This window comes from Megascapheus bottae, chromosome 10 (assembly GCF_031878675.1).
Source record: "Megascapheus bottae isolate mThoBot1 chromosome 10, mThoBot2.hap1, whole genome shotgun sequence".
Lineage (NCBI taxonomy): Eukaryota > Metazoa > Chordata > Mammalia > Rodentia > Geomyidae > Megascapheus > Megascapheus bottae.
In genome coordinates, this window is record NC_143518.1 from 55037464 (window position 1) to 55108679 (window position 71216).

Here is a 71216-nt window from a genome sequence, read left to right on the forward strand (position 1 = left end):
GTCAGGTGTCTTTCTCCCACCATAACCGTCAGACAACCTTGCGGCTTTACCAAATGCTGCCTGGCAATAAGGCAATGTCTGCCATTTCTCCTCTTCCATCCAGCTTCTCATATTTCTTTTTCATTTTCTTTTTAGAGTTCTCATTGAAAAGATGATGAACAATTCCAGAGAAGATACTATGTCTTTGTCCACCCAAGGGAGCTACATCAATCTAAAAACCAAATCCTCCTCCAATTGGACCTGCTGCTAGTAGAGTTTGACTCATTTCCCATCCCAAGTGTAGGAGGGTCTTTTCATCATTCCTGTTGGTCGCCTACCCAGCATAATTGTGTGTGTGTGAGTGTATGTGTGTATGTGCGCTTGTGCACTGTTCATGGGGTGTGAAGCGGCCTGGATGCTGTCTCTGACCTTCTTTGTGCTCAAGACTAGTGCTCCAACACTTGAGCCACAGCACCACTTATTGCTTTTTCTGACTGTTTTACTGAGATTAGAGTCTCATGGACTTTTCTACCCGGGATGACTTTGAGCCTCAATGCTCACATCGTAGCTTCCTTGGTAGCTAGGATTACAGGCAGGAGCCATTAGCACCCAGCTGCATAAAATTTTTATTGAGAACGTTTAAACTGTCTCTTGCCAAATGGCCAAAAAGGACGTTTGTTGTGACTTTGGAAAAGACCTCTGGTTTTCTGCCTCTGCTGGATGTTGGCTTTGAGTTGCATTTGGCCTGTGTAGCCTACTTAGCCCCTTCTAATTAAGATCAATCATCTCATCCCTCAATCTGTGATCTGAAATTTTGTGAAAGGAAAAATCTGTATTTTACCATTCTAAATATCAAAGCCATGTGTGGTGGCATGCACCTTTAATCCCAGCACTCAGGAAGCTGAAGAAGAAGCATTGAGAGCTAGACTGGCTTGGAATTGCAATCTTTAGATCTTATCCTCCTGGGTAGCTACGATTACAGGCCTGGATTGTTTTTGTTGTTGTTGTTGCTGTTGTTTTGCCAGTCCTGGGGCTTGAACTCAAGGCCTGGACACTGTCCCCAAGCTTCTTTGTGCTCAAGGGTAGCACTTGTCCACTTGAGCTACAGCACCACTTTGGCCTTTTCTGTGTATGTGGTACCAAGGAATTGAATCCATGCTAAGCAAGCACTCTAAGACTAAGCTACATTCCCAGCTCAAAGCTTGCCTTTGTCTTAAAGCCAAGATAAAAGAAAATTAATTATGACTACAAATTTCAAAAACACCAACAATGACTTCTAGTTTACCATTAAAAGCCCAACTCTATAAACCTTAAATCTTCTCTATCTGTATTCCATAATAAAATATTTACATTCCAAATCTAAGCTGTTGCCAGGGCTTGTATTTGTCCTAGCTGAGATCTGAGGATCACAGTTCCAAGCCAGCCCAGGCAAGAAAAATCTGTGGAATTATTATATCCAAAAAGCCAGAAATAGAGCCGTGTCTCAAAGTGGTAGAGCACTTGCTTGAGTAAGAAAGATTAGGGGCCAGGAGTTTGGCCTAGTGGTAGAATGCTTGCCTAGCATGCATGAAGACCCGGGTTCGATTCCTTGGTACCACATACGTAGAAAAAAAGCCAGAAGTGGTGCTTAGGCTCAAGTGGTAGAGTTCTGGTCTTGAGAAAAATCCAAGAACAGTGCTCAGGCCCTGAACTCAAGCCCAGGACTGGCCAAAAAAAAAAAAAAAGAAAGATTAGGGACAGCATTCAGTCCCTGAGTTCAAGCCCCAGGACCAACACAAAAAATAAGCAAAAAATAAATATCAAGTCCAACCACAAAGAATCTGAAAACAATGTTCTATGAGGAATTTGAGGAAATACATCTGATTTCATATACCTCTCACTCTGAAATTGCGATGTTATATATCAAATGGAAAAGTACACTGAAAGAACAAGAGAATTATTATTTTTTTTCACATAGGTCTCACCAACATAGCTCAGACTGGCATGTACCTCATGATTTTCTTGATTTGGCCATCTGGGTACTAAGATGACAGGCATGAATATTCAAAGAGTTAAACCTTTCATTCTATGTAAGTCTAGAGGTTTTTGTATATTCTAACATTTATAAATTTTGTAGACTAGAGTTATGATGCTTAGTATTATAAAAGTAAAAAAGTGATTGTGTTGTAGTACTGTAAAATATGTACTGTAACCCTTAATTGTAACAATAAAAATTGTTAAAAAAAAAAAGAAGAAAATATTATAGACGTGTATCACCAGACCCAGTTTGGATTGATGTCTTGATGCATATGGCTGCAAATAATAGCAATTGGCTTGGTGCCCTGAAATAAGTCTTTGGAAAGAAGAGAAGAAAGAAGTTAATAGAGCTTAATGCAGCTAAGCAATTATGAACACTATGGGTGGCTAACACTTAACAGCTACAGGAGCAGAGATATGTGAGCCTTGGCCTGGGGATGGAGAATGGATAGACAGAAAATCATTAGCCAATTTAAGTGCTAACTTGGGAAGGGATCTAAATATGACATCATTTCTAGACAGTTCAATTTGTTAAATTTTCTCTCTCATGGTAATTTACAACCTACCTAAAGTTATCAGCACTAATACTAAACCCAGAGGCCTGAAGTTCTTGGATAGACCTTACATAAGTATCTTAAATAAGTGGTTCCCAAACTGGCTTGTCAGAACCACTCAGTTTGTTAACATTTTTCTCATCTTTTTTTTTTCCTTGTCAGTTGTGGGGTTTAAACTGGATAAACTGGGCCTGGCATTGTCCCTGAGCTCTTTTGTTCAAGGCTAGTACTCTCACTTTGAGCCCTAGCTCAATTTCTGGTTTGCTGATGGTTAATTGGAGATAAGTCTCATGGCCTGAGCATTGCCCCTGTGCTTCTTTTTGCTCAAGGTTAGTGCTCTGCCTCTTGAGCCATAGCACCACTTCCAGCTTTTCCTGTGTATGTGGTACCAAGGAATTAAACCCAGGGTTTGGTGCATCCTAGGAAAGCACTCTACCACTAGGCCACATTCCCAGCCCATAATGAACTTTGAAAACCACTCTCCAAAGTAAATGTCCAGAAACTGATAGGATATACACACCTGTAATCCTAATACTTGGGAGGCTGAAGTAGGATTGTGAGTTTAAGGGCTTAAGTTGAATAGCAAGACAAGGGGGGGAGGGAGAGGGAGGGAGGGAGGGGGAGGGGGAGAGAGAGAGAGATAGAGAGAGAGAGAGAGAGAGAGAGAGAGAGAGAGAGAGAGAGAGAGCGAGAGAGCCAAACAAAAAGAGAAGTCAAAATCTTGACTATCAGAAGGAGAACACTATTTTTTTGTTGGTTGGTTGTTTGGCTGTTTGGCTGGATGTTGGTCAGTGTCTCATGGTGTAACTATGTAGACCAGGCTGGCCTGGAACTTGAAATCCTCTTGCCTTGGTTTCTACTATGCTATGATTACAGGTATGTACTACCATGGCCACTTGTTGTTGTTGTTTTTTTTAAATGCCAGTTGTTATAACTAGCTCAGTCTTTTGTGACTTTGAAAATCTCCTGTTACTATTTTCAGGAAGGGCTCTGATTTCAGAGATTCTGAAAGTAGTGGGGTAACAATTTCCATTTCTGTGAAAAAAAAATTTGCTTTTTATTCATTAGTTTGACCTTCTGCAAAATCATCAGTGAATGAGAGCTGGGTCTTACATTCATGGTACTTGTGAGGGCCTTTAATGTGAGCATCTCTACTGATTGTTTCGAGTATTATGGAAATAGACTTTGTTTTCAAAAATACTTAATTTTTTTTACAGGAAGGCAAATATTCTGTTTGTTAATTTACTAGTACCAACTTCTAAGGACCAGTTTCAGCATAGTACCTGATGTAACACCCCAAAACTAGAGATATAACTGTCTTTGAGCAATGCAAAAGGCTGGCCAGCCAACACTGCTGGATTTTGTCTACCGACTGGTGATTATAGGCCTGAGTCACATTGAAGAAGGAACTGAAACAGAACTAATTCTTCTTCAAGCTCCTGTCCATAAAGAATAAGAATATAATTGAGAAAAAAAAAAAAAAAGAAAAAAACACGGGTTGGGAGTTTGGCCTAGTGGTAAGAGTACTTGCCTAGCATGCATGAAGACCCGGGTTCGATTCCTTGGTACCACATACTTAGACAAAGCCAGAAGTGGTGCTGAGGCTCAAATGGTAGAGCTCTAGCCTTGAGAAAGTCCAAGGACTGTGCTCAGGCCCTGAGCTCAAGCCCAGGACTGGCAAAAAACAAAAAACAAAAAACAAACAGGTGCTGAGAATTGTGAGCAGACAGGTCCGAGACTCCTCTCACCAATTAACTAGGAAAAAGCTGAAAATGGGGGTGTTTTTCAAGTGGTAGAGAATCAGCTCTGGGAAAATGGGAGGAGCCAAGCCAGACGATAAGGCCAATAGTACCAGCGTGCGCATGCACACACACACACACACACACACACACACACACACACACACACACACACGATGAAGATTATATGAAAGAAAATGTGATCATACTAGAAACAGCCAAGCGCTGGTGGCTCACACCTGTAATCCTAGCTACTCAGGAGCCTGAGATCTGAAGATCGAGGTATGAAGCCATTCTGAGCAGAAAAGTCTGTGAGACTCATCTCCAATTAACCAGCAAAAAAACCAGAAGTAGAGTGATGGCTGGTAGAACACCAGCCTTGAGTGAAAAAGCTAAGTTATAGTGCCCAGGCTGAGTTCAAGCCCCAGTACCAGCATACAAAAAAAAAAAAAAATCACTAGGTGCCATCATTTAGATAATAATTCTTTGGTTTAGAACACACACACACACACACACACACACACACACACACACACACACACACACACACACAGAGCTAGTCTTGGGGATTTAACTCAGGGCCTGGGCACTGTTCCTGAGCTTCTTTTGCTCGAGGGTAACACTCTGCCACTTCAGCCACTACTTCCAGCTTTTTCTGTTCTGTGGTACTGAGGAATCAACCCCAGGGCTTCATGTATGCTAGACAAGCATTCCACCACTAAGCCTCATTTCCAGCCCCAGAATGTGTTTCTGTTTCTCCTCCCCACCCTCTCTCTCTCCCTTTTCTTTTCTTCTCTTTTTTTCATAGGTCATGAGGCTTGAACTGGGCATGGGCACTGTCCCTGAGCTCTTCAGAGATCTTCAGCTCAAGGCTACTGCCCTACCCTTGAGCCAAGCCCCACTTCCCATTTTCTAGAGGTTAATTAGCGATAAGAGTCACAGGTCCTTTTGTGCCAGGATGGCTTTGAACCTTGATCCTCAGATTTCAGCCTCCTAAGTAGCTAGGATTATAGGCATGAGCCACTGGTGCCTGGCTTGCTTGCTTGCTTGCTTCCTTCCTTCCTTCCTTCCTTCCTTCCTTCCTTCCTTCTTTCCTTCCTTCCTTCCTTCCTTCCTTCTTTTCTTCCTTCCTTTTTGGTTGGCTGTGAGGCTTGAACTCATGGCCTAAGTACTGTCCATGAGCCTCTTTATGCTCAAGGCTAGCACTCTACTACTTGGGCTACAGCACCACTTCTGATTTTTGAATGGTTAATTGGAGATAAAGAGTTTCATGGAGGGCTGGGAGTTTGGCTTGGTAGAGTGCTTACCTGGCATGCACAAAGACCTGGGTTCCATTCCTCGGTACCACATACATAGAAAAAGCTGGAAATGGTGCTGTGGCTCAAGTGGTAGAGCTCTAGCCTTGAGAAAGCTCGTGGACAGTGCTCAGGCCTGAGTTCAAGCCCCAGGACTGGAAAAAAAAAAAAAAGTTTCATGGAGACTTTTATCCACATGCTGGCTTGGAATTGCAATCCTCCTGAGCAGCTAGGATTACAGGCTTGAGCCGCGGATGCGAGTGTCCTTCCTTATAGAAGTCTCTGTGTTTGAGACGAGATACCCCTCCAAGCCACTTATCTGGTTTTTGGCTAAAAAGAAAATAATCCCTTACAGAAGGCCAGGTATCAGTGTTTCATACCTGTAATCATTGCTACTCAGAAAACTGAGCTCTGAGGCTTGTGTTTCAAAGCCATCCTGATCAGGAAAGTGTATCAGACTCTTCTCTCCAATTAACTGCCAAAAATGGAGCTGTGGCTCAAGTGGTATAGCACTAGCCTTGAGCACAAAAGGTCAGGGAGAGTGCCCAAGCCCCAGACTCAGACACATACATTCTTTATAAATTATTCTGAGAAACCCAATGAAGGACTGGAGACAGAACTTGCCTAGACATTGTCCTTTAAACTGAATAGGAAGTGACCAACCAAATATAGGGATCACAGGACAGGAAAAGTCTGCAGTGATGATTAGCTCTTTATTATAACCAATTAGCTAAAATTACTCTAAGATGATTTCCCCATTGCACTCTGCCTAGCTACTGCTAAGGTATAATTGGTTTTCCTCTCTTTTTTTTCTGTTGTCTTCAAATTAATTTTATTCTTTAGGTGGTCTGTTGTATGTCTTCAAGACATTGCCCAGACTCCCATAAGACTTTTCTCTTACTGGGTATTATCCTTTGGTATTTAGTGGCCTGCTTTTGACATGATCTAACCATATGGAAAGAGGATGTAAAAAAAAGTATTGATGCTGGTTGCTGGTGGCTCACCCCTGTAATCCTAGCTGCCCAGGAGGCTGAGATCTGAGGATTGAGGTTCAAAGCCAGCCTGGGCACTAAAGTCCGTGAGACTCTTATCTCCAATTAACCACCAGAAAACTGGAAGTGGCACTGTGGCTCAAGGGGTAGGGTGGTAGCCTTACGCTGAAGAATTCATGGAACAGTGCCCAGGCCCAGAGTTCAAGCCCCACTAAGGACCAAAAAAAAAAGTATGGAATTCTGTAAAACCCAATGACTAAATTATCTAGGACACAAATCTCAGTGCCCTTTTCCCCTTCGCCCATCTTGGATTACTATGTGTGGGAAGATATTTCCTGTGTGTTAAGTAATTCTACTAATAATAATCATCACGTAATCCCCAAAACTGAAGATTGGGATGGGTCACAAGTCACAGAAAATGTCTTATGTTGGAAAAAATTCTGCATGGAATATGTGTGTGTGGTATGTGTATGGTGTGTGTGTGTGTGTGTGTGTGTGTGTGTGTGTGTGTGCACATATGTGCACAGATATTGAATTTAGCCTTATGCTCACTCTTAGCTTTTTCTACTCCAGGCTGGTAGTCTAACACTTGAACTATCTCTCTGCTTCTAGTGCACATGTGCTTGTGCCTGTGTGTATGTGTGTATACATATGCTTGTGCTCTGTGTGTGTGTGTACATATGCTGTGCTCTACTAAGGTCTGAATTTAGAGTCTGAGAGCTATCCCTTAGCTTTGTCAATCAAGGCTGATGTTCTTTTTTTTTTTTTTTTTTTTGCCAGTCCTGGCTTGAGCTCAGGGCCTGAGCACTGTCCTTGGACTTCGTCAAGGCTAGAGCTCTACCACTTGAGCCTCAGCACCACTTCCGGCTTTTTTCTATGTATGTGGTACCGAGGAATTGAACCTGTGTCTTCATGCACGCTACCACTAGGCCAAACTCCCGGCCCAAGGCTGATGTTCTTATCACTTGATACTTATCACCAGTTGTGGAGTTTTGGAGTTAATTGGAGCTAAGAGTCTCAGGACTTTCTTCCCTAGCCTGGCCTTTAAACTGTGATCTTTGGATCTCAGCTTCCAGCGCAGGTAGGATTACTACAGGCATGAACCATCAGCACCAAGCTCACTTCTAGTTTTTTGTTGATTAACTGGAGATTAATGTCTCTTAGATTTGTCTGCCCAGGCTGGCTTAAACTGTGATCCTTAGATCTCAGGCTCCTGATTAGCTAGGATTATAGATAATCCACTAACATCCAACTTCTTTTGTCAGTTGTGGGGCTTGAACTCAGGCCTGGGCACTGGCCTTGAGCCTCTTTGTGCTCAAGGCTAATGCTCTACACTTGAGCCACAGTACCACTTCTGGTTTTTGAGTAGTTAATTGGAACTAAGAATCTCATGAAGACTTTTCTGTCTGGGCTGGCTTTGAACTGCCATCCTCAGATCACAGCCCCCTGAGTAGCTAAGCTAGGATTACAGGTGTGAGCCTATAATTACCAGAGACTGAAGAAGTTATCTACGACTTTGTTAGAAAACCCTACTTTCTTTCAGTTTTCAAGTATAATGTGAACTTTTTCAAGTTTTCCCTGGAGAATTTCAGTGTACTATAATGGTATGCTATGTTAAGGTCCTTCAGGGAATGCAAGCCAATAAAAGGAAGGAACATATAGAGAGCCATAAATATACAGATATATAAATGTATATATATATATGATATTGTAAGGAATTGTCTCATATGAATACACACACCAGCAAATCCAATTTCTGCAGAGCTAATGTCCCAGTTTGAGCCTGAAGTCCAAGAGAATGGAAGCGCCAATATTCTAGCTTGAAGCCTATTAGGCAGGATTAATTCTCCCTTACTGAAGAGAAAGAAGTCTTTTGTTCTTTCTACTTAGGGGAGACAAAACTGACTGGATAAGGCCCAAATACCTTATGGAGGGCAGTCTGCTTTATGCAGCCCACCAAGTCAAATGTTAATCACATCCGGAAACACCCTTACAGAAACAGGCAGAAAATATTTGGGTACTTTGTAACCTGGTCAAGTTGACATAAAGTAACCATTGCATCTTCTTAGCAGTAGTAAGGAGTATTGATTTAACACTTTTTTTTCCCTCTGGGCCTGGGTGCTGTCCCTGATCTCCTTAGCTCAAGGCTATAGCTCTAACCCTAGAACCACAGCATCACTTCCAGTTTCTGGTGGTTAATTGGAGATAAGAGTCTCACAGACTTTAGTGCTGGGGCTGGCTTTAAACCTCGATCCTCAGACCTCAGCCTCCTGAGTAGCTAGGATTACAGGTGTAAGTCACTGCACCCAGTTACTTTTTTTTTGGGGGGGGTGCCAGTGGTGGGTTTGAATTCAGGGTCTGGATGTTGTCCCTTGAGATTTTTTCCACTTTAGTTGTGCCACTTGAGCCACAGCTCTACTTTCAGCTTTTTTTGTGTGTGTGTGTGTGGCTAATGTGAGATAAGAGTTTCCTGTATACAGGTTGGCTTTGAACCTTTATCCTCAGATCTTAGTCTCCTGAGTAGCTAGGATTATAGGCTTAAACCTCTAACACCTGATCTGATACCTTTCCTTAACAATCTAATTTGGCTCACACTCAAGTTAAAATTCATTTCATTAAGAATTATTATGTGTAAATGGGGATGAAGTAGATAAGAAGGTGGAGATGATAAGATTTAACATGATAGGAGTCCAAAGCATTGGTACTAGTATGTAAATTTTTTTTTTTTTTGCCAGTCCTGGGGCTTGAACTCAGGGCCTGAGCACTGTCCTTAGGCTTTCTCAAGACTAGCGCTCTACAAGGTAAGCCCCAGCAACACTTCCGGCTTTTCTGTGTATGTAGTACTGAGGAATGGAACCCAGGTCTTCGTGGCATGCTAGGCAAGCACTCTACCACTAGACCAAACTTCCAGCCCCCTAGTATATAATTTTGTTTAGAGCTCTTCCCTCAGGTTTACAAGTTGTATATGCTTCTTATGTGGTATCTGAAATAAGAAAGCAAACAGTTCTTTTTTATGTTGAGGGGAACAAATGTCTCAAAATTTGACTGATTGAAAGGAAGCCATTCGCATTTGTAATAAAGCCAAGACATAACCACATGTCTTTTCATTCCCCGACTCCATTCTGTCAGGTTTCTGGGAAACATTTGGCCTTGAGAACCCATTTTTAGAAAATAAGCCCAGACATTTAGCAAAATAGAGCCGAGCACTTTGGGGTTTGAAACTCTTGATTTGTGTTAGATAGCATGTAGAGTAGAAACATGTAAATATGGATCCAAACTGGGTTGCCTAAGCAGTATGCAGTGCAGCCTTCTTTAGAAGATGTTTAGATGACAAATTGTATTTACCAAGGTAAGTCACCAAGTGCAGTGAAGATCACTGAATTTTAAATATCAGTTCTTTTGTTTGCAAATTTAGGGATTGCAGCAGGTAGTCTATTTTCAACTGTTGCTGACAATAGCTAATGTTAATCAGAGTGCTTGCAATATACTACTACTATAAACTACTAACATCCTCTCTTGATTATTTATATTTGTGGAGGGATGTACTGAGGCATGAACTCAGGGCCTAAGCATTGTCTCTTAGCTTTTTCAAGGCTGACTAGCCCTCCTACTTGAGCCACGGTTCCACTTTTGGCTTTTTGGTGGTTAACTCCAGAAAAGGGTCCTACTGACTTTCTTGCCTATGCTGGCTTTGAACTGCAATCGTCAGAGCTCAGCCTCCTGAGTAGATAGGATTACAGGCATGAGGCACTGGTGCCTAGACTAAGAGGAGGAGGAGGAGGAGAAGGAGGAGGAGGAGGAGAATGATTTGCTAGTCCTGGGGCTTGAACTCAGGACCTGGGCACTGTTCTTGAGTGCTCAAGGCTATCACTCTACCACTTAAGCCACAATACTACTTCTGGCTTTATGTGGTATTGTGGAATTGAACCTGGGGCTTCATGAGTGCTAGGCAAACACTCTACCACTAAGTCACATTCCCAGCCCTAAGATTATTTTTATTTTCACAATAACCCTATGACATAAATAGATGATAAAACTAAAATGAGGCTTTTCTGAAGGTTAGACAATTGCAAGTACTCAATCAAGGACAGTTTTCCTAACTCTGTTGATTAACAGTGGATTTTAAAACATAACAGACTTTTGTTGTTGTTATCCTGGGACTAGGGCTTGAGCTCAGGGATTCCATATTTGCTTGGCTTTTTTGCTCACAGCTGGTGCACTGCCACTTGAGCCACAACTCCATTCTGGCTTTTTTTTTCTGCCTGAGCACTGTCCTTGGGCATTGTTAAGGCTAGAGCTCTACCACTTGAGCCACAGCACCACTTTCGGCTTTTTCTATGTATGTGGTTCCGAGGAATCAAACCTGGGTCTTCGTGTGTGTTAGGTAGGCATTCTATCACTAGGCCAAACTTCCGACCAAGCTTTTTTACTGTTTAATTGGAGATGGAATCTCTCAGACTTTGTCTGGGCTAGCTTCCTCAGATCTTAGCCTCCTGAGTAGCTATAACCTGGCTAAATGTATGAGTCGTTTTTAGTCTTCTGTGAACTATCTCTAAACCTCTGTTTGCTTTCTTAATTTTTCCTAATTATATTTCCCTTGTTTTCATGAGTATGCATGTGCATGTGAAAACACACATGTTGAGGATTAAAGCTAGGGCCTTGTACATGCCAAGCATGCTCTCTACTACTGACCAGCATTCCCAGCCCTTTCTTGGTGTTTAAAAAGCTCTCAGTAGGGCCGGGAGTTTGGCCTAGTGGTTAAAGTGCTTGCCTAGCATGCACGAAGACCTGGGCTCGATTCCTTGGTACCACATATGCAGAAAAAAGCTGAAAGTGGTGCTGAGGCTCAAGTGGCAGAGCCCTAGCCTTGAGAAAGTCCAAGGACAGTGCTCAGGCCCTAGCTCAAACCCAGGACTGGCAAAAAAAAAAAAAAAAAAAGCTCTTAGTATATTAAGGACATTCATCTTTTGTTAGTGGTATCATACTTTCTCCAGTTCATGGAAGAATTTTAAGCAGAGCAATACTTGATTTGTGCATGAAGAGTCTTCTTACGGCAGCTTAGGTGCCAATTTCAGGAGTTCCAATTCTATTATGGACTTACTGAAAAACTGAGTATGGAAGACATGAAGACTGTGCTTTAGGAAATTAGTATTGTCTGAAGTACCTACTACAGAATACAGAGGGGAAAAAAAAGGGGGGCAAAAGTCTGTTACATGGGCTTAAACATGAGTGGTGGTGCTAGGTACCAGTGGCTCACACCTGTAATTCTAACTACTCAGGAGGCTGAAATTTCAGGATCTCAAGGATCAAGATTCAGTGTCAGCCCAAAGACAAATCAGAAAGACTTTTTTTTTTTTGGCCAGTCCTGGGCCTGAGCACTGTTCTTGGGGCTCGAGCTCTACCACTTGAGCCACAGCACCACTTCCAGCTTTTTCTATGTATGTGGTACTGAGGAATCAAACCCAGATCTTTGTGCATGCTAGGCAAGCATGACACCATGGTCCGGACCCCAAATCAGAAAGACTCATCTCCAATTAGACAACAAAGGAAATGGAATTCATATCTCAAAGAGATACCAGCATCCCCATGTTCCTGCAGTGTTATTCATAAAAGCTGAGAAATACAGCTGGCCACTGGTGGCTCATGCCTGTAATTCTAGCTACTCACCTGGGCAGGAAGTCTATGACACACTTATCTCCAATTAAATACCAAAAGAGCTGGAAATAGAGATGCAGCTCAATTGGTACATTGCTAGCCTTGAGCAAAGGAGTTTAGGAATAGCACCCAGGTCCTGAGTTCAAGCCCCAGGATGGGCACCAAAAAAGAAAGAAAGAAAGAAAGAAAGAAAGAAAGAAAGAAAGAAAGAAAGAAAGAAAGATAAAGGGAGGGCTGGGAGTTTGGCCTAGTGGTTAAAGTGCTTGCCTAGCATGCATGAAGACCCGGGTTCGATTCCTTGGTACCACATACATAGAAAATAAGCCGGAAGTGGTGCTGAGGCTCAAGTGGTAGAGCTCTAGCCTTGAGAAAGTCCAAGGACAGTGCTCAGGCCCTGAGCTCAAGCCCAGGACTGGCAAAAAAAAAAAAAAAGATAAAGGGAAAAGTGAGCAATTGAATGAACCTAGATGTCCATCAACAGATGAATGGGCAAAGAAAATATATCTATAATAAAAATATTATTTGATTTTCTTTTTGCCAGTTCTGGGGCTTGAACTCAGGGCCTGGGCACTGTTCCTGAGCTTCTTTTTTTTTTTTTTTTTTTTGTTAGTCCTGGGCTTGAGCTCAGGGCCTGAGCACTGTCCTTGGATTTTGTCAAGGTTAGAGCTCTACCACTTGAGCCTCAGCACCACTTCCGGCTTTTTTCTATGTATGTGGTACCAAGGAATTGAACCCGGGTCTTCGTGCATGCTAGACAAGCACTTTAACCACTAGGCCAAACTCCCAGCCCCTCCTGAGCTTCTTTTGCTCAAGGATAGGGCTCTACCACTTGAGCCACACCACTATTCTGGCTCTTTCTGTTTATGTGGTATTTGAGGACTTGAACCCAGGGCTTCATGCATGTTAGGCAAGCACTCTACCACTAGGCCACATTCCCAGACCTCATCTTTCTTTTTTTTTAATTATTGGGATAATATAAAGAGGGGTTATAGTTATATTTGTCAGGTAGTAGTAGTACATTACTTCTCACACATTAATACCCACCCCCTTTTTCTTTTTAAAAGAAATCCTGAGGGCTGGGAATTTGGCCTAGTGATAGAGTGCTTGCCTAGCATGGACCAAGACCAGGGTTCGATTCCTTGGTATGACATACATAGAAAAAGCCGGAAGTGGTGCTGAGGCTCATGTGGTAGAGCTCTAGCCTTGAGAAAGACCAAGGACAGTGCTCAGGCCCTGAGTTCAAGCCCCAGGACTGGCAAAAAAAATCCCTCTAATTGCAATGGTCTAACAGAAATTAGAATCATTATATTAAGTGAAATAAGCTAGACATAGAGAAACAAATACTAAACTGGTCAGCCATGTATATAAACCTAGTTACTCAGGATGCTGAGATCTGTGGATCACCGTTTGAAACTAGCTCTGGGAAAGAAAGTCTATGAGGTGTTTATCTCCAATTAGCCACTCAAAATGTGAGAGTGGCAATGTGTGGCTCAAGCACAGAGAAGGTCAGGTACAGGGCCCAGGCCCTGAGTCAAGCCCCAGGACTGGAAAAAAAAAATATTATATGATGTAGAATCTTGTAAAAGCTAAATTCATAGAAAAAAAGGCATAGGAAGAGATAAGGAAATGAGTTTAAAAAAGAACAAATTATCAGTTTTAAGTATGTATTGGAGAGTTAATGTACAGAATGGTGACTACAGTTATTAATCATGTTTTATCTACTTCAAATTTGCTAAAAGAGTAGGTCTTAAGCATTCTCTGCACACCAAAGGAAAAGATAACCTTACAAGGCCATTATATTAATTACACACTAATATTAATACATATTAATTAGATTGTGGTAATAATTTCATATTACAAATTTCATACGAATTATCATGTATAACTTACATATGCACAATTCTTTTTTTTTTGGTGGGTCATGGGGCTAGAACTAGGTCTGGGCGCTGTCCCTAAGCTCTTCAGATTAATGCTACTGCCCTACCCTTGAGCCAAGCCTCACTTCCCATTTTCTAGAGGTTAATTGGAGATAAGAGTCTCAGGTCTATGGGGTCGGGAGTTTGGCCTAGTGTTAGAGTGCTTGCACTCTAGCATGCATGAAGACCCAGGTTTGATTCCTTGGTACCACATACATAGAAAAAAGCCAGAAGTGGTGCTGTGACTCAAGTGGTAGAGCTCTAGTCTTGAGAAAACCCAAGGACAGTGCTCATGCCCTGAGCCCAAGCCCAGGACTAGCAAAAAAAAAAAAAGGCTCAAGTCCTTTTTTTTGAACCTTGATCCTTAGATCTCAGCCTCCTGAATAGCTAGGATTATATAGGTGTGAGCCACTGCTCATATGTGCACAGTTCTTGTTGATTATACTTCATTAAATCTGAGGAGAGGAAAGTTGGCAGAATTGGGGGAGTCAGGAAAAAAATGTGGAAAGGAAGATAATTGGTTCAGCACAGATAAATTGAGCTGTGGGCATTCAAGTGGAAATGTGTGCCAGGCAGTTACGGAGTGCTGAGCTGGAACCTATGGACAGGCAGAAGCTGGCACATGGGGCTGGGATGGAATTATGTCTGGGTGGGGATAAATTCTCCTAAGGACAGTTAGGAGGTCAGGAGGAAAGGCAATAATCTGGCCATTCTAGTGCTGTATATTTTGATTGTCCTTACTTCCCTCCCCTCATCTGTAAGTTGTGGCAGGTTTTACTAACTTGGGTTTGGGGTCAAAAGATGGTTGTGTACTGCTGGAGGAATAAATCTGCTGTTGGACCATGGGGGTTTCATACATGAAAATAATGAGATCCCCTTCAGTTACCCACAGTGCTTCCCAGCCTACCTTCACAAATGATCCCAATTTCTTTTTTCCTTTTTCTGTACCAGACCTGGGATTTGAACTTAGGGCCTGGGCATTGTCCCTGGGCTTTCTGGCTAGTACTCTACTCCTTGGGCCACTTTTCCACTTCTGACTTCTGGTTTTGTTTTTTTTTTCCCCTCTAGTCCTGGGCTTGAACTCAGGGCCTGGGTACCATCCCAGAACCTCTTTGTGCTCAAAACTAGTACTCTACCACTCGAGCCACATAGATAAGAGTGTCATGGACTTTTCTGCCCTTGCTGGCTTCTAACTATGACCCTTAGATCTTAGCCTTCTGAGTAGCTAGGATTGTAGATGTGAGCCACTGACACCTGGCCTACTTCTGATTTTTTTGTGGTTAAGTAAAAATAAATCTCATGGGCTTCCCTGCCCCTGCTAGCTTAGAACTGTGATTCTCAAAGCTCAGCCTCCTGAGTAGCTAGGGCTACAGGTGTGAGTCACCAGCATCTGGCTCCACTTCTTTTCTTGTTATTATTTGAGTTGTTCTTATCATTATTATTTGCCAGTCCTGGAGATTGAGCTCAGGGCCTGAGCACTGTCCTTGGGCTTTCTCAAGGCTAGAGCTCTACCACTTCTGGCTTTTTCATGTACGTGGTACCAAGGAATCAAACCTGGGTCTTCGTGCATGCTAGGCAAGCACTCTACTACAAGGCCAAACTCCTGGCCCCTAAATTATTTTTTAAATAAAGCTCCCAGCTACTATATCTATCTCATCTTTGAAGAAAATGGGTTTTCACTGAGAGTATGGCAGAATCATCAATCTTGTCATCCCATCAATGTCAGCTTTCCAGATCTTTTCTTTCTGTGTATTTGTGTGGTTCTTGAACTAGAGTGCATGCTAAGCATACACTGGACCACTGAGCTACATCCCTACCTCTTACTGTCCTCAACATATGTGCAAGGAAATGGCAGCTTCAGATAACTAAAATCATATGGGAACATAAGCAACTTGGTTTAAACGGCAATTAAAGATATATATTTACTATTTTGAGATAGGAGGGGGCTCACTCTGTTGCTTAGGCTGTCCTTGAAATAACCAAGTGGAAATGAGCAAGGCAGTTCGGGAGTACTAAGCCTGAACCCACAGACAAGCAGAGGCAGAAACTTATTGGTAGAATCATACTCATGCTAGCCTTGGACTCAAATGATCTTTCGACATCAGTTTCCTAGTAGCTGGGATTACAGCCATGTGTTACTGCACCAGATTCCAGATATTACTCTGCAAGAAAAGGAATAACTGCCTTTTCTGTCACCTGAGACTTTATTGTCCCTTCAGGGTTGACAGATGGTGGTTCTAAAGTCTAGTCTATCACAAGTATGGCAAGTATTTTCAGTTGTCAACAAACAAGTTGTGGCTGAGACAGGCACATAATGTTGGATGGGAATTCAATCATGAGAAACTACATTTTGAGAGGTTGAATTGGGAGTCTTTATTGTAGAGGTAGAAACTGCAAGTAGACTCCTGTCTCAAAGACCTGCAGCTCCTCAAATACACTTAACACTGTTAGAAAACTGAGCCATGGGAGTAAGAGAGGAAAGAAAGAGCAGAAAAACAATCCCAACAAATCATATCAACTCCAATGGAGAGCTGAAGTGGGATGCCATGATGACCAGAGGAGAGATAGGAGACAAGAGGCATGCCGTAACAGTGCTTGAGCTGGTCAGTCCAGGCCTAAATAGGATCCTGCTCAGGGGGTAGGGTCATAGGGAGATTGAGAGTTCATGACCCATGACTGGCAAGTCCAGTAACCTATTTGTCCAAGACCCTGCCTCTGCCCTTAGGAATTCAAGCATGCACACCACCTTGGGGGGGGGGGAGGAAGTTTTCCTTCCCCCACCATGAAGACAAGATGGTGCCATTTAAACCCAATTCTCTATCATCCGCCATGTGACCAAGACAGTAGCAGTTAGACCTAGTATTCTTATTTTAATAGGAAAGATTGTTTGGAAATGAACTAGTTGGAGTTGTCCCTGAAGATGGCATTCTAGATTCTCTTAGTTCTAATAAGTGAGGTTCTAAATTTGTCCACTAAAAAGTAAACAAAAAGTTCAAGTCTTAAGTTATTTCCTTAGGAGGCAGTGTTGGTTGGAATAGAGTGGTTAAGTGACTATCGGGGGGGACATTAGCTGAACCTTTAGGGAAGGGAGCAGAATATGACCCTCACCTTCACTGGCCACCTATGAACATTGGTCTTAGACTATACTAGCAGACCAAGCCATGGAAACTCTGTTCTGAACTTTCCACCTTCCTGGTCATCACACTGACCATAGCTACTTCCATTCATTACTTCATTAATGAGTAACAAGAACTCTGCTCATCTGCTAAAATAATAGGAACTTGTCCTAATTAATGTGTTTCCAACAAAGCTACTCTCTGATGACTACACCACCCCAGTCTTAGCATTAGCATTGACAGTAATATGAATAATACTTGGTATAAACATTTTTGGATATCCATCAGGATGGATATTATTTAAAAAAGAAAAATGATCAGGCTGACGTGGTGACTTATGCCTGAAATCCTGGCTACTTGGGAGGCTGAGATCTGAGGATGTCAGTTCAAAGCCAGCTGGGCAGGAAAGTCCAAGAGACTCTTATCTCCAGTTAACCACCAGATATCCAAAGTGGAGTTGTGGCTCAAGGGTTAGCCATGAGCTAAAAATTTCAGGCTCTAGGATTGGAAAAGCAACAAACGAAATATGGAACTGGGTCTAAGGAACAGCATCTTGTCCTCACAGCCATCCAGGCATCTGAACAGATGATGGAGACTTTTCGCCCAGCTCTGACAACTCTAGAGGTGAAATAGGTCATTCTTTGAATTGCAGATGTTTCATATGGTTTAGCTCGTAGAAAATTTTGCTCCAGAGAATATTTTCTCTTTGCTCTTGATTGTCCCTGATGGTTCCCCTGGATAGTTTGCTTTGCTTATATAACATTTTTATTAGGTTTAGTTCCCCATGCCAATCAGTTGGGTTTTGCCATCATAAGCTTTGTGCTAGCTGCTTTTTTGTTTGTTTATTTGGTTGGGGTTTTTTTGTTTGTTTTTTTTTTTGGTGGATCATGGGGCTTGAACTCTGGACCTGGGCTCTTCAGCTCAAGGCTACTACCCTACCCCAGAGCCACAGTCCCACTTCGCATTTTCTAGTGATTAATTGGAGATAAGAGTCTCAGGTTCTTTAGTGCCTGGGCTGGCTTTGAACCTGGAGAGCCTCAGATCTGAGCCTCTTGAGTAGTTAGGATCACAGGCATGAGCCATTGCACCTGGCTGTGCTAGCTGCTTTTAGTGATGCAAGCTTCTAGGGGGACAAGTCCACTTCGAGTGGCCGGCTTTCTAATAAAGACTCCAGATTTGACCTCTCAAATTGTGGCTTCTCTGTATCTTGCTGATTGAATTCCCATGTAACACAGCAACAACAAAGCACCTGAAGCCTGGTGTCAGTGACTCATGACTCTAGTCCTAGCTATTCAGGAAATTCAAAGCCACCCTGGGTAGGTAAGTCAGCAGAACTCATCTCCAATTTACCAACAAAAAGCTGGAAGTGGGGTTGGGGATTTAGTTCAGTGGAAGAGGCCTTGCCTGGCAAGTGCAAGGCCCTGAGTTCGGTCCTCAGCTCTGGGAAAATAAGAAGCTATAAAAAGCTGGAAGTGAGGCTGTAGCTCAAGTGTTAGAGAGCCAGCCTTGAACAAAAATGCTTAGGTAACAGCACTCAGGCCCTGAGATCAAGCCCCATGATTAAAGAAAGAAAAAATAATAAAAGGAGGAAGAAAAAATAATAAAAGGAAAAAGAAAAAAAAATGGAGAAAAATAAATAAACAAGCCACTTCTAATTTTTATACCAAAAGCAGGAATGTATCTAAGTTCTTTAGGCCTTTAGCAGATATTTAAAACCTAACCATAACATGGAATTAGCTATTTTTATAGGTACCCTGAGTTCTGTCTCTTAGTTTTTAGCACCCAACAAATGACCTATGTTGCCTTCAGTAATGATAAAGTCAGCCACACCCACCTATAACCAAGAATAAGTGTCCTCTTAAAATTCAATTTAATACACTTCAAGAACACATGCTGCGTGCCAGAGGTTGCTCTCCAAGGCTTTTCATAAAGCAAAGTTTATTAGGGTTATTCCTAATAACCCTAGGATGTAGGCAGTGTTGTTCCCACTTCGCAGCTGATAAAACTGAGGCCGCAATTTTCCCATATTATATAATTATTAAGTCATGGAATTAGAACTCCAATTAGAACTCCTTCGTGGCCCCAGAGCTCATGCCCCTGATCACTACGAATCTTTTCCCCCTATGAAATAGTGATGTCAGAGACTAGGACTTTAATGACCCTAAAGTGGCTCTCTCAAGGACCAAAATGGTTAATGGAATTGGGGAGGTGGTGGTGTTGAACCTACTTCTTGATCCTGTCTCCCTCCTCAGGACCCTTGAGACACAACGCTAAAGCACAGACAAGGGGCTTGCAGATCTAAGGTCACATTTTTTGAACCTAAGGAATTTCCCTCCAAATCTGAAGCAGCCCCTGAGTGGCGAATCTGCTACCTACCCCACGGGTTCTGAAGTTCATAGATTTTTTTCTCGGTGAACAAGGCAGACGCACTGGGACACCGTCGTGCAAACGCCCAAGGACGCCAGGCCCTCCATCGATCTCGTCGTTGGAATGCCCAGCCCGTGGCGAATCTGCATCCCCGGCCGCGAAGCCGGGGGGCGGGCGGAACGGCGACCATTTTTGTTTTGCGGCCGTGCGCTCTCAGACCATCTTGACTAACAGGACCCCACGGAGGAGGCGGAGCCTATCAGAGAGCGGGGCGGGGCCACAGAGACGTGATGATTCAAATGGACGAATGAGCGCGGCGCAGCTGGCAGAAGCAGCCAATGAGCGCGCGTGTTGGGGCGGAGCGCACAAGCCCTAGTGGGCTCGGTTGTACCGCAGCTTTGGCGCATTTTCGGCTGGTTTGATTCATCCATTTTGAAGAGACGGGGGAACGGGGGGCTCGTCTGATCCAGAGACCCCGAACCAAGGAGCAGCGGAGTTTGAGGCAACAGCAGCTCGGGACTCGGCGGCCGCGGCCTCCTCGGCCGAAGTTCGGGGGGGGTGGGGCGCCGAGTGCGCGGGGTGGGGGGGGTCGTGGTCCTTGGCTTCTCGACTCGGTCCTGTGTGGACAGCGAACATGTCTCGGCCTGTCAGGTCAGTGCGGAGCCCGAGGCCTGGAGCGGGCGGTGGGGGTGGAGGGTGAGGGGCGACGAGTGGGGGCGCACACCCCGAGCCGACCCTCCCGGGCGCCCCCTCGGCCTCCTCCCTCGCGGGGCCCGCGCGCGCCCTTGGACGTAGGGGGGCCTCCCCCCCCCACGGCGCGCGGGGCCGGCGGCAGCGCGCCCGTGCGCGCGCCCTCCCCACCCCGCCGCCCTGCAGCGGGCGGGGTGTTCCCGAGCCGCCTAGGCCTAGGCCGGGGCCGGAGGGGGAGGGGTGCGGAGCCGTCGCCGCCGACGCGAGGGCGGGAGACGCCGCCGAGCGATCCCGGCCCCTGGCAACGAGCGTGGGGACACCCGGGCCCTCCGGCCAGCGCCGACTGGGGGGGCGGGGAGGGGGGGTGGGTTCCAGGAAAAGGGGGAGGGGCCGCAGCGGCGCCCGGCCCCGCCTCCCAGGCCGGGCGTGGGCGGGACCGCCTCCACCCCCCCTTCCTGGCAAAAGTGAGTCGGAGACTGAACCCTGAGAAAGGGTGGGATTCTGAGGCCTCGCCCCCTCCCCCCGATTCGCTTTTGCCTCGGAGTGGAGATGTCCTTCCCCGGGGACACGTCCCTTCCCAGGAGGTGCGGGTTCACAGCGCGACCCAAATCCCGCGCGGTTCTCGTTCCACCCTCGCCCGGCCCACACGTCTCGAGTGTCCTCTGTAAGCCCCCCTTCCTCGGGTGTCCCGAATCCCACGTGAAAGCCGCGGGCGTCGTTTCAGCCCGTGGGCCGCCCGTCTCCCTCCTCCGCGGCGCTCCGGCGGCGCGAGGGCGGGAAGGCGCCGTTGGTGAAGGGGTGTGGCCCGGGCGCGCTGCTGGAGCCCTTTTAAAGGGATGCGCTGTCGAAAATAAATGCGACTCTTCCTCGCGGAGGAGTGGCTACCTCGTGCAGTGTTTTCCGAACGGATCGAGGTTTAGACGTGCGCTGTCTTGGCGGTGGTCGCTTCCCCTTCCAGGTGGGGGTACCTGGAGTTCTCCAAAGAGCGGTTTGGGAGCTGAGAAGGGTCTGTCTGCGTGCGACTCGGGCCGGGGGTGGCGTGGAAATGACTTGCTGCAGCTCCCGGCCTGGGAACGCGGAGGGTGAAGCTTGTTTTTCCACCGTGCCCATCTCCTCCACCGTGGGCAAGGAGTCGGGACGGCGGCTCTCTGAGATGATAGGATAGGATGGATACTGCTAGTCAGTCTACCCGTGAATTCAGAACATTTTCTTTAGGATTAAAGACTGAAGGCAATATTGCAGTAAAGATTCTTTTTGGGTGGAGTTGGGGCGTGCTTGTCCTGGGGATTGAACTCGGGGCTTAAGTGCACTTACCTTTCAGCTCAAGGTTGGCACTCTGCCATCTGAGCCACACACCACATTTGCAGGAGTGTTTTTGTTTTTTGGTTTTTTTTTTTTGTGATTAGTTGGAGACAGGTTGCTTGGACTTTTATGCCCAGTTTGATTTTTTTCGAAGCACCCATCCTCATCCTCAGATCTCCACCTCCGGAGTAGCTAGAATTGCACACATGAGCCAGCTGGCCCAGCTACTAAAAATTTCTTCTATTCGGAGCTTTTGTCTTCTGGAAACAGTTACTGTGTAATAAAATTAAATCACTATTTTCTTAGCCTTAAATTTCAGATCACTTTTTCTCATTTTAGTTTTGGTGGTACTGGGGTTTGAACCTCAAGCTTCCTTAACTAACCTTAAGCTTCCTTAACTAAAAAGGCTTTTTTTTTTTCTTTTTTTAGGGGGGGGTGGTCTTGGGGCTTGAATTTTGTCATGAGTGCTGTCCCTGAGCTTTTCTGTTCAAGGTTACCACCCTACCCTTGAGCCAAGCCCCACTTCCCATTTTCTAGAGGTTAATTGGAGATGAGTCTCAGGTCCTTTTGTCCCTACGATAGATTTGGACCTCGATTCTCAACTCTCAGCCTCCAGAGTAGTTAGGATTTATAGGCGTGAGCCTCCGGGCCCAGCTAAGTAGGCTTTCTTAACATTTGAGCCATTTCTGCCAAATTTTGGTGTCTTTATTGGGATTTTCTTATTTATCAGAATGTTCCCAGATTTATACACTGGAATAGGAACAAGTTTTACTAGAAAACTTGGAAATTTTTATATCTTTGGGTGGGCATAAATATACTGAGCACTTTATTTTTTATTTTATTTTATTTTTTGTCTGTCGTGGGTCTTGAACTCGACCTAGGCGCTGTCCCTGAGCTCTTCAGCTCAAGGCTACCACCCTACCCTTGAGCCGCAGAGCCACTTCCGGGTTTCTGTGGTTAGTTAGAAGAGCCTCACTGTCTTTAGTTTCCCGGGCTGGCTTTGAACTGTGATCCTTCAATCTCAGACTCCTAAGTAGCCAGGATTACAGGCGTGAGCCACCACACCCAGTGTAGAGCACATTTTAATTAGGTTTTTTTTTTTTTTTTTTTTTTTTTTGAGTCACTAGGATTCCTGTGCTTATTTTCTTACTCAGTATGTTAGGAAACATAAACTTGCCTTACCTTTAACTAAAAGGTAAATTTCTCAGGCTTTGAATGGCGATCCTCCAATCTAACCCCTTTGAGTAACTAGGAATACAGGTGAAACTTGGCCAGCACCCAGCTATGGCTTGTTTTGTGATTACATTTTAGTGATAAAATATTTTTTTTCAAAAGAAGTCTGTGATATGACCAATAAGACAGAAATAAAGTTTGAGTTTAGTTATTTGCTAAATTTTGCATAAGAGGTCCTAGGGAAATGCTAGAGGTAAAAGTCTCATAGACTTTTGTGCCCAGGCTGACTTTGAACCTCAATCCACAGATCTCAGCTTCCTGAGTAGGATTACAGGCATGAGCCACCAGCTTGATCTTTCTCTTGGAAGCACTATATCACTCAGCCATACCTCCATGCAAATACTCTTTTTTTTTTTTTGCCTGTCTTATGGCTTGAACTCGGGGGCCTGAGCACTGTCTTTGGGTTTTCTCGAGGCTAAGAGTTCTCTCTACCACTTGAGCCACAGTACTACGTCTTCTGGCTTTTATGTATATGGTTACTGAGGAATGGAATCCAGGTCTTCATGCAAGCTAGGCAAGCACTCTAGGCCAAACTCCCGGCTACTCACTGACTTCTAAATGAAGCCTGTGATGGGCTCGTGTGCTGCAATGTAGTTGTCTCAATTTAATTAACACATTGCTTTTCTAATCTATACCACTGAGCCATCTCACCAGCTAGTTTTCTTTTTTTCCATGCAAGGTTGTTACTACACTTTAGGTTTGACAACTCAGATATTTTGAGTCTTAGATTCAGATTACTAACACAAAACAATAGTCCTGGAAGTAGAAAGGATGGGAAGTAAACTGTTCACAAGGGGACCTTGTACCATACAGTAGCATTTGTTGAGTTCAGCTTAGGACTTAACAGTTCTTGATTCCAAGCCCTGCCTGTTCTCCCACCACAGTAGTAATCATTTTGCCTTCTTGGTAAATACTAATTTTTTTTTCAGTGTAACTAAACACTAAAACTAAAAGTTGAGGCTTTTTTTTTTTTTTTTCTCCTACCCTGGAGCCAAGCCCCACTTCCCATTTTCTAGAGGTTAATTGGAGATAAGTCTCAGGTCCTTTTGTGCCCAGTCTGGCTTTGAACCTTGATCCTCAGATCTCAGCCTCGTGAGTAGCTAGAAATACAGGTGTGAGCCACTGTGTCCGCCCCCCTTTTTTCCTCTCTTTTTAGAGTGCTTGCAACCTTGTGAAGCAAAGTAAAATATTACTTATAAAACATGATTTGACCAGACCAGAATCTTGGTTTCTTAATCCAACTTGATATATTCCAGGATTTTACACAATAACAATGATCCAAGTTACTCAAATCGGTCTGTTCTTTGTAATTTAAGTGTTAAGTGTGTTTGATACCTAAAAAGTACAAAGAACCTTTCTTCTTGTCATAGAACCTCTTTTGTCATAGAGCTAGAACTGTGGGCCTGGGCACTGTCCATGACCTCTTTAGCTCAGGGCTTTGGCTCTACCACTTGAACCACAGCACCAGTTTTTGTTGGTTAATGGTCTTTTGTGCCAGGGTTGGCTTTGAACTAGGATCCTCAGATCTCAGCCACCTGAGTAGCTAGGATTATAGGCATGAGCCACCGGCCCCCTGCTTGTTCAGTACAATTTTAAAAATAAAATTTTCAGGTCTGGGAGTTTAACCTAGTGGTTGAGTGCTCACCTAACGTGCACACAACCCTGGGTTCAATTCCTCAGTACCACCTACACAGAAGCCAGATGTGGCACTGTGGCTCAAGTAGCAAAGTGCTATCCTTGAGTTAAAAGTGTCCAAGGGCAGGGGCCAGGAGTTTGAGCCTAGTGGTAGAGTGCTTGCCTAGCATACATGAAGACTTGGGTTCAATTCCTTGGTACCACAACACAAGAAAAGCCAGAAGTGGTGCTGTGATTCAAGTGGTAAGAGTTCTAGCCTTGAGAAGGTCCAAGGACAGTGCTCAGGCTCTGAGCTCAGGTCCCTGAGTTCAAGCCCCAGGACTGGCAGAAGAAAAAAAAAAAAAGAACCATATATGGAAAGAAAGACAACCAAATGTCTAGTGTGAGCCATCGGACAGCAGTATAACTGGGATGCACTTTTAAGTTTATGTATTTCCTAATTATTATCTCTGAGGGTATACTTTTCAAAGCCACGTAATAGATAATACAAGACAGTTATGTTTCAGAAAACCTCTAAACACTGAATTACACTAATGCACCGGCTCCAAAAATGTTATGTGACCAAATATTTTCTTCAGTGAAAAAAATAATTTGTTATAGTATAAAATTAACAGAAAAACCAAAGGCATTTGAAAAAAGATTCAACACCTATTGCATAACAAGGAAAATGAAGTTAAAAAGTTAAGTTTAAATTTAGTAGATTTAACCACGAAGGTTACAAATAAAGGCAAGCAAATTTTAGTATCCTAAGCCTCAATTCAGGATAAAAGTAACTCTTGGGAGAGGTTGCACTGGAACAAAAAAACAAATGGCTGGTGTTGGGAGACTGCTTCAGCCTTTTCTGGGTTTGTGTAATACAGATGTTGAATGCCCTTGAGATTGGAGTACTTTGCACTTGCAAAGCCTTTTGCAATACCCAAAGGTTTCTCCTCAGTTTCTTATTATTCACTATCAAGGAGAAAGGTAATTACAAATAAAAGTTGTTTTTTGGAGTTTATTTGTTTTTCCCAGAAACAGTATTACCACACTGTGGAATTCTGGAAAGTTGGGTTGTAGTCAGTATGTCTATAAAGGTATTATTGCTGTGCTAGTTTTATTTTATAATCCCTACCTAAAAAGATAATTGTGACTTAATTACTCTAGATTCAGAAGTAGCTGAAGGAGACCTTACCAAGGAGACTTCTCATTTTGTGCACACTATAAAGAAACCTTGTAAATAATGAAGAACTACTTTGGTCATACAGGGTACCTTTGTTTCATTGTGAAAAATCTATTTTGATTCTAGGAAGTGGAACTGATTGTAGTAGAAAAGATGAATGTCACAGGTCGGTGGCTCACGCCTGTAATCCTAGCTGCTCAGGAAGCTGAGATCTGAGGATCAAGGTTCAAAGCCAGCCTGGGCACAAAAGGACCTGAGACTCTAATCTCTAGAAGACAGAAAGTGGGGCCTGGCTCAAGGGTATGGTGGTAGCCTTGAGCTAAAGAGCTTAGGGACAGCGCCCAGGCCAAGTTCAAGCCCAGTGACCCACCCCCAAGAGGGGGGTGGGAGGAGTGTCATGATTATGGATCTTTGAAATACCTTATATTGAAAAAACCACTGGCTGCCGAAGATGCTTCAGCTAAGCAATATCTTAAGCCTATGTATACTTGTTCAGTTTTTTGAACAAGAGGTCTTTAGGAGAGGTTTCTTTTGCAGTTAGTTTAGGTTGATTGACCTGTAGAATCTTTTATCTGGTAAGATAAGACAGCCTAGCCAGGTGTTGTGGCTCATGCCTAGAATACAACTACTCAGAAGGCTCAGATCTGAGGATCAAAGTTTGAATCCAGCCCAGGCAGGAAAATCTAAGATTCTACCAAAAAAAAAAAAAAAAAAAAGCCAGAAGTGGGAACTGTGGATCTAGTTGTAGATTACTAGCTTTCAGGGACAGTGCCCAGGCCCTGAATTCAAGTTTGAGGACCACCATCAAAAAAGGAAAAAAGTTCAAACCCCAGTGCTGGCACAAACAAACAAAAAAAAAAGAAGACTCAAGAGAATTAAAACTTTGACTAGAGTTGTATCCATAAAAATGAAATATTGTGCCATAGCCTTGAGCTTTGTGGGGCTTGAACTCTGGATCTGGGCACTGTCCCTGAGCTCTTCAGCTCAAGGCTAGTGTTCTACCATTTGAGACACAGGGCTACTTCTGATTTTCTGGTGGTTAATTGGAGATTAGAGTCTTACAGACTTTCGTGTCCCAGCTGGCTTTGAACTGTGATCCTCAGATCTCACCCTTCTGAGTAGCCTGGATTACTGATGTAAATGGTGCCTGACTTAATATTGTAGCTTCCCCCCCCCCCCATTCTTGGGGCTTGAACTCAGGGCCTGGGCACTGTCCTTGGGCTTTCCTCAAGACTAGCACTCTACCACATGAGCCACAGTACCACTTGGTTTTTCTATGTATGTGTACCAAGGAATCGAATACCAGTCTTTGTGCACGCTAGGCAAGCACTCTACTACTAGGCCAAACTCCCGGCCCAAATATTGTAACTTTTTGTCAGAAGAGTCTAAGTCATTTGACACAGAACTACTTCTAGGGGTAACTCCAGAGTGTTGGGTGGGAATTGCTGGCTACCACATTCTATATCTATCTTGCCTGCTACCTTCCAGGTGACACAAGATTCTAGATCTACTTTGCAGCCAGGACTTGATCTCTGCTCCTTGAACACACAGTCCTGTGCTTACAGCTTCTAAATACTGATGTACTGGTCTGCATTTACCTTAGTTGTCCCCTTTCTCCAAAGTCCTAGAATTTTATTTGTTAGGTGAAATATCTTCTACTATATGTTTTTCCCTTGTGATATAGGCCTAATGTGGTTGGGCTACAGGTTTTGACTCTGGTGATTGCTCTAGATGATTTGAAAGATCCTTACAGTCCCAGCTGAAATAAAGTTTTTTGTTTTTTGGGGTTTTTTTGCCAGTGTGGGGGTGGGCGTGGGAGAGGCCATGGGGCTTGAACTCTGGGCCTTGGCGCTGTCCCTGAGCTCTTCAGCTCAAGGCTACTGCCCTACCCCTGGAGCCACAGCCCCTGTTCCCATTTTCTAATGATGAATTGGAGATAAGAGTCTCACGGTCTTTTGTGCCCTGGCTGGCTTTGAACCACAATCCTCAGATCAGCCTCCTGAGTAGTTAGGATTACAGGCGTGAGCCACCTTGCCCAGCTGAATTAAATTTTTGGTGGTCATAGGGCTTGAACTCAGCCTGGGCACTGTCCCTGAGCTCTTCACTTCAAGGCTACCACCCTACCCCTGAGACACAGCACCACTTCCAATTTTCTGGTGGTTAATTGGAGATAAGAGTCTCATGTTATTTAGTACCCGGGCTGGCTTTGAACCATTATCCTCAGATCTCAGCATCCTGAGTAGTTAGGATTACAGGGATGAGCCACCAGCACCTGGCTAGATTAGACATTTTTAGACTAAGCTTCCCATAAATCTCAGAGCATGAACAAAATTATAAATGTGGGGCTGAGAGCATGGTCTAGTGGTAAGAGTGCTTGCCTGGAATGCACGAAGCCCTGGGTTAGATTCCTTGATTACCACATACATAGAAAAAGCCAGAAGTGGTGCTGTGGCTCAAGTAGTAGAGCGCTAGTCTTGAGAAAATCCAAGCACAGTGCCCAGTCCCTGAGTTCAAGCCCCAGGACTGGCAAAAAAAAAAAAAAATGAGTTCTGTGCCAGAATGTTATCTGTATGGCCTCCAGTAGGATTCTCATGAGTGCAGTCTTCACTGTGTTGTGTATATTCCTGTCAGCATTCTGGTTCTAAGTGCCTTGCCAGAATCATCCATTAGACTCTACTTACTAACACTCCACATTTTTTTCTAGTCTTCTCCCAACTTCAAACCTTCCCACAAGCTAGTTGGAAAAGGTTCTGAACCACATGGTTGGATATAGTCACAGAAACAACCCCAATTTTCTTTAATGTTTTAGCCTTTTTTTTTTAAATCTTTATCATTACAAGATACCTGAGATGAACAAGAACAATTTAAGGGAGAAGGGATTTATTTTGGCTCATGGTTTCAGAACTTTTAGTTCTTGGTCATCTAGCTTCTTTGTGAGCTGGAGTCAAAGCTGAATGAAACTTGATTGCACTTGATGGACCTGAAGGAGATGGGAGGAATCAAGGAAAAGGTAAACATGAGCGACAAGGCCCCACCCCCTAGTTTCCACCACCTCCCAATAATGCTGTCAAATTGGGAATCTATCACTGGATTAATTATTGGTGTTAGAATCCACATTATCCACCCATTTTCCCCCAAACCCTATGAACTGGCAGCCAAGCCTTTTAACACCTTAGCCTTTTGGTAAAACACTTCATGTGCAAACCATAACAGTAATCTACATAGAATGTCCACAGTTCTCTTTGGGAGCCAGGATTTTAAAATACACTAAAGTGCTATGTAATTTCTGAGGTTAAAAACAGTAAATTCACTATGGATGAGACTTTGTCAGTTCATTAAATGTCTGAATACATTAGTAAAGTGGATATGTTTCATATTAATGATCTTTTCCACCTTGATCTGTTGCAGATGCCCTGTCCCATTAGCACACCAAGAACCAAGAATTCAGTGATCTTAATGGGGAAGAAAGAAATCTTGGTCTCTGGATACTCGCTTTCAGTCTGAGATACAGTAGATTTTAAGAGAAGGGTTAATGGCTGGGAACTGTCTTAGTGTTAGAGTGCTTACCTAGCATGCATGAAGCCCTGGGTTCAATCCCTCAGTACCACATCAACAGGAAAGGCTGAAAGTGGTGCTGTGGCTCAAGTGGTAGCGTCTCCAGGCCCTCAGTTCAAGCTCCAGGACTGGCAGGGGAAAAAAAGAAAGAAAAGGATTAAGAGATTTGACAGGAAGTGATATTTTTATTTGAATGAGAATAATATGAGCAGCTGTCCAGTATAAGTCAGTGGGGAGAAAGTGATAAGAAACCACAAACTTGGAGCTGGGAGTTTGGCCTAGTGGTAGAGTGCTTGCCTAGCATGCACTGGGTTCAATTCCTTGGTACCACAAATATAGAAAAATAGTGGTGCTGTGGCTCAAGTGTTAAAGCTCTAGCCTTGAGAGAGCCCAAGGACTGGCAAAAAAAAAAAGAGAGAGAGAGGAGAAAATAAAGAAACCACAAACTTGGAGGAATTACATACAGGCTTTTTCAGTTACTTGGTTATTAAGTATCAATAGATTAGCTCAGGTTTTGAGATTAGATAACAGAAAATTAAGTTTCTAACAAAATCCTCAAATTTGACCCCAAGAGCAAACAGTTCAGAAAATACCTGTCAGCTGGGCATGGTGGCTCACACCTGTAATCCTAGCTACTCAGGAGGCTGAGATCAGAGGATCGTAGTTCAAAGCCACCCTGGGCACTAAAAAGTTAATGAGACTTTTATCTCCAGTTAATCGCCAGAAAACCGGAAGTGGTGCTGTGGTTCAAGTGAGAGGGCTGTTGTCTTGAGCTGAAGAGCTCAGGGACAGCACCCAGGCCCAGAGTTCAAGACCTATGACACACACTCCTTCCCCCCCACCTCAAAAACAGCAACAAAAATAACACAACCTTAAAAAGCAAGTGGAGCTGTGGCTCAAAGTGGTATAGCTCTATCCTTGAGCAAAAGAGTTCAGAGACAGGTCTAGGAACATGGCTTAGTGGTAGAGTGCTTGCCTAGCATGCATGAAGCCCTGGATTTGAGTCCTCAGTACCACATAAACAGAAAAGGCCAGAAGTTGTGCTGTGGTTCAAGTGGTAGCTTGCTAGCTTTGAGCAAAAGAAGCTCAGGGATAGGTCTTGAGTTCAAGACCCAGGACTGGCAAAAACAATAATTCTTAGTTTATGCCATTCTTCATAGATGAGCTTTGCCATTCTAATAGTCCTTTATATAGTTTGTAAGGATACACACCTTAATACCTGGCATCTAGAAGTTGAACAATTTCACTTGTATTGGGGATTAAGATTTAAATTGCTTTCTTTTGAGACAGGTTGTAGCTTACTGATAGAGTTCCTGCCAAGCAAATGCAAGATTATTGTCCCTAGCATCATAAAATAGTTAAATCTACCTATTCTCAGTGTTTTATAGGTTTGTTACACTTTGTGGGGGGGGGGCTTGAACTCTGGGCCTGAATGCTGTCCCTGAGCTCTTCACCTCAAGGCTACCGCCCTATCCCTTGAGCCACAGCCCCACTTCCCCTTTTCTAGTGGTTAATTGGAGATAAGAGTCACACGGACTTTAGTGCCCAGGCTTGCAAGCCGAGATCCACAGATCTCAGCCTCCTGAGTAGAAGTAGTTAGGATTACAGGCGTGAAACGCTGCTCCCAGCTTTTTCGTTTTCTTTTTCTTTTTTTTTTTTTTTTTTTTTTTTTTAAACACCAGTTCTGGGGCTTGAACTCAGGGCCTTGGACTCTGTCCTGTCCTTAAGTTATCTCAAAGGTGGTGCTCTACCACTTCAGCCACAACACTACTTCTGGCTTTTTTCTCTGGTTGTATGTGGTACCAAGGAATCCAACCCAAGGCGTCATGCATACTACTAGGCTAGCACTCTACCATTAGGCCACACTCCCAGTTCAAGACTTGTTACACTTTAAGGCCAGGCATGGTGATCCTTATACAGGAGGACCAGCTTAGGCTACATCTTAAGACTGTCTCTCAAAAGCTCGCTGTTGGCTGGGCATGGTGGCTCATGCCTGTAATCTTAGCTGCTCTGGAGGCTGAAATCTGAGGATCACAGTTCTAAGCCAGCCCTAGCGCTAAAGACTGTGAGACTCTTATCTTCAGTTAACAATTAGAAAACCAGAAGTAGCTCTGTGGCTTAAGAGTAAGTCAGTAACCTTGAGCTGAAGAGCTCCCGGACAGCACCCAGGCCCACAGTCCAAGACCCACAACTAAAAAAAAATAAAAGCTAGCTGTGTATGTGTGAGTGTAAGTCTTGAGCTGGCTTTGAACCTCAATCCTCAGGTCTTACCCTCATGAGTAAGCTTGAACCACTGGTGCCCAGATTGCTGATTGGTTTTGTTGTTGTTGTTGTTGTTGTTGTTGTTTTTGAGATAATGTATTGCTTGAAGTGTGCTAACTGTAGTACAGTCCTTTTTTTAATGTTTCCCACTGTAGTGGGAATGGCAGGCATGTGTCACCACATCCATCCTTTTCTGTTGAGACAGGATGTCATAAACTTTTTGTCTGGGTTGACCTCAAACTGATGGTCTTAAGTATATAGTTCGGTAGTGTTTAAGTTCATGTGTATTGCTGTACAACACTCCCAAACTTTTTATTTTTGTATAACTGAACTGTCCATTAAACAACTCCCCATGCCTTCTAGCCCTTGGAACTACCATTCTGCTTTCTTAATCGTAAATTTCACTACTCTGTGGGTAAGATTAGTAAATCTTTTGTTTCTCCAGTACTGGGATTAGAACTTGGTGCCTGATGTTTGTTATACAGTTTTTCTACCACTTGAGGCACCCCCATGAGCAAATAGCCATATTTTGTAGCTCCCTTAATAATGTGGAATATTTGGTAATATAAACTCATCATGTTAAAATAATGATTATTGAAGAAAATAGAAGGCAGTTGGGCGCAGTGGCTCATGCCTATAATCCTAGCTACTCAGGAGGCTGAGATCTGAGGATCAAGGTTCAAACCCGGGCACAGAAGGACCTGAGACTCTGATCTCCAATTAACATCTAGAAAATGGGAAGTGGGGCTTGGCTCCAGGATTGGGTAGTAGTCTTGAGCTGAAGAGCTGAAGAGCTCAGGGATAGCACTCAGGCCGAGTTGAAGGAAGGAAGGAAGGAAGGAAATAGAAGGCAAAGTTCCCTAGAATTTTCTTCCTCTTTCTAGAGTTGAGGGTATGATCATTCTTTTCTTTATGTGAAAACCTCAAGAATGTTTTCAGATTTCACTCTATACCCATATTAACCCATATTAAGGCAAATGAGGGATCAGTGCTTCCATTCTGACTCTGTACCTTGAAGTGGTTGGTGCCCAAGTGTCTGTTGGTGTTGTTGGTTATGGGGCTTAAACTCTGGGCCTGAACAGCTTAAGGCTACTGCCCTATCCTTTCAGCCACAGTGCCACTTTGGGGTTTTCTGATGGCTAATTGAAGATGAGTCTCATGGACTTTCGTTCCCAGGCTGGCTTTGAACTGTGATCCTCAGATTTCAGCCTCCTGAGTAGCTCGGTGTGAGCCTCCTGTGCCTGCTTGGCTGCTTTTCTTTCTTTCTTTCTTTCACCAGTCCTGGGGGCTTGAACTCAAGGCCTAAGCACTGTCCTTGGGCTTTCTCTAGGCTAAAGCTCTACCACTTGAGAGCCATAGCACCACTTCCAGCTTTTTTTCTATGTATGTGGTATGGAGGGATTGAACCCAGGTCTCCGTGCATGCTAGGCAAGCACTCTACCACTAGGCCAAACTCCTGGCCCACTGGCTGCTTTTCTTAAGTGTAGTGAGTAACAGTTTACATTATATCCATTTAGGTCTGCAGTTGCAGTGCATGTTACTTAAGACTCCTTTGCAAGCTAGTTAGAAAATTAAGGTTAGTTTGAGGTGTTAAAAGGTGAGTTAACTTATAGGAAGTGCTTACTGTTTCATAGGTATACAAATCTGTGAAGCTTTTACATTTTTTCAAACTATATGCCTTTATGAGTGGGGGAGAGTATAACCAGTGTGTATTGAGTATAGACTAGAGTGTGTGATCTCCTGCCAAAGTGTTGAGATTAGAGATGGACATCATCATACCTTACTAGACACTTTAATAAAAAGCATTGGACTAGATGAGTTCAAATTTTTCTTCCTCTTCTTTGTATTCATAATGTGTTAACCATAATTTTTTGTGCTTTATAATGTAATGTAAGAACTGCTTTTGCCTTTAGAAACAACTCAGGGGTAATTTTATATACAAGTGTTTGTATATAGCAGTAAGAGTAAAATAGCATTTTAGTTTGGGGCTTTTAAATATGGGCTTTGTTTTTGTCAGCCCTGGGGCTTGCTTGAACTCAGGACCTGAGCACTGTCCTTGGGCTTTCTTTTGTCTTTTCCATGTATGTGGTACTGTGGACTTGAACCCAGGTCTTCATGCATGCTAGGAAAGCACTCTACCACTAGGCCAAACTCCTGGCCCCTTATATATGTTTCTATGAAGGTTATATGTGCATTTTGCTATTTTATGTATGTGTGGCCAAACTCCTGGCCCCTTGTATATGTTTCTATGAAGGTTATATGTGCATTTTGCTATTTTATGTATGTGGGTTTTAGGCAATGGACTTAGGGAGAAGAATGTCATTACTGAGTGAACATTATAAGTACAGTTTGAAATCCTTTTCAATTAAGCTGTACTTGTAATATTATAAAGTATAAAGAGCTATTGTAATTCTTACAAAATAAAAATGTGACTGGGTGCCAGTGGCTCATGCCTGTAATCAATCTTAGCTACTCAGGATGCTGAGACCTGAGGATCAAGGTTTGTAGCCTGGGCACAAAAGTAAGTAAAATATGTTCTGCTATCTTTGAAGTTTTATATTTTTGTGATCTTAATTGTAGTTTCTTTCTACAGAAATAGGAAGGTCGTTGATTATTCACAGTTTCAGGAATCTGATGATGCAGGTAAGGTTTGTGATTTCAACAAATTGTATATAATGGAGAAAGTACATATATATATATATACATATAAAATCATGCTTTAGAAATAAGTCTTATTATCTTTGTCAGACAGAACAAATGTTAACCTTGCCTGGGTTTTAGCTTTTTCTCTCCCTTTTTTGGACAGTCCTGGCCAATAAGCCACATTCCCAGCTAGCTTTTTCTTAGAAATCATTAATTTCTTACTTTTACCTAGATTTAGAGTCCAAAAGTTAGATGTCTAAGCCGGGCTACTCAGTAAGCTGAGATCAGAAGCTAGCCAAACTTGTGAGGTTCTTATCTCCAATTAATCACTAGAAAATGGAAGTGGCTCCCAGGGTAGGGTGGTGACCTTGAGCAGAAGAACTTCAAGACAATGCCCAGGCCCAGGGGTAGGGCCAAATCCTTGTGCTGAAGAGCTTAGGAACAGCTGAGGCCCGATTTCAAGCCCCATAATCCACTAAGAAAAAAAACAAAACACTTAGATGTCTTAAATTTTGGTTTTTTTTTTTTTTTGCTGGTCCTGGGGCTTGAACTCAGGACTTAGGCATTGTCCATGAGCCTCACTATACTCAAGGCTAGCACTCTACCACTTGAGCCATAGTGCCACTTCCAGCTTTTTCTGTTACGTGGTACTGAGAAATCGAACTCTGAGTTTCATGCATGCTAAGTAAGCATTCTACCACTTAGCCACATTCTTAGCCATCTAGCTGGCTTTAAACTGGGATCCTCAGGTCTCAGTCTCCTGAGTAGCTAGGATTAGAGGTGTGAACCACCAGTGCCCAGCTGCTGTCTTTTATTTTTTACTTTTTTTTTTTTTTTTTTTTTGTGGTTGTGATGGGACTTGAACTCTGGGCCTGGGCACTGTCCCTGAGCTCTTCTGCTCAATGCTAGCACCCTGCCCCTTGAGCCACAGTCCTACTTCATGTTTTCTAGTGGTAAATTGGAGATGAGTTCCTCATTCTTTGTGCATGTGTGCCTGTTGGCCTGTATGTGTGTGTGTGTGTGTTTTTTTGTCAGGGTAATATATAGAGGGCACCGTGCCCTGCTTTTTTTTTTTTTTTTTTTTTTTTTTTTCTTACCTAATTTTGCCTTATAAAGATAATATGTGCCCTTTGGAAACATTTTGAAAATGCATAAAGATATACAGAAGAGAAATGAAATATAATAGTACTTCCAAATTAAATGCTTGCTCTATACACACTAGGAATTATTTTAGGTGTTTATTTCATAATTCCTTAGAATATAGGATTATCCTTGTTACACAGATAAAGAGGCAGAGTTAAGTCCCATAGTTGAGCTGTAATTAATTTTACACTTTTTAACATAGCTTTTTAATATTTTTGTGTGTATATAAAGTACGAAGAGATACATAGTTTAGTCTGGTTTTTTTTTTTTTAATTACTATGCTTTTCTTACTTTGTAAGTTAATTTATTAACTTATTGTGAGCTCTCTTCAGCCCCACCAGCTAGCCAGCATATATGGGCACATATGTAGTAGCTCTTGAACTAGTCTATGTGTATAGCATCATCAGGGACAACTACCTCTAACACAGGAACAGTGAATGTGTAGTTCAGCTCACCTGTTAAAGGTGTAGTTGAGGCTGGGAGTTTAGCCTAGTGGTAGAGTGCTTGCCTAGCATGCACAAAGATCTGGGTTTAATTCCTCGGTATTATATACGTAGAAAAAAGCCAGAAATGGTGCTGTGGCTCAAGTGGCAGAGCTCTATCCTTGAGAAAGCCCAAGGACAGTGCCCAGGCCCTGAGTTCAAGGCCCAGGACTGGCCAAAAAATCAATAAGAAAGTGTAATTGGGGGACTGGGAACGTGGTCAGGCTCAGAGTCATTGCCCAGGCCCTGAGTTCAAGCCCCAGGATTCAAAAAAAAAAGAAAAAAAACCACAGTGTATCTGAGGTCTTACTATAGAGTTTTAGGTTCTGTCCCTGTCTTTCTCACTTCTGTACAATTCCTATTAATGGTTATGGTATTCCATATCAAATTTATAATGGGCCCAATAATTTAATAATTACTAAAGCTCCAAACTGGGGTTGGGAATGGAGCCTAGTGGTAGAGTGCTTGTGTAGCATACCAGAAGCCCTGGGTTCGATTCCTTGGTTCCACATACATATAAAAAAGCCAGAAGTGGTGCTGAGGCTCAAGTGGTAGAGCTCTGGCCTTGAGAAAGTCCAAGGACAGTGCTCAGGCCCTGAGCTCAAGCCCAGGACTGGCAAAAGAAAAAGAAAGAAAGGTGAGCCGGGTGTAGTGGCTCCTGTCTGTAATCCTAGCTCCTTAGGAAGCTGAGATTTGAGGCTCGCAGTTCAAAGCCAGCTTGGGCACTGAAGTCTGTAAGACTCTTATCTCCAATTAACCACTAGAAAACAGAAGTGGCGCTGTGGCTCCAGGGGTAGGGTGGTAGTCTTGAGCTGAAGAGCTCAGGGACAGTGCCCATGCCCAGAGTTCAAGCCCCATGGTCAACCAAAATAAAACATTTGGGAACTTATACACTGTTCACCATTTGAATACCATGAAAGATAATTAATGTAAATATAGTGGTGATTTGAACATGTAAAATCATAATAATGATGAATTAAATTTGAAAAATTATCTTTTCAGATGAAGATTATGGAAGAGATTCCGGCCCTCCTGCTAAGAAAATTCGATCATCTCCTCGAGAAGCTAAAAATAAGAGACGATCTGGAAAGAATTCACAGGAAGATAGGTAGGAGGCATTATTTTTCATTCCTGCTTGCTCTCACCAGCCTATAGAGATGCCCAGCAATCTGTCATCTCTATAATTTTCATGAATTTTGGGGAAATACTTGCTATCTATTTGATATTTTGCCTATTTTATATTGGTCTGTACTTCTGTGACTACAGGCAAGTAAAGATATGAGGCTTACGTGGATTCAGCCTTGAATCCTAGGTGTGATCTCCAAGAATGCCTTTTGTGCTGCCTCACAGGTCTGACTTAAGCAGGGGGTTTTAAGTTGGTAATTTGTTACCTAAAGTTAGTATTGCTCCTTTGTTGTAGTGATAACAAAAAGGAAGTGATTTCTGTTGTTCCATTATAAATCTCTACTAACACAACAAAAGGAGTTTGGCCTAGTGATAGAGTGCTAGCCTAGCATGCACAAAGACCCGGGTTCGATTCCTTGGTACCACATACTTAGAAAAAGTCAGAAGTGGTGCTGAGGCTCAAAAGCTTATTTTGTAATCTCATAATCAGTTCTTTATTTAAATAGGTAGTCAGTTAGATGGCTTTGGGCTATAATCCTAGCTACTCAGGAGGCTGAGATCTGAGGGTCACAGTTGGAAGCCTGCCCAGGCAGTAAATTGCTTGCTTGCTTGCTTTTTTTTCGCTAGTCCTGGGCTTGAGCTTAGGAACTGATCACTGTCCTTGGACTTTCTCAAGGCTAGAGCTCTACCACTTGAGCCTCAGCACCACTTTGGGCTTTTTCTGTGTATGTGGTGTAATGCCTAGATTTGAGGTCCCCAAAGACCACCAAGGAGCCAAATCCAGTGTAAGCGCATGAGAGTTTTCTATTGCAAGCTTGAGCCTGGACTCACAACCATCACCGACGCAGCGGATCAGAGTTGATAGCCCGGACTCCTTTGTTCCCTGGGTTTTTATAACCCACTGACCATATATGGCCACTAGTTGACCATATACAGGGGCCAGTAGGATTGTAACATTCATACAGGTCTGCACAATCTTGTTATATCACCGTGGTGACCACAAATCCTAACCTGTTTTTGAACAACCCTATCTTTTTCTACCTGACTTGGTGTCAGCAGTCTTGGAGGGCAAGCAACTGCAGCAGGAAGGAGGTGAACTGCCCAGTTTCTTGCCTTTTGTTCCTGGGTTATCTGGAGTTTACAGTTCACAGCTTGTTTGGGAACTTCCTGAGTTAATTGAGTTTCTGTGGGGTCTGGGTTAGTTTTAGGTCACATACTTAATTGTCTTTGGGAACTAGAGATGCCTACAGAGGATGGGAGAGGGGTCTTACAGGAGGTTTTAGGGGAGGGGCTGGTAGAACAGTGCTTGTCTTGAGCAAAAAAAGCTCAGGGACAGAGCCCAGTCCCTGAATTCAAGCACCAGAACTTCTACGTCAAAAGGAATAATAATAATAATAATAATAATAATAATAATAATAATAATAATAATAATAATAAATAAAAAACAATCTAATCATTTTAGTACTTTATTTTTCCTTAGGTGTTTTTTTTTAATTGAGTTCTTTCCTTCCTTTCTTTCCTCTCTTTATTCTTTTAGTCTTTTTTCGTTATTCTCTATCCTTCTCTATTTCTTTGCCTCCTTTTCTTCTTTCCATCATTTTTTCTCTCTTTTTCTTTCTTTTGTGCTGAAGATGAAATTATATACTTTGTGCACTTGGCAAGCATGCAGCCTCATTGAAATATATCCCCCAATCTTTCTTTCTTTCTTTTTTTTTTTGTTGTTGTTGGCCATGGAGTTGTACTGGGCCTGGACGCTGTCCCTGAGCTCTTCAGCCCAAGGCTACCGCCCTACCCCTGGGCCTGGGTATTGTCCCTTGAGCCCAGCCCCATTTCCCAGTTTTCTAGAAGTTAATTGAAGATAAGAGTCTCAGATCCTTTTGTGTCTGAGCTGGCTTTGAACCTTGATCCTCAGATCTCAGCCTCCTGAGTAGCTAGGATTACAGGCTTGAGCCACTGCCGCCTGCCCGATCCTCCTTTCTTGTAGCTTACTATAAAATGCATTCACACGCGTGGCAATTTAACTGTAATTACTTGTAATAAAGTACAATGAGACCAGGATAATGTAACTTTTGCTATGTTCTTTCTTCCCTTCTTTCTTTTTTTCTTTTCCTTTTTTTTTCCTCTTTTTTTCTTTTTTGTTTTTTTTTACCTGTCCTGGGGCTTGAACTCAAGGCCGGGACACTGTCTGTGGGCAGTTTTTGCTTAAGGGTAGCGCTCTGCCACTTGAGTCATAGCACCACTTCCAGCTTTTTCTATGTATGTGGTACTGAGGAATTAACCCAGGGCTTTGTGCATGCTAAGCCAAGCACTGTACCATTAGGCCAAACTCTTGGCTCTGATTATTTTTTTCTTATATGAACCAAGCTAAGCCTTGACAGACTTTTTTTGGGGGGGGAGGGAGGGAGTGGTGGTAGAGTCAGTCATAGGACTTGAACTCTGAGCCTGGGCACTTTCCTGAGCTCTTCAGCTACAAGGCTAGTGCTCTACCCCTATGAGCCACAGTGCCACTTCCTTGACAAACCTTTTTTCCTTTGGGTCTTTGGAAGTACTTTTTTTCCCATAATAGATAAAGTTTGTTCATCCATATCTTGTAAAATGGGGACATATTAAAACTCAGTTCTTTCTTCCCTGTTGGAACATTTCATATATAAAAGAGGTGTTTTTCAATGTTCTTCTCAGGTCAGAAGTAAAAATCTAGTTAGGCTTCAGTGATTTTAAGTGTTCACTTTTTCTTTCTTATCTTATAGTGAGGACTCAGAAGAAAAAGATGTGAAAACCAAGAAGGATGACTCTCATTCAGCAGGTAGGAAACTACTTTTAATGTAATAAATACAAATTTATTTGTATATTCATTGGACATTTTAACAAGCGATTTTGAATGCCAGTTGTTATTACAGATAATAGTTTTACGAAAGTATTTATTTCCTTAGAGAACTAAAGTGGCTAAAGTGCTTTTCTGCCCTGGTGGCTTATTGCAAATACACATTCTGAGTCCTGCCCCTAGTTTCTGATTTAGTAGGCCTATCTTTAACATATCTCTGTGAGCAAATATAATGTTCAGTTCTGATGAGTTGACTTACTGATGCTATTTATTAATTTATTTTTATTTTTTTTTGTTAGCCCTGGGGCCTAAATTCAGGGCATTGGCATTGTCCTCAGGCTTTCTCAAGGCTAGAGCATTACCTGGTAACATGAGCCACAGCACCACTTCCGGCTTTTTCTATGTATATGGTACCAGGGAATAGAACCTGGGTCTTCATGCATGCTAGGCAAGCACTGTAGCACTAGGCCACATTTCCAGCCTCTGATCTTATTTATTTATTTATATCGGTCATGGGGCTGGGCGCTGTACTTGAGCTTTTCAGCCCAAGGCTAGTGCTCTACCACTTGAGCCACATTACCACTTCTGGTTTTCTGGTGGTTAATTGGACATGAGTCTCACAGACTTTCATGCCTAGGCTGGCTTTGAACCATGATCCTCAGATCCTAGCTTCCTGAGTAGCTAGGATTGCATACATGAGCCACTGGTGCCTGGCTTGTTATTTCATTTAAATTTAGCTCTTAAGAATTAAAAGTTTTAAATGGTAACTCTTTGTATAAGATAACAACAATGAAATGGAATTGAAAGTTTTATTCCTTATTTTTCTTAGGAATTTCTGACTTGTATGCCCCTGGATCTTCCCAGCGATGATACTGTTTCAGCTGAACTTACTCCACTAAGCTGTTTTTTTCCCTTGCTATTTCAGAGTAGATTTGGCTGTTGACCCTCAAGAAATTTATTTGATGGGTGCTGGTGGCCCACACCATCACAGACTTTTTCTTACTTTGGTTTGCTTCAATGATCCTCAGGTATCAGCCTCCTGAGTAACTGAAATTGACTGTAGGTATGAACCACTGGCACCTAGTATTGTGTTTACTTTTCCAGGCAGCAGTCTCTAAGAAAATTCTTTGGTCATTGTACCATAATAACTTTTCTATTGCAGAGGACAGTGAAGATGAAAAAGAAGATCATAAAAATGTGCGCCAGCAACGACAGGCAGCATCTAAAGCAGCTTCTAAACAGAGAGAGATGCTCATGGAAGATGTTGGCAGTGAGGAGGAGCCAGAGGAAGAAGATGAGGCGCCATTCCAGGAGAGTACGTGAAGTTCTTTGGTTCTTTATGACTGTAGTTTCTGGATTACTTTGGCATGTCCTACGACGCTTAATGTTATACCTAGTCCCTTAAACTAGGGAGACATTCTGTTAAAAGAGGTAACTGGGGCTGGGAATGTGGCTGAGTGGTAGAGTGCATGCCTAATGTTCATGTAGCCCTGGGTAGTTCTATTCCTTCTCCAAATAAACAGAAAAGGCCAGAAGTGGTGCTGTGGCTCAAGTGGTAGAGCACTAGTTTTGAGCACAGAGAGGCTCAGGGACAGAATCCAGGCCCCAACTTCAAGCCCTAGCATCAGCCAAAAAAAAAAGGTAACTGTATTGATAACTATTAAAGTACTCAGATGTCCCCCATTCGTAATGATTGCACTCTACTTAAAGATATGTGTTTAAGAGCTGGGTGTGGTGGCTCATGCCTGTAATCCTAGTTACTTAGGTGGCTGAGATCTGAGGATCAAGGTTCAAAGCCAGCCCAGGCACAAAAGGACCTGAGACTTTTTATCTCCAATTAACCTCTAGAAACTGGGAAGTGGGACTTGGCTCAAAGGTAAGGAGGTAGCCTTGAGATAAAAAGCTCAGGGACACTACCCAGGCCCAGTGGTGACAGGGTGGTACGGTGGTAGCCTTGAGCTGAGAGCTCAGGGACAGCGCCCTGGCGAGTTCAAACCCCATGACCCACCGTGTTTAAACACTAATAAATAAGTTCTCAGAGTTAAGTTAAAATGGATGTGTGACTGAGACTGATTTGTATGAGTTGATAGAATTTAATTGTTCTACTAGTTACCCAGATTATATGACATGTGTCTTGTTTTATGAGTCATTTTCTTGATTCATACACTCAAAGTTAGATCTAAAGTAACAGGTTGGATGGGTTTCATGTCCATGATCCTCAACCAGCTTCTGTCAGAAGAAAATGATATAACTGCCAAAGTCATTTAGATATTTAATGTTCTCTCTTCCTCTCTCTCTCTCTCTCTCTCTTTTTTTTTTTGCCAGTCCTGGGCTTGAGCTCAGGGCCTGAGCACTGTCCTTGGACTTTCTCAAGGCTAGAGCTCTACCACTTGAGCCTCAGCACCACTTCTGGCTTTTTTCTATGTATGTGGTACCAAGGAATCGAACCTGGGTCTTCGTGCATGCTAGGCAAGCACTCTACCACTAGGCCAAACTCCCAGCCCCTCTCTCTTTTTTTTTTGTTATTGTTTGTTTTGCTTTGTCTTTGGGGACAGCATCTATCTCATGTTGCTCAGACTGACCTCAGATTCATAATAATCTTAGCCTCCCAAGTGCTGAGATTATAGGCATGTACCACCACATCTTACCTGATTTCAGAGTTTTTTGTGTGTGTGCCACCACATCTTACCTGATTTCAGGGTTTTTTGTGTGTTTTTTGTTTGTTTGTTTGTTTGTTTTAGAGTTTTTTTGGTTGTTGTTTTGGTTTGGTTTTTTTTTTTTTATGTGGGGGCGGGGGCAGGTCATGGGGATTGAGCTTGGTCTGGGAGCTGTCCCCCAACTCTTCAGCTCAAGGCTAACTCCCCGCCCTTGAGCCAAGCCCTACTTTTGTTTTCTAGAGGTTAATTGGAGATAGAGACTCAGGTCCTTTTGTGCCCTGTCTGGCTTTGAACCTCAGATCTTAGCCTCCTGAGTAGCTAGGATTACAGGTGTGGGCTACCATGCCCGGCCTGATTTCAGGGTTTTTTTTTTTTTTTTTTTTTAACTGTATTTTTGTTTTGCCATACTGGGGATTGAACCTAGGACACTGCACTTGCTAGGCAAGTGCTTTGTCATTAAGTTACATCCCAGCCCATGATTTCAGTTTTTATTGAGATTGTCTTGATTCTTTTCCATTTTGGCCAACTCTTGTTTTTTGTTTTTTGTTTGCCAGTCTTAGACTTGGACTCAGGGTCTGGGCACTGTCTGTGAGCTTGCTCAAGGGTAGCATTCTACCACTTGAGACACAGCTTCTAGCTTTTTCTGTATGTGTAGTACCAAGGAATCAAGCCCAGGGCTTTGTCCATGCTAGGCAAGCCACTAGGCCATACTCCAGGCCCCTTGGCAAACTCTTGAATAAGTCCATCATGATCTTTTCTGTTAGGTACATGCTAAATGCATCTTTACAATGGGGCCAGTGACAATTCTATTCAACTTGGTAGACTGATCTTTTCTGTTAGGTACATGCTAAATGCATTTTTACAATGGGACCAGTGACAATTCCATCCAAATTGGTAGACTGACCAGCTACACATAGAAAATCTGGTGGTGGTCAATTCCCAAATTGCATCCTGTAGGCATTGTTTGCACTCTCCTTTGTTCATTGGAAGGATTTGTACATTAAGTAGGACGTTGAAATTCTTCTTTCCTCTCAGAAGATTCCGGCAGTGATGAAGATTTTCTAATGGAAGATGATGATGATAGTGACTATGGCAGTTCAAAAAAGAAAAACAAAAAGATGGTTAAGAAGTCCAAACCTGAGAGAAAAGAAAAGAAAATGCCCAAACCCAGGCTAAAGGCTACAGGTGAGCTCTGTAGAAGTGAAACCAAGTCACTCCTTTTCACATCTTTCAGAGCCAGTATTTTCTGCACAAAAATTCATTAGCCTTCAGTATTTGCCTGACAATTTAATAAGAGTACAAAAAATCGGAAAAGATCTTATCTTCTCCCTCTAGGGCATCTTGTATTTATTTATTTTTGTTTGTTTATTTCCTTATCAAGAATTTATTGTAGGGAGAAAGAGAAAAAAGAGACATTTCTTTTTGTTTTTTTTTGCTTGAACTCAGGGCCTGTGTGCTGTCTTGAGCTTTCTTAAGGATAGCCTTGAGCCACAGCACCACTTCCAGCTTTTTCTGTCTAAGTGGTACCAAGGAATCAAACTGAATACATGCTAGGCAAGAACTCTACCAGTAGGCCACACTACTGGCCAGTGGCATTTCTTGTCCTGCAAGTGAAAGATCCAAAATGACACTTTTAGCCAGGAGCCAGTGACTTATACCTGAAATCCTAGCTACTTGGAAGACTGAGGTCTGATAATGATGGTTCAAAACTGTACCAGGCAAGACTCTTACCTTCAGTTAACTACCAGAAATAGAAGTGGCACTGTGGCTCAAAGTGGTAGAGTATATATACCCTCAAGCAAAAAGGAGCTCAGGGACAGCACTCAGAGCAGGGCCTGAGTTCAAGCCCCATGGCAGAAAGAAGAGAAAATTAAATTTAGGGCCAGGCGAGGTGGCTCATGCCTGTAATCCTAGCTACTCAGGAGGCTGAGATCTGAGGATTGTAGCTCAAAGCCAGCCAGGGCACTGAAGTCCGTGAGACTCTTATCTCCAATTAACCACCAGAAAAAACAGAAGGGAACTGTGACTCAGTGGGGTAGGGTGATAGCCTTGAGCTGAAGAACTCAGGGACAACGCCCAGGCCCAGAGTTCAAGTCCCACAATCCACCAAAAAAAAAAAAAAAAAGAAAATTAAACTTACCCAGATGTGGTAGTGTTCACCTACATAATCCTTACACTTGGTAAGCAAACAGGAGAAAGGAGGATTCCTGGCCAGCCTAACCACTACCCCATCTCCTACTCCCTCAAAAAAGATAAGAAAAGAAAAGCTAGATGAGGATAGGTTTAACATTGAAACTCAGTATAAATGTGTGCCGTTTTTCTGTAAGCTTAAATTTTCAAATGATTGAGCACTACTATAGCATACTGAAGTAATTTTATCATGACCCATTTAAAAACTGAGATACTAAGCCAAGTGCCAATGGCTCACGCCTGTAATCCTAGCTACTTCAGAAAGCTGAGAGCTGAGAATCTCAGTTCAATGCCTTAAGCTGCAGAGCTCAGGGACGGTGGGTGCCCAGGCCCCGAGTTCAGGCCCTACGACTTATTAAAAAACAAACAAACAAACAACTGAGATACTTGTTTACTTTGCTCTCCTTTATAAAAAGTAAGTGGAGGGCTGGGAATGTGGCTCAGTGGCAGAGTATTTGCCTAGCTTGTATGAAGCCCTGGGTTCAAGTCCTCAATATCACATAAACAAAAAAAAAATGGAAGTGGCACTGTTGCTCAAGTACTAAAGTGCTAGCCTTGAGCAAAAGAAGCTCAGGGACAGTTCCTACCTAGACCCCAAGTTCCAGCCCCAGGCCTGACCCCAAAAAAAAAGTAAGTTGGGGTGATGTTTTCGGGATGGTGCTGTTTGTAAGATAATGTTCTTACAGATATTTATTTATTTGTTTGTTTGTTTATTTATTTTTGGTCATTTGTGGGGCTTGGGCATTGTCCCTGAGCTCTTCAGCTCAGGCTGCTGCCCTAACCTTTGAGTCACAGAACCATTTCTGGTTTTCTGGGGTTAATTGTAAATAAGAGTCTCATGGACTTTTTAGGAATTTTTTTAGTGCCCGAGCCAGCTTTAAACTGCCATCCTTAGATCTCAGCCTCCTGAGTAGCTAGGATTTCAGACATGAGCCACTGTGCCCAGCACTAAATATTCTTTTTTTTTTTTTTTTTTTTTTTTGCCAGTCCTGGGCTTGAGCTCAGGGCCTGAGCACTGTCCTTGGACTTTCTCAAGGCTAGAGCTCTACCACTTGAGCCTCAGCACCACTTCCGGCTTTTTTCTATGTATGTGGTACCAAGGAATCGAACCCAGGTCTTTGTGCATGCTAGGCAAACACTTTAACCACTAGGCCAAACTCCTGGCCCGTTACTAAATATTCTTGTTGCATTCCTTTTTTAATTTGTGTCTTCTTTTTAGTGACACCTAGTCCAGTGAAAGGCAAAGGAAAAGTGGGTCGCCCCACAGCCTCCAAGGCATCAAAGGATAAGACTCCTTCTCCCAAAGAGGATGACGAGGAGCCAGAAAGCCCTGAAGAAAAGAAGACCTCTGCGAGCCCTGCTCCCGAGAAATCAGGAGATGAAGGGTCTGAAGATGAAGCCCAATCTGGGGAGGATTAAAAATGGTTAAATGTGGGGAGAGATTTTATTAAAAAAAGAAAAAAGAAAAAAAGAGGGTAAAAAGGAGAACCTACTTAAGATTGAATATTGTTCGTGGTTTTGGCTATGGCTTGACTTTAACGGGGCTTTCAGTGCTTTTTCCCATGTGTTGAATAACTTCTCTCACCATTGTATATGAAGTGTTTTAAGTTCCTTTTTCTTTTATTGGTCTTGTCTTTGCCACCACCTCCTCTATTTCTCCAATGAAAGCCATGTCAAATTAATCACTGGGTTGACTGCTTCATCTTTTTTTTTTTTTTTTTTTTAAATGGAAGGTATACTGCAGTTGTAAAGCAATAAGATTTTAGATGAACACTATGGAACTTTGCTTTTGGCTAAAAAAAAGTAACAAGTTGGACTATCATCAAAATCGTAGAAGGTTTTAGTTAAAAATGATTGCTTCTCTCTCTGCTTGAACTTTAAAAAAAAATCAGTCATATAATGAGTTTATAAATATATATGTGTAAGAATCTTTAAAAGAAAATCATGATTCTAAACTTCCACTGATGAAGCAGGTAGGAGATAAAAGATGAATTCTGAATCGTTACTAAAATTCTTCATGTTTTTTACCTTGGTCATGGGAGGGACTGGGCTATCTGGCCTTGTTTGTGAGTGTGGGTTTTCTTTTTTTATTTCGTCCCTTGTTATCTCAAAAAGTCTTGGAGTCAATGATCCTTTTATCCTGCTACAGTAGTCTTTCAGGAACTTAAAATGAAAACAGGGCCTGCCAAAAATGAAATCACTTGATTTCATATTTCATTCTTTTTAACGGTTCATATTTTTAAAATATATGTGTATCCTGTTTTTTGGATAAAATTTTACCAAGAATCAAAAAGAAAAGACACCTTAGAATTTAAATGGCATGATGAATCTACATATTACTGTGGATTTCTTCTCAAACTGACAATGTTTAGATTTTAAAGAAATAAAGTTCCAGTTAATGTGAAGCTCAATGCAAAAGATTGAGACTTTTCCTTTATTAAAACTGAGGTGAAATTCTTTTTATTATCAATGTTCGTTCAGATCCCATGAACTATGCTCTGTTTATAGATATAATATTCTTTTGTCTTATGCCCTCACTCTTTTCTTCATAGAAACATGGTGTGACATTCATCTCTTTGCTTCCTGCTGCTAACCTAGAACACCACTGCGCATTCTAGCCCACTCTGCCAGCTCTAATACAGGACTCTTCCTGGGTCTGTTCTCTACTCACAAGATGGGAAGTACGTGACATACTGCTTCTGTATATGAAGTGTTTAATGATTGATTTACTTTTTGTTTTAGTTGGTCTGAACTCTACCCATTGCTCAGATTTCTTAAAGCAGGAGACAAACTAAAGAGTATAAAATGTATTTTAGGGTGCCTTGTGCCATTGATAGCATTTTTTATGTGCCCTAGGTAAGCAGGAGATAGTTCCTGTAGGTTTGATCCTCCATGTTTTACAGCATGAGCTACTTGGGAACAGAGTTTAGGGATCCTAGTAAGCCAGTAAGTTGAAATTTAGTGAAGCCTAATATCTGTATTTTACTTGCATTTAGTGTGGAGTTGCTTCCTCAGTATCCCACTTTTATAGTTTTCTTTTTTGTGTTTTAAGGGACAACATGGGTTGACATGTGGCTTCCTTTGTAGGTGTTCTAGGACAGAAGGTTCTTTAAAAGAGTATTTTTACTCTGACTTTTAAAACAATTTAGGAAACATAAAAACTCTGATTTTTAAAAACAAAAATACTGAATGGCATAGAAATTGTTGCACCATGTTAAAGATGGGTAAGACAAGACTTGAACATAGTTGCACTTACGTTATTATCTAAACATGATGGTTGAATTGAGAGTTTTGAACTCTATAATGAATTACTGTGTTCTAATGGATTTGTCAGATAAACCATTTCTAACAACAACAGAAACCTTTGTGTTTATAAAGACTCATGAGTGTTTCTACTAGGCACTTCTAGTTCTGGGGGCTTTACAACTAAGTTTTACTTTTCTAGTAATAATTGGGCTTTTTTTTTTTTAAGGCTGTGTCATGAAGCTTGATGGAACACTTTAATACATTAATATATACCACCATCTCTGTGACACGTATATATACTTCAGAAGCAATCGTGTCTTCTAAGTTACTTGTTTGTATTTGATTGGGCTTTTTGTTTTGGGTCCCTTTTAAAATTCATTACATATATATATATTCTCTTTTTACTAGTCTAGACCCAAAGATCTGTGTCCTTAAGGTCTGAATGACTTTTGTTTTCTCTACTTATTGATGGCTTAAAATACTGTTAGTCTTCCCCTCAAATCATGCATGCAAATAGGACAGTTATGTGACTAAACTGGAATTAGGTGCTTAATCAGGTCTGAAGCATTACAGCTATAAGCCAGTAAGTGACTAGCCATTGGCACCTCCCATAACTCCCTGTTTTTCTAATGTGCCTATGGTGAAGTGACAGTAGCATTTGCTGGCTTAGTTTGCAGTGCTCAGGAAGTGAGACATTAACTTTGGAGGTGCTTGTTTGTATTATCTGAACCCTCCCTCTAAGATATCTCTGCTAGATTTACCTCTTATAATGAAGATTTCAACAGCTATGCCTGTTTGACACTACGTTCTAGTTCTTATGGTTCTTTCTAGCCTTCCCTCCCCCAGCTAGAAATAGGTAGTATCTGTCTTCTCCAAGTTACTGCTGGTTTTTAGCCCTCATCTCAGATCAAAATTGGGAGTAAGCCCACAGAATTTAATTACAATGATGGTAGATATGTCCACTTGGTAAAACACCTCCATGCCTTCCTCTTTGGGAAGGCAGTGAGAGGAAATAATTTCATCTTAAATAGTAGTTTAGCTCTTGTTCTCCCCTCTCTCATTCTAGGGCCTAAGCTCAGGGTCTGGACACTGTCCCTAGCTTCTTTTGCTCAAGGCTAGCACTCTACCACTTGAGCCATAGCACTACTTCCAGCCTTTTCTGTTTATGTGGCACTGAAGAATTGAACCCAGGACTTCATGCTAGGCAAGCACTCTACCACTTTTTTTCCCTCATAATATTGCTTTCCCAGTTCCATCTCAGTTCACTACTTATTAGAACTAATTCAAATAGCATTTTCTTGCAGTTAACAATTCAGATGAATTTGATGTTATAGATATGATCAGATCCTGTCAACTGAACCAAATTTGACACTTCTAATAGTTCTTTCTATGTCTATAAACATTCAAGTAACCTGGGGCAGGAACTAGTGCTTTTCTTTAAGCAAACTTCAGTTTTAGCGCTACCGTGAGAATATTAGAAAGGCAAGAGCTACAGGAAAGGTATCAGCAAAGGTCATAGGCCACTGTTGCTTCTGAAATAAGCGCCCAATCTTTCTTTGCCTTCATTGCCAATGATCACACTGAAAAGAAAAAATCTCCCACCTTAGGAGTCTGGAAACGAAGGACAAAATATGTGCTGTGGTCTCTATGTCATTTGCTGAGTTATCCTACCTAAATAGAAGTAATACAGATTTCCTAACAAAGGGTAAGAAAAATTAAAGCAAGTTATTTGCTCTGGAGGGTAGAATTTTACCCTTTTCTCTGTGGATGAAACTGAGTTTACTTGAAAATCAAGAGGTGGTTTATTGTTTGTGTCTTAGACCATCATGTGTCTGTTTCACCTAATTTTCCCTTTGGCTTGGATAAACTCAACACAAAATTCCTTTTTAATATAAAATTCATAAATTTTACTTTTGTTCAAAGCAAATCACAGTGGTGCTGATTGTGATAACCACTATTGGGGAAAGTCCCATCCATATACCTGCCTGTAGCCATGCCAGTAGAGTGGCAGAACTGGTGACACCTGTATGAGTATGCCCCTTGTGGCTGGTGGAACACCACCGTTGTACGGACACTTTGTACATCAGGGCTGAGGGAGGGTTTTCTAGATTATGGGAGGGAGGGTAAAATTGGGATTTTGTTTTGTTGTTCCTTTTTTGATGGGGTGTGTAGTACTCAGTTTATGCCCTAAAATAACGTGTAAAAACCCCTGAAGTATTGTATGGGTATGGGTGTGTGTGTGAGTGCATTTGTATATGTCTGGCAATTAAACCTTTGTCTTCTGAAAATTAGTGAATCTTTTTTTTTTCCTCCAGAAGTATTTGTTACAAGATTTGTAAATAAGAGCTCTACTTAAGTCTGTTTACCGTGAACGTGTTGCAGCAAACCTTTACACCTAATTCCTGTGAGACTTAAGGAAAGACTATGACTTACCAGGTTAAGCAGCAGCCAAGTTCTCAATAGTTTGCCTTGATTCATCTTTTAGTCTGCATTATGCCAGCTCTAAAACTCCCAGTCTTGTTTTAGTCCCTAATCCTTTCTGTTGTAAGCAGGAAGGGTAAAAGAGGAACCTGCTTAACTATATTAATTCATTAGTCCATGGCTAAAACCAGGCCTCTCTTCATTCATCCTGCCATGTCACTAGATACATGATCAGACACCGGAGGGTTGGGCATTCTTGCAATACCTTAACAGTGCTGAAATCTGCAGCATGGTACTAAGGAAGTTAAAGTTTGAATGTAACCGCTTTATTTAAAAGGTTTTTTTTTTTCCCTTTAATTTAAATGAAATGGGGTTGAAGTGAACATGATTTTGTTAACCATGTTCGTGAATTATAGATACAACATGAATTGGTAGAATTTGTGTGATGATCTTTTGTGATACTTAATTTTTACATATCCCACTCTGTATGTATCTGCATAAACAAAACAAATTCCTGCTTTGCTTTTATTGAAAGGTTTCTAGGACTATGTGTCTGCTCCTGAGCTTTGTTTTAACTATGTGTATCCTTTGCTTGTATTTTGTATTAAAAAGAAAAAGAACCCATTATTGTTGAGCATGTTGACATTGTCCCCTTTATTTTTTCCTCCCTCTTTTGGGGACATGGAGCAAGTTATTCTTTTTCTGTATCCTTTTTTTTATTTTGTAAACTTTTTTTGTTTTGTTTAAAAATGGCTTTATAAAAGGGCTTTTATAACCCATATGTGTGCTCTGTGTACTTCTTATGATACTGACCTACACATCTGATTCTGATTGCCAACTTTGAGGGAAAACTCTCTTGCAGTTTAGAGTTAAGTATTAGAATGGGAAGCATGGGACATAATCCCTCTTTGGAATTAAACTGATATTATAGCTTTTTCATCTTAAACTGTTTCCATTCTGCCTCCTTTATTTGCATGCTAGCATCATTGACATGCAATTATCTGTCAATGACTAGGTATCTTTACTAAATAGGTGTTTGTCCATGTCTAAGTTGACTTCAGGAGAATGTCAGCCATTCACTTTTCTTTACACTGTGGGTGTTTTATGGTTAACTTGCCATATTCTGTACAATGTTGAAGGCAGCTGGTTTAAGACATTTCAAAGACCATTGTGTGGGTAAGCAACTGATACCGAAAGATAAATCACATTTGGTGCTACCTTGACTGCTGTCCCTAACTATAGTATATAGTAATTGTATAGCGCTTTCTAGTTCATGGAGTTTCTACTTCCATGCTGAATTCACTTAACAGCAGTAAAGATTAGCGTGATGTTTATTGGTTCTCCAGCATTGCAAAAGGTAAGTTCAGGTAAGAGGAGATTTGATGTGATTCTGCAGTGGGCTAAAGTACAAGGGTATGAACCAGGTCTGCTTTGAGTTGTTGGCACTCTTAACATTTGATGTTTATTTATTTATTTATTTTTGTTGGTCATTGGACTTGAGCTCTAGGCCTGGGCACTATCCCTGAGCTCTTCAGCTCAAGGCTAGTGCTGTAACCATGTTAAGCCATACCACCACTTCCAGTTTTCTGGTGGTTAATTGGAGATATGTACCTCATGGACTTTCATGCCTGTTCTAGCTTTGAACCATGATCCTTAGATCTCAGCCTCTTGAATAAAAAGAAGTAGGTAAAATTTGGAACCTTGCAGTGAGATGCTGAGGTTTATCACTAATTACTTTGGTTTTCTGATAAAGACTATTCAAAGTACTCATCTTGACTACATTGTGGTTGTCCTCTACCAATAGAGGGCAGTCTTTGCCCTCCACTTGTTTAGATGACATGATTCTACCCATCTCATTTTCTGTATCAGGACAACCTGTCACCTGCTTGGGGCATGAAGATTCTGTGATCCACTGATCATCCTGATCCAGTGCAGCAGTAATCTAGGCTTTAAATGGGAAATGGTATATCTGGACTCATGTACAACTCTTTTTGTATTTACAACTCCCAAACATAGACAGCATATCAAAAGGGAAGTGCATGTTTCGATTTCAGAATGCAACTCGGGACTCTTGGCACTATTTTGAAAGATAGCCTTTTGAAATTGGCCTCCAGCTCTTAAATAAAACCTTATCTGGGCTGGGAGTTTGTCCTAGTGGTAGAGTGCTTACCTAAGCATGCATGAAGACCCAAGCTTAATTCCTTGGTACCACACACATAAAAAAAGGCCAGAAGTAGTGCCGAGGCTCAAGTGGCAGAGCTCTAGCCTTGAGAAAGTACAAGGACAGGGCTCAGACCCTGAGCTCAAGCCCAGGACTGGCAAAACAAACAAACAAACAAAAAAAAAACTTGTTTTTTACGCTACATACACTGATGTGTTTGCATACTCCTCAAGGTAATGTAACTTGCTCTTTGATCTTGAGATAGATCTGCTTCTCTTCCCTTCTATTATTTAACACATTTTGACAAGATTTGTTTAGATCACCTGCAGAAGTCAATTCATGGGTGTGTCTCCATTCAACAGAAAAGTACTAGACAAATATTGTGAAATACATGCTGTGTTAATTCTGGAATCCGGGAGCAGTAGGGCCAAAGTTTCCATTCTAGTAAAGCAACTATTTGCTTAAGAATATGATAGCAAAATGTTGGAAATAATGCCATGCCTTCCTTGATTTAGTGCTAAGCTGGCACCCAGAAGTGATTTGTTCAGAAATCTAACTTAAGAGGCTGGGGCGCGCACGCGCGCGCGCGCGCGTGTGTGTGTGTGTGTGTGTGTGTGTGATAGTATTTTATAGATATATTTTTGTAATATATTCATAATATATAACAATTATCTCTATAATATATAAATATATGTATAAATATATTTATGGTTGTATATATACATATATGCATTCAGCCACTTCTATGACTGATAGAGTGGAATGTATTGTATTTAATAGTTGTACGTTTTTTTTTTTTTTTTGCCAGTCCTGGGATTGGGCTCAGGGCCTGAGCACTGTCTTTGGACTTTCTCAAGGATTAGCACTCTACCACCTGAGCCTCATCACCACTTCCAGCTTTTTTTTTCTATGTATGTGGTACCGAGGAATCGAACCTGGGTCTTCGTGCATGCTAGGCAAGCACTCTACCACTAGGCCAAACTCCCGGCCCCTAGTTGTACTTTTTTTAAGATTTTATTAACACTGATTTTTACATCATTTCAAATTAACACTGGTTTTTATATCACATTTCAAATGACATGTTTAATAAGTATTCAAGAAGGGAGTCTATATGCAATCACTGGCACATAGATTTTAGAACATAATTAAAATTAAGCTGAGAGTTTGTATGTCATAGATACACATCAATCTATATAATATAACATGTCTATATAGCCCATCATAGATTTTTATGTCTATGTATTTGTATCTCTAAGACCATGTCAATAACCTTGGGTACCTGAATATTGAGTCACCGCCTTTGCACTGTTTGGATCTAATATTCAAATAGCAAGGAGAGTATGAGCCTTTTGTTCCTTTGGCCTTGACTTACCTAGCTCAACATGATTTGCTCTAGTTTCATCTACTTGCTCTTTTTTTTTTTTTTTTTTTTTTTGGTTTTGGGGCTTGAACTCAGGGCCTGGGTTCTGTCCCTGAGCCTTTCTGTCCTGAGGACTAGAGCTCTGTCACTTGAACCACAGCTCCACTTCCAGCCTTTTCTATTTATGTTAGTACTAGGGAACTGAACCCAGGGCTTTATGCATGTTAGGCATAAGTTGAGCCATGTCCTCATCTGTACTTTTCTATCATGGATACAAAATCATCTGAATGCACTCTCCTGACTGCCAGAAACTATACTGAATTGGTGAATCAGGCTTTGAAGGAAAGAGAATGATGCAGAAGTAGGTACAAAGTCATTGATTGAGAAGAAGTTCAACCTAGTGGATAAAATACCAACTGCAGGAGAAAAAAAAAGCTTCACTCCTCCCTCCCCCAGTCCTGGGGCTTGAACTTGTGGCTGAGCACTGTCCTTGGGCTTTCTCAAAGATAGGGCTCTACCACTTGAGCCACAGCACCACTTCCTGCATTTATTTTTTATGTATGTGGTACCAAGGAATTGAACCTGGGTCTTCATGTATGTTGGGCAAGCATTCTACTATCAGGCCAAATTCTTGGCTCACTTCTAAAATAGTTTGTTGTTGTTGTTGGTCATTGGGCTTGAACTCTGGGCCTGGGTGCTGTCCCTGATCTCTTCAACTCAAGGTTAGGGCTCTACCACTTGAGTCACAGTGCCACTTTTCGAGATAGGGGTCTCATGGACTTTCATGCTTAGGCTGGCTTTGAACTGTGATCCTCAGATCTTAGCCTCCCGAGTAGCTAGGATTACAGGTATGAACCACTAGCACCTGGCTTCTCAAATAATGACTGATGTGTTAGCTGAGCACCAGTGACTCCGGAGGCTGAGATCTGAGGATCACAGTAGGAAAATTGTGAGTCTTAGCTCCAGTAAAGCACCAAAACTAGTCAGAGTACAAATGGTAGAGGGTTATTCTTGTGCAAAGGACAGTACCCAGGACCTGTGTTCAAACTCCAATATTGGCACAAGAAAAAAAATTTAAAGGATGGATATATTCAATTTTTTTTTCCAGTTCTGGGGCTTGAACTCAAGGGCGTGGGCACTATCTTGGGCTTTCTCAAGGCTAGCACTCTACCACTTGAGCTACAATACCACTTCTAGCCTTTTTTGTGTATGTGGTACTGAGGAATTGAACCCAGGGGCTTCATACATGTGAGACAAGCACTCTACTACTAGCCCACGCTCCTGGTCCCCAAAAAGCTATGTTAGAAGCCACTAAATGTCTTAGGAATCCGAAAGACTCACCTGACATTTTGTTTGGCTTTTGAAACATAATCTATGGCTGAGGCCTTAACTTTATGTATAATACATGCTCAGGGACAAACTCTACCTCACTGTTTTGTCTCCTGCCTCCCAGCCAGTTTAGCACTATCTGTCTTTCCCTTCTCTTGATTTTTGTGAATGAACAGCTGGTTTCCATGAAGGTTAGTGTTTTTGAGGCAAATATATTGTTTGTACATGAACTGGGTCATCCTAGAGGTGGAGGGTTAGCAAGCTGTTATGTTGAAAGCCAAGCCACACAGTTGGCCTGAGTACAAGGTAAATAACATTTCTTGGTAAACTTGGAACAACACAGCACTTAGATTCCAAAGGTTTATTGTGGTAAATTCTGGTCTCATTTCAGGTGTTCAGGATATAGACAGTATCTAGTTCAAGAGTGTGGGTATTGCCCCTTGCACAATGAGTCAGTCTTGGGCCATCAGTAAAGCAGGTCATTCCTTCTCGCCCTGCTTTCCCTCATTCTCTTCCCACACACACTTGTGAAGCAATAAGACCAACTGTCAGATCTTGAGCTACTCCAGGAGTCAACACCATTGAGCTGTCACTGAGAAGTAGGTGCCCTCTCTGGGAGGTTTAGTGTGTAAGAGAGGACATACAATGCCATTGACAGGAGGCCCTATCTACAGGTCACCTACATTGGCTGGCAATGTTTATTGATAATGAGAATTATGGTTGACAATATTCTAACCCCAAAATTGGGTCCTATGCTATAATGAAAAGTTAGTCGCTCTCACATAGCAATTTGGATATTAAAATGCCTGGGGACCATAATTAAATTAAGAAACTAAAGCCTGATACTAGCCTTTGTGCTAATGGTACACATTTGTAAACCTAGCTACTCAGAAGGCTGAGATCCAGGAGATCACAGTTCTATGCCAGCCATAACAGAAAACTCTCTGAGTCTCCATCCCCAATTAACAAAATGCCAGATGTAGGCAAAATGGAGGCATGACTTAAGTAGGTCAGCCAAGCAAGCCAAATAAGCTCTAAGTTCAAACTCTAGTAGAACCTGGGGTGGGGAGGAGGGAGAAGGCTAAACTAAACTAAAACATGACAGAAAGCTGGATTATTTCAGGAGATTTATATGAATAATATAAAAGTACAGCAAGTGTTCCCTCAGTTGAGAACCATACATTGCTCACTGTAGCATGAGCAGTAGTTGTTGGTTTTGTTTGCACCCCCTGTTTTCCTGTCCTGTTGACCTGTTTTGGAGAAGCTCTGTATGGTTTGGATGACTCTACATTTGAATGATCTTGGGGATCCTCTATAATCTACCCCCCCACCCTATTTCTCCTTTTAAATGATAGAGATCATAAGGGACTGCTTCTGCATCAAAGGGACCTTGTGAGAGCAAGGGAGGCTGTGTCCCTGCACCTGAACAACGAACGCTTTATGCACTGAAGTTGCTGTTGGCATCATAAACCCACCAGCTTCAACAAAAGCAGTAACGTAGCTTTAGGCAATGTGCACTGCAGGCAAATACCTCCTCATTCCTGTAGAACTGAAATCCTTTATCCTTGTCTCTGAAGTTCAAATGAGTTATTTATTAGTAAGAATACTCTTGCCAAAAGGTAATCTTTAACTGGTCCATAATAAGGATGGTTTTTAGAGGGGAGGGGTGACAATAACTCCCAAGTCAGCTGCCCTAGGAAATCTTTTCAGGTTTGGTGTAGGGAATTGTTTCTACCCTTGTTTACATAGAACTGTTGTTTTGGTTTTCAGCTCCTTGTAGAAAACAAATTATCCAGTGGTTTCAAACTATGTTCCTAAGAGTCAGGTGCTGGTGACTCACACCTATAATCCTAGTTACTCAGGAGACTGAGATCTGATCAAAGCCAGCCTGGGCAGAAAAGTCCCTGTGAGACTCCTACCTCCAATTAACCCCTCAAAAAACTGTAAGTAGAGCTGTGGCTCAAAGTGATAGAGCACTAGCATTGAGTAAAATTGCCCGGGGACAGCGCCCAGGCCCTGAATTCAAGCCCTACAATAAATGAAAACAACAACAAAAACCCTGTATTCCTAGATATAGGACATATTTCAAGCCAGAGAATATTCATTTGGTCCAAAAGACACTTGTCAGGGGGTATGGTTCAATGGTTAGAATGCTTACCTAGCTTGTGTGAGACCCTAAATCTAACCTCTACACCATAGAGAAAGTAAGAGAAATAATACTCATCAGTATCACATTTATTTATTTTTGCCAGTCCTCAGGGCCTAAGTACTGTCCGTGGGCTTTCTCAAGGCTAGAGCTCTGCCACTTGAGCCACAGCACCACTTCCAACTTTTTCTATATATGTGATACCGAGGAATTGAACCCTGGTCTTTGTGTATGTTAGGCAAGCACTCTACCACTAGGCCAAACTCCCAAACCCCAGTATCACATTTTTGATACATGAAGTCACCATGTTTTATGTGTCCTTGGTTTTCCTAGAAAGGAAGCCTCAAAACTATCTTATCTCATAATCCACAATCGGAAGCCCAGGCCCCAGCCAAACAGTTGAAATGAAGAAATGTGGTGTGAGGACTTCCACAGCTAATCCCTCCATAGAGAGCTTTGTGTGAGCCAAGTGTGAGTGTGAGTTCAGTGGCTCATGTCTGTAATCCTAAGGCTCACATCTGTAAATCCTAGCTACTCAGGAGTCTGAGATTTGAGGATCATGGTTCAGTGCCAGCCCAGGTACTTGAAACTTGAAACTCTTATTTTCCAATTAACCACTAGAAAACCAGAAGTGGTGCTGTGGCTCCAGGGGTAGGGCAGTAACCTTGAACTGAAGAGCTCAGAGACAGCACCCAGGCACAGACCTCCCACACACACACACAAAAAAGAAAAGCAAGCTTTGTGTGGGGAGGAGTGCCTATCACCAGTTGCTTAAATAGACAGCGATTTGGCAATAGAATAGAAGCCCAAGGACAAGCTACAAGATGGATGTCTCTTTCCTCCCCCACAAATTCTTTTCAATCTTTGGGATAATGAAGAGTTTGACTTATGTATATGGAGTAGCGGTCATATTGTACAAATACTAAAATTTGGTTGTGAGCCTATTATCTTCTAATACACTCTTCCTCAGATTGTGCAGAACATAATTTGTCCTTTGGGGAGAGATAAGATATCTCCATGAAGTTCCTCTTGTCATGCTGTCTTGCGGAAAGAGATAAAAATTATTCGTTTTGGCTTTAGTCAAATCTTCATTTTTCTCAGCTCAGTTACTATCACTCACTGAGCAGCATTAATGTGCATGACACATACTTCCCCTCATTAAATATTTTGGACAACTGTCAGCATTTAAGGTCGTGAGAACTGGATTTTTGTTCCCCTTAAGAGAATGGTGCTGAAAAAACCAGTTGAGAGCTAAGAGAACATTCTTGCCTTAAGCTTAGCTTTTGTTTAAAAAAAAAAAAATTGGTAGAATCAGACCACCAGCTTGGTCAGAGATATGCACAAGGCAGATTGTTAAAATGGAAACATTCAGTGGAGCTGGAGTAGAGTGAGAAGGGCCCTTGATTTGGAAGCTTCTTCTCTACTCCCGCTTTACAGGTCAAGTCAGTTTCTGTTAATGTTTGTAAAACTTTGTTTGGAATTTTGCTTCTATTTCAGAATAAAATAAGCCCAGTGTCCTTGGCTCCCACTTGTAGTCCTAACTACTCAGGAGATTGAGATCTGAGGATCCAGGTTTGCAACCTGATGTTCGGGAATGTCCATGAGACATGTATCTCCAGTGAATCAGCAAAAAAAAAAAAAAAAAAAAAGAAGCAGCAGCTGAAAGTGGAGCAGAGGCTCAGGGGGAAATATGTTAGCCTTGAGTGAAAATGCTCAGCGATAGTATCCAAGTCCCTAAATTCAAGCCCTACAACAGACAATCTGCCTACGAAATCCAGCCTGGCCTTGACCTGGGCATTTTCTTCCTTCTGTCTCCCAATTGCTGGGATTACAGGCACCAGGCTGTTAATTGAGAATATCCTCATTTCCTAATCAGTGAAGCTGAGCATCAAATAACTAAATGAACTATCATTGGAAAAGATGGTATTAAGTAAGGGTTCAGCAATTTGAAGTTCTTTGGCTTCCCCTCCCCCCATCCCACCCTGTTCTGGGGCTTTCTGGGCCTACGTGCTGTGCCTAAGAATCTTTTGCTCAAGGCAAGCCCTCTACCACTGGAGCCACAACACTGTTTAAAGGACTTTTCTCGCATGCACTGGTGGCTCACGCCTATAATCCTAACTACTCAGGAGGCTGAGATCTGGGGATCACAATTTGAGGCCAGCCCGAGCAAGAAAGTTCGAGAGACCCTTATCTCCAATTCACCACCAGAAAACTGGAAGTGATGCTGTGCCTCAAAAGTAGAGAGCTAGCCTTGAGCTGAAGAGCTCAGGTACATGGCCCAGGCCCAGAGTTCAAGTCCCATGACCAATGTAAAAAAAGGGGGGGGGGGGGGCTGGGAGTTTGGCCTAGTGGTAGAGTGCTTGCCTAGCATACACAAAGGCCTGGGTTCCATTCCTCCGTACCACATACATAGAAAAAAAGCTGGAAGTGGTGCTGTGGCTCAAGTGGTAGAGCTCTAGCCTTGAGAAAGCCCAAGGACCATGCTCAATCTCTGAGCTCAGTCCTGGGACTGGGGAAATAAAAAGTGGTCCCTGGATCAGCAGTCTCAGGAACTTAATTGAAATGTAAACCTAGAGCCACTGGAGAGAGTATCTACGAATTTAAGTTTTGCAAGGTCTCCACCATATCAGACCCATACCACGGCTCATTCAAATCACACCAAAAGTGACCTAGCTGGATGATGATATTGGATAGACCAGTTATGGCACCACCTAAATCTTTGTTTGCTGCTCCTGGAAATAATTTTCATTCCTGAGTGCGTTACTCTGTTAGAGTCACTGCCCTTTGCTTTTCAGTGGATCCCACTGCCATAAAGTGCCTATTATTTTTCTTTCTTTCTTTCTTTCTTTCTTTCTTTCTTTCTTTCTTTCTTTCTTTCTTTCTTTTGGCTTGATTAGGGCCTGGGCACTGCCCTTGGGCTTTCCTCAAGGCTGGTGCTATACCACTTGAGCCACAGCACCACTTCCAGCTTTTTCTGTGTATGTGATACCGAGGAATCAAACCCAGGGTTTCACACTAGGCAAGCACTCTACCACTAGGCCACACTCCAGGCTATCTTTTTTTTTTTAGTAGTAGTAGTAGTACAGGGGTTTGAACTCAAGGCCTTCTAAACAGGTGTTTAAACAGGTGTTTTACCACTTGAACCAGACCCAGCCCTTGGACCACTACATTTAATCCCCTTATACCCTGTTAAATACTGCTTGTCAATGTTGTCAGTCCTGTAGACTTCCCACAGATTCAAGCTCTGTTTGGATTTTTTCTTTCAGTCTGGGAAGAGAAACCACAGATGTCCTTGCTCCCAAACAGAACAAGAGAATATACACAGTAACATCTTTAACAATCCCATTTTGTGTTGCCCTGAATGTCTTCCAACATTATGTGTCAGTAATAATGGTAACTCCAGTTTATTGAGCATTTACTACAATTAAGACATTATCTTGAGCACTTACTTGTCTTCTTTCATTAAATCCTTACCCTGGTCTCACAAGGTACTGGTAAGTAATAGGACTAATTCCAATTTACAAAGGAAGAATCTAAAGCCAACAGCTTGTAAAACAATGTGCCCCAGGTCATGTAGCCCAACAATTACATACTCACCAACCTCTTTTATTGACTAAAGTCAATACCCAGTAGGGTGTGGTAGCTCACACCTGTAATCCTACCTACTTAGGAGGCGGAGATGGGGAGAATCCAGGTTTGAGGCCAGCCAGGATTAAAAAAAAAAAAAGACCCCATTTCAACAACAGTGTGGGTAGCTTTGTGGGAAGACATATGTGGGTAGGCAGCTCAAGTTCTGAGGCCAGCAGTGGGCAAAAAGTTGTGATTCTACCTGAAAAAGAACTAAAGCATGAAAGGGCTAGGGACATTGCTTCAGGGGTAGAGCACCTGCCCAGCAAGCAGGAAGCCTTTGAGTGTAAACTTGCAGCTTGTTACTTTTAGGTTCTGTTTGTTGCTTCCTAGAAAATCCAACTTGACAGAAGCCTCAGGGAGCAGTAAAGAGGACAAGAGTAGATGAAAAATCAAGAACTAGGTTTGAGTTCTAGTTTTCCATTAACCAGTTAGGTTTATGACTAGACAGTCTCTGAGGCTCTGACTTATGGCTGCACCATCTACTTCCGGGATGGTTGAGCTGCTTTTGGAAAGCCACCACGACAAGGCCAGCCAGCGAGGCTTGTTCCTGGGGGATGAACTAAGGCAAGGAGCCCTTGCTGGCCCACAGTGCCCATTTATTCTTGTGACACCGCGAAGTTATCTTTCTCTTAAATGTTCTCTCTCTCTCTTTCTTGTGTGTGGGGAGATGGTGCAACCTAGGCAAATGAGAAGGGAGGGAGGGCGCCCTGCTTAGGAACCAACTCTGGAATAGCAAAGGTGGAGGGAGGAAGGGGTTGGATTTGGTTTGACCTCCCGCCTGTGCTGCAGGCAGATGGCAGGGATGGACAGGTGCCATGTAGGATAATTCCTTTACCCCTGTTCTCCAGGGAGGCCACCTGAGTCTAGACTGAAGAAGACTTAGAGGGTCTCATTCAAGGAGCCCCATCTACCCATTTTATGTAGGTGCAGAGAGTGGTAGGTTGCCTGGAATGACATAGATACCTAGGTGGCTGAGCTCTGTCTAAAAGCCCAGGACAGCGCTACAGGGTTCTAGGGGGAAGACAGGTGAGATATTGAACAGAATGGCCACCAGGCAGAACACAAGGCCAAGGACCATACTGGGGTACTTCCCTGTAGAAAAACAAGTTGCTGCTTGTGGCAGGAGGTGGTCCTACGCCCACCATCCTAAATGCAACAAAATGTAGAGGCCAGGCGCGGGGCTCTGCACTGCAGTGGCTTGCAGACCTGCACCTCTGGCCTGGTGCCTGGCTTGCTGCTTGTCCAAGGCTGGTCTCCATGAGGAGCAGTAGAGACTGTGGAGGCTGGGCTGTGCTCTTTACCTCTGGGATCACTTGCTTTATTATTTTGCTGTGTACGGGGAAAGTTGTATGGGGCATTCTTCCCTTTTTTTTTTTTTTGTTGTTGTGTTGGTTCTGGAGCTTGAACTTGGGATCTAGGCACTGTTCTTTTTTTTACTCAAGACTAGCACTCTACTATGTAAGCTCCACATCTACTTCCAGTTTTTTGGGGGTTTTTTGGTGGTTAGTTGGAAATAGGAGTCTCATAGACTTTGCTATTCGGCTGGCTTTAAACTGTGATCCTCTGATGTCAGCCTTCTGAGTAGCTAGGATTATAGGTGTGAGCCACTGCACCCAGCAGCATTCTCCCCTGTTGGAATCTGGGAGAAAAGAGGAATTTGGAACTTAATGTATCAAGAAGTGTTGATTTCTCAAAAGCAGGCTTCCCCATGTTGGCTCCAAACACTTCAGATCAGATGATTCTTTGCTGTGGGAGGGTGGGGGATTTCCTGGGCATTGTAACATGCCTAGCAGCATCTCTGTTATTCTACCCACTAGATGCCAACAGCACCCCTTCCACGGTGATAATCAGTAATGTCTCCAGACATCACCAAACATCCCCAGGGGACAAATTGCCTCCAGTTGAGAACTACTAATTAATTTCATTTCCTACAGTCCTCCCCTCACTTCCTCACATGGGGGTGGGGCATGGGGCTTAAACTTGGCCTGGGCTCTTTAGCTCAAGGCTACCACCCTAACCCTTGAGCCAAACCCCACTTTCTGTTTTCTAGAGGTTAACTGGAGATAAGAGTCTCAGGTCCTTTTGTGCTCTGGCTGGCTTTGAACCTAGGTTCTCAGATCTCAGCCTCCTGTGTAGCTAGGATTACTGCTGTCCCCACTTTCCCTTTGTAGCTAAGTGGAGCCTCAAGAAAGTTCTCTGACTTTCACCTAGACCACTGAAGCCTATTTGGCTGCCCAGGCCTGGAGGAGACACAGAGAGAAAAGAGGTTTGGAAACTTTCAGGATTTTGCTTATTCATGGCTAAGGCAGCCTGTACCTGTCTACTTCCTGGCACAGCATGAGCCCTGAGCAACACACTCTCAAGGGAGGCACCAAGGGGGTTTCTCCCTCCCTCCCTCTCAGGATAGTTTGATTAATCTTAAAATACAGAAGGAAAATTCTAAAATGGTGAATGAAATAAACATTGGAGATTGGTGTCTTGCTCAAGTAGTTTGTTGTAGGCGATGGCATTCTAAGACATGCCCTGCCTGTGATAGTTCCCATAAGCATAATGAGTTGACAGGAGACAGTGTGGGTCCACTCATACTGAAGAAGAAAGAAGTATGACTGGAATGGCTTAGGGTTTTCCCAGTGTGTGCTATAAAGTCTTAGAATATTTCTCTTTCTTTATATATAGAAAATCTTTTCAAATGTTGGTTTTAATTATTACTACTAGTTGAATAATTATTTCTGCCAGTTTATCTTCTTCCTACATTGTTGCTTATATTTGATACTTTGTATAGTCAATCATTTGTAGAGAAATTGTAGAACTTTTTTTTTTTTTTTTTTTTGCCAGTCCTGGGCTTGAGCTCAGGGCCTGAGCACTGTCCTTGGACTTTCTCAAGGCTAGAGCTCTACCACTTGAGCCTCAGCACCACTTCCGGCTTTTTTCTATGTATGTGGTACCAAGGAATTGAACCCGGGTCTTCATGCATGCTAGGCAAGCACTTTAACCACTAGGCCAAACTCCCGGCCCCTTTTCTTTTTTCTTTTAACCAGTCCTGGAGTACAAACTCAGGGCCTGAGCACTGTCCTTGGGCTTTCCTAAAGGCTAGTGCTCTACCACTTGAGTCATAGCACCACTTCTGGCTTTTTCTGTGAATGTGGTATCAAGGAAATCTGATTTCAGAGAATCAGTGTACCTTCCACCAATAAAATCAATATTTCTTTTTTATTAAAAAAAAAAAAGAGGGATGGGAGTTTGGCCTAGTGGTAGAGTGCTTGCCTGGCATGCACAAAGACCCGGGTTCGACTCCTCGGTACTACATACATAGAAAAAAGCTGGAAATGGTGCTGAGGCTCGAGTGGTAGCGCTCTAGCCTTGAGAAAGTCCAAGGACAGTGCTCAGGTCCTGAGCTCAAGCCCAGGACTGGCAAAAAAAAAAAAAAAAATTCTCTCTCTTTTTTTTTTTCCCAGTTGGTCATGGGACTTGAACTCTGGGCTTGGGCACTGTCACTGTGCTCTTCAGCTCAAGGCCAGTGCTCTACCCCTTTGAATCACAGCCCCACTTCTGTTTTTTTCTGGTGGTTAATTGGAGGTAAATGTCTTGTGGACTTTCCCGCTTGAGATGGCTTCAAACTATGACCCTCAGATCTCAGCTTCTTGAATAGGATTAACAGGCATGAGCCACCCGCCTCTAGCCTTGCTTTCTGCTGGTTATTTTGGAAGAGGGATTCTTGCAGATTTTTCTGTTTAGATTAGCTTAAAATCATGATCATAGGGATCTAAGCCTCCTAAGTAACTAGGATTACAGATGTGAGCCACCAGCACCCAGAAGTGCATTGATGGGGAAAAAGTCACATAAAAATGCACTTGGGGGGCCGGGAGTTTGGCCTAGTGATAGAGTGCTTGCCTAACATGCATGAAGACCCAGGTTCGATTCCTCGGTACCACATACATAGAAAAAAGCCAGAAGTGGTGCTGAGGCTCAAGTGGTAGAGCTCTAGCCTTGAGAAAGCCCAAGAACAGTGCTCAGGCCCTGAGCTCAAGCCCACGACTGGCCAAAAAAAAAAAAAAAAAATGTACTTGGACAAAAGGTATGGTATAATGCTAATGGACTAGGTGGGGAGGAAAGAAGGAGGTCTATCTATTCAATCTATTCACATTCTTCACCTCATGCAGTTGAGGACTGGACTCCTGCCACAGGAGAAAGTCTCATATGACTTTGGTCTGAACATGTCTTTATGGCCTGTGCTTACACAGAGAGATGGGAGATATTTAGAGTAACCCTGTAGGTTCTGTAGCTGGCTTTGGGGCAGGGTGAGAGGGAATCCTGGTTTTTCCACCTTGAGAAAGGGACTCTGGTTTCTGTGGCAGACCTTAGAAAGCAAGGAGACCAGAGAACAGGACAAAGTCTGAAGGAAACTTCACTTTGAGGTGTTGTTTACTGAACCCTAACAAGAGAAGCAGAGTCTTCACACATGGGGTGGGGGAAGGGGGCTTCTTGTCCCTATGGGACCCTCTTGTCACTGTAGCCACACGAAGTGTTCACTCTGGGACCCTCCCATTTCCCCAGGCTAATTACATGCTTCTTTAATGAAAGAAAATAGTTTCTCAGCTGAGCTGGGAAACTCAGTTCCCCAGTGCCCTCTCTTCATGGTCATCATGGGAAGGGTATGAAGAGAAGCAGCTGCTCCATTCTGTACCATTCCTGCTGGGTTCCCAGCCCAGCCTGAGACAAGGGCTGCTTCCTTCTGTGCATGGCTGGGGGAACCCAGGCAAAGGATGAGACTCAGGCTGGGTATCTGAAAGGCCACAGAGAAAGTCAAGTTCTTATTCCCAGCTGCCTGGGAGTGTGCAGGAGTGTGGCTGCTGTCTACCCCTGCTGTGTCCAGCTGCTAGGGACAGAGCTGGCCTCTTCAAACTTGGGGAGCAGTGTGAAACACAGCAGGGAGCAGGCTGAAATTGGCTGGAATCCCAGGATTGGGCTGCAGGGAGGATCTTCCTCTCCCCAAAGGCAGGGCTTCCCTGCATAATCCCTAGGACATGCTTCTAGAAGAGTCCATGTGGGAATATAGGTGAGGGGATGTGGAGAGCAGTTATGGGGGCAGGAAACAGCTGGCTGCTGCTTCCCTAGGGAGGTGACTCACCAAAAATTTCAGGATATCAAGGTTATAGAAAGAAAGACTGTGAGCAACAATACCTGCAGGGGGAGAATGACCTTTAAGGAGGTCACAGGGATACTAAAGTGGCTCTAATACAGGTGACATCTAGGCTTTAGAAGGGCATTTGATTTACATCCTGCTCCTCCCACTTTTTAGCTGTGGGTTCCTGGTAAGGCATTTAATCTTTTCTGTTTTCTTTTGTTTTTAAAGTCAGTTGTGGGGCTTGCACTCAGGGCCTGGGCACTCTCCCTATGCCTCTCTGTGCTCAAGTCTAGTGCTCTAGCACCTGAGCCCCAGCACCACTGCCAGCTTTTCTGTTTATTTGGTATTGAGGAATCAAACCCAGGGCTCCATGCATGCTATGCAAGCACTATGTCACTAAGTCACATTCCCAGACTAGTCACCTAATCTTGCTGAAATTCCACCTTCCCTCTTTCTCTCTCTTTCTTGATGCTAGTTCTGGGGCTTGAACTCAGGACCTAGGTGCTGTTCTTGACCTTTCTGCTCAAGGCTAGGGCTCTATCACTTGAGCCACAACTCTACTTCTGGCTTTTCACTGGGTAATTGGAGATTAGAGTCTCATGGACTTTCCAGGATTCAAACCAAGATTCTCAGATTCTAGCTTCCTGAGTAGATAGGATTACAGATGTAAGCCACCAGTTTTTTAGGTTTTTTTTTTTTTTGTGTGGGTTATGGGGCTTGAACTTGGCCTGGGCACTGTCCCTGAGCTCCTCAGCTCAAGGGTACCTCCCTACCCTCAAGCCAAGCCCCACTTCCCGTTTTCTTTTTTTTTTTTATTGTAATTAGTAAAAGGGTTACATGATATTTGCCAGATAGAAGGTGCATTAATTCACATACATTGATACCCTTTCACATGTCTTGGTACCCATTTCCCTCCCCCCCCCCCACTTCCCATTTTCTAGAGGTTAATTGGAGATAGGCGTCTCAGGTCCTTTTGTGCCTTGGCTGGCTTTGAAGCCTGATCCTCAGATCTCAGCTTCCTGAGTAGTTAGGATTACAGGTGTGAGCCACCGAGCTTAGATCTAAAAAAAAAAAAAAAAAAACTGGTCAGTTTTTTTATTTTTTTGGTTTTTTTTAATTGGTTAATCGTGGAGCTTGAACTCGGTATCTGGGCCCCATCCCTAAGCAATTCAGCTCAAGGCTACTGCCCTACCCCTGGAGCCACAGCCCCACTTCCAGTTTTCTAGTGGTTAATTGGAGATAAGAGTCTCATGGTCTTTAGTGTCTAGGCTGGCTTTGAACTGTGATTGTCAGATCTCTGCCTCCAGAATAGCTAGGATTACGGGCATGAACCACTGCACCTGGCTGTCTCCGGCTCTTAACCTGTAATCTGAATCTTTTTCAAAAGAATGAACAAATAAGATAGCACCTGTATATAGTTCTTGACTCTCAGCAGTCCCTGAGTGGATACAGGTGTCTTCTCTGCCTCTCTCTTAAGAGGAAGCAAAGGAATCCTAGATACTGTGGGGCAGATGGTGAGGAGCTGGTCAGTGCTGATATCTGGGTGGGTGGGAGATGTAGACAGCAGGGTGATAAGCAGTGAGTTGCTGGATAAAGTGCAGACAGCTCTCTGGGTGGACCTTGTACCTACAAGCAGAGCAGAGGTGAGTCTCCCTATGCTGTGTCTCCTGTCTTGGAGCATCTTTCTCCCGCTTCATGGAAGGCCTGGGATGGACATGGCGTTCCTTTTTGGAATGGCTGCTGGTATGCTCTAGACAGGAAGCTGTCCTCTGTCCAATGCCCATGCAAACCATCCACCAACTACGTCTCCCTTCAAATTCCAAACCCTAGACAGCCAAAATTGCCTTCCAAGTCTGCCTTTGATCTGACAAATATGTTTAACCTTTTCATGCCATTTCTGGACTGTTCCCAGCTCCAAGTTGCCTGAGAGGGGAGGTTTTACCCTCTTCCACTGCTCCCATTGCATCTCTCTGGAATAAAAGGGACTCCAGATTCTTCACCTTGTTCTCTGTTCTCATCTACCCTTCCTGCCTCGGTGCCTCCCAGCTCTCAAACACCTTGGGTTCCAGCTGGAGCCAGGGATGTGGCTGTGAGCAGCCCCAGATCTTTGAAGCCTTTGGTGAGAGTAGTTGGAAGGGTCAAATTCCCCTGCCTTCCAGCATGCCAAGTCCCTGCCAGGTCTCTTCCATCTTCCTTGAGCCTCTGGTCTTGTGGGGGTGGGTATGGGGTATGGATGGTGGAGACATCCTTTTGGATGAGGCATTCATGGTTTCTGCCCATTAGTCTGACTCCTTTTCTGCCTCCTTCCCTCTCTAACTTGCTTCCTTCCTGGAACTCACCTATTGGCTGGTCCTAACTCAGGGCCTTTGCATTTGCTGTGTTCTCTTCCTGCCACTTTCCTCTGGGATCTTCCTGGTGCAGGCTCCTCCTTACTTCTCAGATTGGCTCTCAAGTGTTACTCAGTGGGTTCTCTCTCCCTGAACCCACTCTGGCATTCCTCAACCCATCCTCCATAGGCATCTGATATTCTTCAGTCATAGGTCTATGTGAGTATCTACAAAACATATCCCAAGACAAAGACAACTCACCTGCCTGACTCCCTCACAGATATGTTGTTGGGTGATAAATGAGCCTCCTTAAGATGACAGGACAGAATGCTGGCCTTGAAGACCAGAAATCCAGATGTGAATATATATACCCCAGCTTTACCAGACACGGGCCATGGGGCTGCAAACATTTTGCTTGGCTTCTTTGAATTTTCAATTTTTAAAAAACATTTTATTTTATTTTGCCAGTCCTGAAGCTTGTACTCAGGCCCTGAGCACTGCCCTTGGGTTTTCTCAAGACTAGAACCTTACCACTTGGCCTGGATACTGTCCCTGAGCTCTTCGGCTCAAAGCTACCACCCTACCCTTGAATCAAGCCCCACTTCCCATTTTCTAGGGGTTAGTTGGAGATAAGAGTCTCAGGTCCTTTAGTACCTGTGCTGTCTTTGAACCTTGATCCTCAGATCTCAGCTTCCTGAGTAGCGAGGATTACAGGCGTGAGCTGCCGCACCTAGCTACTTCTGGCTTTTTCTATGTATGTGGTAACGAGGAATCGAACTCCGGTCTCTGGGCATGCTAGGCAAGCACTCTACCACTAGGCCAAACTCCCGGCCTGAATTTTCATTTTCTTCATCTGTAAAACAGAAATGTTTCCAGTTTCACAAATGTATGGAGAGGCTAAGAGAATTCTACAAGAGTACAACATAGAATTACACAAGAGTATAACAGCAGTAGCTTAAAAATAAGTCCATATTGTTATCCAAGAATGCAAAGCCCAGCCTGGGTGCTATTACTAATCTCACCTCTATTCCTCTAATCAACCTCATCTTGCTTTTTATTTAATGACACAGAAAGATGAGGTAGCTTTGATGCTGGGATAACAGAAACAACCTCCCTTCCCCCCCTTCCCCCCAGCCACCCCCCCCCCACCTCAGGCCAAGTTCAGATCACTGCTGGTTGCCTATGGTGCATGAGGGAGAAACAGTAGGGTTTTTGTTTTGTTTTTTGTTTTAGGTAGAGATAACATTTTTAAATGGGGAAAAAAAATCAAAATGGCAGGGCCAAGGGAAGACTTTCAGATACATACTGTGAAGAATTATCCCCACCCCACCCCATTATAGGGGCTTGAACTCACTATATCTAAGCTTTTTCACTCAAAGCTGATGCGCTACCATTTGAGCCATAGTCCCACTTCTACATTTTTGGTGACTAAGTGGAAGGAAGAATCTCATGGACTTTCCTGCGAAGGCTGGCTTTGATCTGCGATCCTTAAAAGATCTTGGTTTCCTAAATAGGATTACAGGGGCCAAAAGTTTGGCCTAGTGATAGGGAATTTAGCCTAGTAGTAGAGTGCTTGCCTAGCATGCACGAAGACCCAGGTTAGATTCCTCCAGCACCACATACATAGAAAAAAGCTAGCAGTGGTGCTGTGGCTCCAATGGTAGAGCTCTAGCCTTGAGAAAGCCCAAAGACTGGCAAAAACAAAAACAGTCGACCTAAATAGGATTACAAACCCCGGCAGCTCAGACCTTAGAAGTTTTAATGTTCACACATAAAGTTTCCTTAGAATCCAGCATGAGCCTTCACTTCTATATTATCTAAGACTGCTTCTGTGCTGCCAACACTGTTGGTTGTGACAGAGACCATGTGGCTCTGAAAAGCACCCACTGACTGGCTCTTTAGGGAAGAAGCTTGTGGCTTATGGATGGTCCCAGGAAGAAAGGGGCCTAAGAAGGCCACATGGTGGTTAGGAGGGGCGCAAGGGTCCTGGGGACAGTTCCCCTTCCAAGGCTTGCTGCTGGCTGCCTGCTTTGGAAGGTCTTGTTTCAACACTGGCCTCAGAGCCAGTACCAATCTCCTAGAGACCAGGGGCAGTTCAGGAATCTGCCCCCAGCTCCTGGGTCATTGGAGAAGGGCCCCAAAATGTCCTTCCGGACACCCTTGTAATGCTTGCCTCCCTTTTCCCTGGGCTTGCTTTTCATTACAAAGTAGAGGGTGATGGGGGTCAAAGTAGCTACACACTGGGGACATCAAGTGCCCAAGACAAAGGCAACCCACCCAAGGGAGGAGCCCTCTGAACCCCGGCTTCTCCCAGAGGCTGCTCCACATCCGCTCTGCCGCCCTGTGTGGGAGGGCTGCCTGTAGAGCTCCGGCTGGCTGGAGATTATTCTTAGGGGAAACAGGAGAGCTAGTGGCTTGGGGAGGTGGGAAACCACTCCTAATGACAGGCCTCTCTCTCTCAGGAGAGTTTATAATCACTCTCCTTGTGGCAGACTCCAGGCTTGATGGAGTCACAATTGACAGAGGCCGCTATGTGGCCTCAGGGGCAGGGGTGTGTTTGTTCATGGCAGTAGAGAAAAAGGGACAAGAATCAAAATGCAAATCACAGGCTCTTTCCTCACCGAGGCCACTGGGCTGGGCATGAACTGGATTCAGAGGGCAGGAGGGAGCACTGCTGCTGCAGTAGGTATAGGGGTGAGGCACCTTGCAGAGGAATGGCCATGCAGGACATGCATCCGATGCCCCTCACCTTCTCCCTGGCCTTCTCCCACCTGGCCTAGGGACCATGCCCTAACCTTAACTTACTCTAAAGAAAAAAGGCCCTTTACTAAAGACATCGTGTGTGTGTGTGTGTGTGTGTGTGTGTGTGTGTGTGTGTGTGTGTGTGTGTGTGTGTGTGTTATACTGAGGCTTGAATTCAGGGCCAGGGCCAGAGCACTACCCCA

At 43.1% G+C, this 71216-nt stretch overlaps 2 protein-coding genes across 4 annotated transcripts in view; both read left to right on the forward strand.

Annotated features, from left to right (window-relative positions):
- Rab29 (RAB29, member RAS oncogene family) overlaps positions 1-2738 on the forward strand; it is an 8164-nt gene extending 5426 nt beyond the window's left edge. For both annotated transcript variants that reach the window (XM_090341329.1, XM_090341330.1), the window contains one exon: positions 136-2738. In XM_090341329.1, coding sequence (XP_090197455.1) covers positions 136-250 — 115 coding nt within the window. In that variant the 3' untranslated portion in view covers positions 251-2738. The remainder of the gene's footprint in view (positions 1-135) is intronic.
- A 17436-nt stretch (positions 2739-20174) lies between these two features.
- Nucks1 (nuclear casein kinase and cyclin dependent kinase substrate 1) lies at positions 20175-46119 on the forward strand. 2 transcript variants are annotated; one of them, XM_090341332.1, is made up of 7 exons: positions 20175-20280; positions 34059-34108; positions 36736-36841; positions 39606-39661; positions 40842-40994; positions 43372-43521; positions 45746-46119. In XM_090341332.1, the coding sequence occupies exons 1-7, from the start codon at positions 20264-20266 to the stop codon at positions 45943-45945; spliced, it is 732 nt and encodes a 243-aa protein (XP_090197458.1). In that variant the 5' UTR covers positions 20175-20263; the 3' UTR covers positions 45946-46119. The 2 variants fall into 2 exon arrangements, with proteins under 2 accessions (XP_090197458.1, XP_090197459.1); XM_090341333.1 differs by having other exon boundaries at positions 43375-43521.
- Positions 46120-71216: the final 25097 nt, after the last annotated feature.

What these genes read in the sequence shown, in the direction of transcription:
- Nucks1 (XM_090341332.1), top strand. An exon ending in AAGAATTCACAGGAAGATAG is followed by an intron (nt 36,842 to 39,605) that starts GTAGGAGGCATT and finishes CTTATCTTATAG; the next exon opens with TGAGGACTCAGAAGAAAAAG. An exon ending in GGATGACTCTCATTCAGCAG is followed by an intron (nt 39,662 to 40,841) that starts GTAGGAAACTAC and finishes TTTCTATTGCAG; the next exon opens with AGGACAGTGAAGATGAAAAA.